The sequence below is a fragment of the Eschscholzia californica genome, unplaced genomic scaffold (assembly GCF_041429995.1).
Source record: "Eschscholzia californica isolate CP2 unplaced genomic scaffold, dmEscCali1.0.p SCAF_1, whole genome shotgun sequence".
NCBI classification, from domain to species: Eukaryota; Viridiplantae; Streptophyta; class Magnoliopsida; order Ranunculales; family Papaveraceae; genus Eschscholzia; species Eschscholzia californica.
Window position 1 is genome coordinate 36,876,201 of NW_028238198.1, and position 72,089 is coordinate 36,948,289.

At 37.9% G+C, this 72,089-nt stretch overlaps 1 protein-coding gene across 2 annotated transcripts; it reads right to left on the bottom strand.

Moving 5' to 3' along the window:
* Nucleotides 1-6,227: 6,227 nt before the first annotated feature.
* Nucleotides 6,228-36,195, bottom strand: LOC147566506 (putative cyclic nucleotide-gated ion channel 20, chloroplastic). Of its 2 annotated transcripts, XM_086653003.1 has the most exons (14): nt 35,838-36,195; nt 35,321-35,408; nt 34,712-35,230; nt 34,352-34,531; nt 33,997-34,095; nt 33,541-33,678; nt 33,041-33,289; nt 20,153-20,416; nt 18,391-18,536; nt 17,354-17,431; nt 11,803-11,932; nt 10,533-10,779; nt 8,839-9,001; nt 6,228-6,571 (listed from the first exon to the last, which is right to left on the bottom strand). In XM_086653003.1, exons 3-14 carry the CDS (start codon nt 35,219-35,221, stop codon nt 6,463-6,465), a joined length of 2,313 nt encoding a protein of 770 aa, XP_086509129.1. In that variant the 5' UTR covers nt 35,222-35,230; nt 35,321-35,408; nt 35,838-36,195; the 3' UTR covers nt 6,228-6,462. The 2 variants fall into 2 exon arrangements, with proteins under 2 accessions (XP_086509129.1, XP_086509130.1); XM_086653004.1 differs by lacking the exon at nt 35,838-36,195 and having other exon boundaries at nt 35,397-35,498.
* Between the last annotated feature and the right edge of the window lie 35,894 nt (nt 36,196-72,089).

The window sequence follows — 72,089 nt, forward strand, 5'->3', positions numbered from 1 at the left end:
GTGGTCATTTGCAAAGTCGATACGGACGACAATGTTGCCGATCCGTTAACTAAACCACTGCCTCAGTCCAAGTATGAGAGTCATAGAAAGGGCATAGGTATAAAGCGCATCGATGAATGGCTTTAAGTTGTAATTGGATTAATGAAAGGAGTTTCATGTAATCAATTAGCTACATTCAATAAAAGAAATAAATAAGTTATTTCTGTCGTTAAATCATGGTTTAGTATTTAATTGACAATCCAAAAATAATGAGAAATTCCAGGTAGGTTTATCAGATACGTGATCTGGTAAATGGAACCCTACTAAGTGAACATGGAATAGATTCATTATTGAGTCCCTAGTCTAGGTCATTGCATGGACAACAATGACTCAAGAAGACTAGCATGGGAATTGACTGATAGCGCAGTTCCATGGGCTATAGGAATATGGTATTTAAGTCAATTACATGGGTGTATGATTGGGAATCTACACTGGATAACCCAAAGATGAGAGTTTTTCAAGGAGTTGAAAAACGTCACGAACTCTCATAGGCAAGATTGGAGAGATTCTTTAAACATGAGTACTCCACTCATCTTATGTAAGGAATGTCGAACTTTGGTACCGTAAAACGCCGCGCCGTAAAAGGAGGTTATAAAGGCGGGATACTGGGGAGACAGGATAGACATGAAGTTAAGTGGGAGTACAAGACTGGAAAATGTGTGGCCACACTCAAATGGATTAAGGGTTAATCATTTGAATTGACAGTTGTTCTCCAGATCAAGAAAGTGTCAACGGTGTGACGTATCAGATAAGATACTAAGAGACATGGGAATCGAGCATTGCACTTGTTCTAATTACAAGTGGGAGACTGAAGGATTTATCCGTTCGGTCTGAAGGAGATGTCCTTCCGAAGGAGTGTCCTTCGACCAAGGTGGCAATGCGATCAATTTGTCAGTTAGGATAACGATGACCACACGTGAAGATCATCCAGTCCGGTCCAATTAGGGGTCGTAATGCTTTGCTAGAAGCCAACTACGATCGTCGGATCAAAGAGTTGATTCGCGGCTAACATAGACCGGATCCTACAACGGGTTACACATAAGAGTGGTAGCTTGATCGGAGAGACTTGACTAGACGGGAACATGCTAAAGTTGGATGGGATCCAACTGGAAAGGCCGAAAGGGTCCGAATGGAGATTCGGAACAAGATAGAAAGGAAGACTCATTGGGCCGGTCATGTGATGGCCGACCAGAGTAAGTGGGCCGGCCATATAAAGCCCATTGTGGGCTGCCCTGGCCGGCCACACTTAAGGGATTGTCAAAATACCCCAAAAGGGTATTTTGGTAATTATCTTTTCTGTGACCCAAAAATAGAAAACCTAATCTGAATGGGATTCTAATTAGGGTTTGTCTATATATTGGGTCAGTTGAGAACAGAGAAGGTGTGGATTTTTCTCTAGAAGAAAAATATACAGCTCTCTCTCTCTCTCTCTCTCAATATACAGCTAGTGGAGAGAGAGGAATATAGAGAAAAAGTTCTTGTTCTATCAATCTAGTCAAGAAGAAGAGTTCTTCTCAACCTTCTTGTAAGTCCTAGAAGTCTGAAAGGAAGGGAGATCAAGTCTATTCACTCGGTGTTTCAAGTAGAGGAGCTACAATTGGAGTTCTCGATCTTTACATGCGATTGGAATGGTTCGAGGGAAAAACGCGTTAAGGTATTTATCCCTCTTCTAGTTCATTGATTAGTTTATGCATATGATCCTGGGAAATCTAGTGTTAACATATGATGTTTGAGATTCCGCTTAGAACACTAGATAGTGTATAGGATACACAAAACCCTACAAAAACCAGAGTTGACCGGTTTGAATCCTTTGATTGTAGCATATAGTATCATTGGTGACGTTTCAGTTCTCTTAGAACCGACATTGTAATTTAACACTGGTTTAAAACATTAGATGTTTCTAGAAGAACATAATAATACTTATTAAGTTCTAAGCTGGATCAGTGTCTAAAAAAATACTTTAATCCACTTCAGCATCCTTAGCAATCACTTATTAAGTTCTAAGCTGGATCAGTGTCTAAAAGAAGACTTTGATCCAATTCAGCATCCTTAGTAATCACTTGCTTCTGCCCCCTCTTGGACCGTTTATCCTTTTAGTCAAGTATGTAATTCCCTTGAGCTCCTACTGAGCTGCACATCTGGTTTTAAACACCTGACGAAGGGAGTCTACTATACTTGCCAAACTAACTTTGTTTACAAAGATACAAGAACCATAATTCTCAATTCCGTATCTTTGTCTTCCAGGTACCTAGTTTCTTGTAATGGCCTAGCCATTGCTATTAAAAGTCTAACCCTTATGCCTTATGAATCATAAGAACTCTTCTCACATTTCTTTGGTTGCTGAATCTTAAGAACTTGTTTCTTAGATTCAAACGTTCCTCAATATTCTTTTTCAGTTGTCTTCACAAACTGATGTAACAGCGAACATTAGGAAATGGGATATTCTCGGACGTTTTCTTTGTTTCGAATTCGAGAGCGTTTCTCGGATTCTAATCCAATCAAGGAAATAATTTTCGTTTCATTCCTCAAGAAAAAGCAAAATCGTAAAACTTATTATCATAGCAAAACACAATTTTGCCACATTATTCAATAAAAAAACCGTTTCCAGATGAATAATGCGATTCCAAGACTCCATTTCTTTGAGGTTAAGCATACTAAGGCACCATCGTCAAGAATAACCAGTTAGACATGTAGACCTCTTCATAGATCTACCCGTACTGTCCCGAGGTAAAAGATGGCATCCTGCGGAGGCAGACCCACCATCGATGAACAAGGGCTCAGCAGGTCTCTTAATCTGGGTAGGCTTTACTCAAAATTCTTTTTGGGGATTTTTACGTAATTTATCAAGTATGTGTTACTGTGAACTCTATCGTAACCATTCGCGACATATTATGTAAAGTTTATTTGAGTTTGCGAAAGGAATTAATTAGTTCCTAGTATAGCCCCTAAAAGATCTAATCTTTTATGTTACCTCTTGTTCGCCTATGGTTCGTTTGGATTTATGTCCTTGAACCTCCATTGATTACTCGCACTTGAACCATGATCTCATCGTTTGGTTCATCAATGGATACTATGACCCTATACTTTAAGTATTATTCGGGCACATACTCACTTGTGCTTAGAAACAAGAGTCGATTACTTATCTAAAGGCAATACTATCCTAAGCATTCACATATACATACATACAAAATATGACATTCATAAAATAATGTATGTATCCTAGATTCATTTCTAGGTTCGCTATTTGTGTTAAATTGTGACATCTCTATGTCTAACGGGCTTTTAGGTTCATTTTCGTTAAATATGAACTAATGGCACGTTATGATTCTTCCTTAATGATTTCTAAAATAGATTAAAAAAAAACTCCGTTTGGGCATTCGAATGGCCCGGTTCGATTTTGGAAAAATTTGTTGAAATCGAAAGAAGAAAAGTCAAGACATGCCACTCGGATTAAGGCCCGATTCATACTCGAAAGACCCAAGTCAAACTTGGCCAACAGACCCTTTAACTGGCCCGGGTTGCCGCATGACAAGTCTAGGACCAAGGCCTAGCACTTACCGGACCGGAACGGCACGTTCCAAATGTGTCGGGTCCATAGGCGTGGACGCGTCCTGGCCCTAGGTCAGACGCGTCCCTCCGCCTTAGACGCGTCCAAGACGAGTCTTAGTGCTTCAGACGCGTCCAAGACGAGTCTTAGTGCGTCTAGACCGAGAAGTTAGGACGCTCCAGACGCGTCCTAGACCGAGACTTTCGCATCCTAGATCATCTCGGACTTCAAGTCCGAGATGACGTAGGTTTGTCCAGACGCGTCTTGGACGCGTCTGGTAGGGCATAGTCGGCCGCGTCTTAGACGCGACCAGTTATGCTCGGACGTGGATCCCTCGGGATGCGTCTCGAGCTGGCCGCGGCTGGTCAGACTCGTCTAAGGACGCGTCTTGAGCTGGCCGCGGCTGGTCAGACACGTCTTCGGACGCGTCTTGAGCAGTCCGACCCAATAGAAACTTCTATTTTGCCCTTTCTTCTACTTCCAAACTCCATTGTTGTTGTTTTCATCCACAAAAGTGTTGTTTTCACCCAGAAAACAGTTGTTTACAACCAGAAAACTGTTGTTTCATTGATTTTCATCACCAAAACTTGTGATTTTGAAACTTGTTTTTCAAAATCTTTAATCCATTAGATACGTTTTCGAAAACCCTTTTCAAAAAACACAAAATTTAATGATTCTACGCATTGAAACTCTTTCAAATACGTGTCTTGATTACGAATAAATCTAATTTAAACTAACCAAAACGTGTCCGAATCTCTATTCAAACTAATCTATCTAATAAATCAAGTATAAATCTAATTCGTTCTAGTCAAAACTAGTTACATGCAAACGGCTCGTGATTCCACTGTTGGGTTCTGTATGTATCTAATAATACACATAATCATTTAATTATGTTGTAAGCGGAATCTCAATCATCATATGATTACCACTAGTTATCCAGGATCATATACATGAACTAATAATGAACTAGAAACTGAAAGTAGAATACCTGGATTCACTTTCCCACGAACTAAATCCCGAGATTCGGAAGATATAGAGCTTCAAGTGTAGCTCCTCTACTTGAGACACCGAATGTATAACTTGAACTCCCTCCTTTAAGTCAGCTAGGACCTTCTTGAAGGTTGAGATAAAGAACTCCTTCTAGACTTGATAGATAGATTGATAACTTTTTCTCTAAAATCTTCTCTCTCCAATAGTTGTGTGAAGAGAGGGATTTCCTTCTGAGAAATTTCCACACCCTTTCTGAACTCATAACTGGTCCTTATATAGGCAATAGCTTAGTAGAGTTTCACTCAAATAAAGATTCCTAAAAGTCCCTTAAAAGTCTCATAAAAGATAAACATAAGTTAGAGCTTAATCTAACTGAAACTCCTAATTAGGGATAAAACCCTAATTAGGGTTTCCTTATGCTATGGCCTGCCAGACTAGCCTTTAATGGGCTATGTCTATCCGGCCCAATCCCCTTAAGTGGCCGGCCAGGGATCTCCCTCAAAGGGAATCCCTTGTTTGCCCTTAAAAGTGCGTTTTGCTCTTTTCCGGACTTTCTTTTCGAGCCAGATTCTTTTCTATGTTTTAAGCATTATCAGATTGGATCATATCCATTTATATGTTAGTTCCCATCAGTCTATTCTCACTATTCAATTTACCATTCTTATGTGTAACCCGCTGTAGGATCCGGTCTATGTTAGCCGCGGATTACCGAAGTAACCCGACGATCGTAAGCGGTTTCTAGCTAAGCATTACGACCCCTAATTGGACCAGACTAGATGATCTTCCGGATAAAAGTCATTGTTATCGTAACTTACAAATTGTACGCATTGCCATCTTGGTCAAAGGACACTCCTTCGAAAGGACATCTCCTTCAGGCCGAAGGACTATATCCTTCAGTATGTCTAAAGTATGTCTGAATTTTCTTATTCTCTATCATTTTTCAATGATAAAAGGAAAAGAAATCCTTCAACTTACCTTCATTTACAACAATAAACACCACCAAATCTAATCAAAGTTCTTTCTTTCTCATTCTAGAAGGAACTAAAGAATAAACAACTCTCTTTCTCTCTCTAGAGAGTAGAGACAGAGACTCTTTCTCTCTTTTAACGTCTTCTTTCCGTTTCACTAATTCTTCTTTTATTAGTTCTTTTTTCTTATTACTATTATCATCATCATCATCAAAGGACAAGTGATAGACATTTATTATTTCAATATTATATTTATCGTCTAATGTCTGAGTTTGAATGCCAGAAACTTTTATAGACTTCCAAATGTCTATGAAAGTCCCTATCCACTACCGTCCCTAATATTACTATTTTCTAAAAAAAAATTAGCAACTTATTATTATAATAATTAAGATGATAACTAAATATAATATATTTTCAATTATTATAATTTATGAATTAATACATTTATTTATATATAAATCTTCTGATTTTCGATTCACAGATACATTACGATTTAGTAAATTGAAAAACGATTTACGATACGATTTGACAACATTAATCCCGAACATACTCTCATTTTCCTTTAACTATGCCTAGGATTTTTGTATCACTAATCTATGATTGCTTCATTGTTGGGTTTCTAATGGATTGGATTAACCCTGCTCCCCTTATTAAAGCTGATACAAGTATTACATATGCCTCCATCTCATAAAAAGAATTCGATTACTATGGAACGTTTTGAAATTACAAGAGTGTATGTTTGCTGCCACCATCTCAAAACATTTACACCAAGAAACACGTAGTAACCTAACTTCTTACATGAAGATGACTTTCTTTTATGGCGTATAGATATTCAGATAATCACCCTTTTAGTCCAAACTACATTCTCATTTATATGCACTCCAGGAGAACAATAGCTACATTAATTCCAAGTGATTCTTACCCTCTGAATGAGTTACTATTTGTTCGGTTTAAACGCTTCTTTCTGTACCTCCACGCTACTTGGATGATTGAAGCTGCACGTCCTCTCCAGTACGGCGATTCATACCTGTCAACAAGTTAAAACATAACACCATTACACTGCTGAAACTACAATTTTGGCTAAAATCAGTCAATTACTACACCCCTTTTTTCAAATTAATAAAGGATTTTTGAGTTTAAGGTCCAAAAATAGGGAGGTAATTAGTCATATATCCACTCCTAAATCAATAAATAAAATAAAACCAAAATAAACTGAAAATGTAAAATAATTCCAAAAATTCACAATTTGGTGGGGCCCATGCATCAATCCTTTAATTTTCTCTCAATTTTACCCTTTAATAAATATTTTTTAACCATTGGTAAATCAAAGGTTTATAATGGTTGAGTTAATACAATTATTCTTTCCATAAATTTTATGAAAGAATATTTATGGTGGATATTTAATGTTAATCTTTATTTCCAAAACTTATATTTTTCTAAAGTAACATATCAAATCAATGGATATTTACCTAAAACTATTTCTAGTCTCTCAAACACGAGTTTCTCTTTCTGTAACTATATGTTCTTTGAATTCAAAAAAATATATTATTTCCAAAACTGATATTTGTCTAAATTAACCTACCAATTCAATGAATATTTACCTAAAACGAGATGCTCTCTCCCAAAAACGATTTTCTCTCTCTGTAACTCTATGTTCTTTGAACTTCAAGAAAGTATGAATTTGTGATTTGCTTTTTATCTCTACCTCGATCCAATTAAACATCTACAAATTCTTTTGTGAGGTTAAAAAGCAAACTATTTTGCTAGCATCTTACTGATTCTACTAGCATATTTTACATTCTACTAGCATCCGATGAATGAATTTGATAAAGTAGTTTAAAAAGCAAATACTATTTACCTAGCATCTTATTGATTCTAATAGCAATTTTTACATTCTATTAGCATCGGTTGAATAAATTTGAATACAGTAGTTTAAAAAGCAAGAATATTTTGCTAGCATCTTATGAATTTGTTACAATAGGTTAACAAATACTTTTTAGTAATTAAAATATATTATGTGAATTGTTTTTGTTACATTTTCAGTATTTTACTAGTGTTTTCTTGATTCTATTACCATCTGATATGAATTTGTTACAATAGGTTGATTCTAATAAAATTCTATGCTGGTAGAATCTTATCGAGTCTAACTTTGTAACATTTTATTTTAACGTTTGTTTTTTCTTACTCTTCACTACTGTAGATGATGAATGAAACCATCAATAGATTCTCTCTCTCTCCCACTCGATGCTTTCACCTTTTTCACTCGGTTTAATTTGGGCGTCGATGATGAATGAAATCAAAACCTAGTTCATATATTAGGAAGTGACGCTGTTCTCTCTCTTTCTCTCTTCGGTTTGCTTTTGCTCAATTCTAATAGAAACATAATAGAAAGTATTCTGCTAAACGGTAAAGGCAACTATTTTTCCGGAAGGAAAGTTTGTTTTTGAAAAAATCATTTAATGAATCTTTAAATATTATGGTATATTTTATTTTAGGTTATTTTTTTTAACTTAGGATAGGTCAGGTAGTAAAAGAGAATGAGAGAATAAACATGTAATTTACTTTGAGTGGATTTATTTTCTATCTCAGATTATCTTTGGTCTCTAGACTCATTGATCATGCGATTTTGGACTTAAAACACATCCCCCGATTAATAAACTTATGAATGAAGTTATATCATATATGGATACACCGTTTCATATATCTTGCGGTGTCGATAGGAATACCAGGTGGTGTTTCTTCTTATTTCTTAGGCGGTGTTTCTTTTTAGTTCAAATTTGACTCGTCCAAATGATCTGAACGGCCTACTTGTTATAACATTAGAATGTCTGTTTTTTGTCTGAATAAGCTGATACATACTAATTTTGGTTCCATGCGAGTCAGACAAAATAAGCATCTGAATTACGGGTCCACAAAATAACTTTAACGGAGTATTGTACTCAAGTAAGTCACACTCTGATGAGTCAGATTCAAACAATAGAAGGAAAACACCACCTTAGTAACTTCAGTGACTATAATGTGAGATTTGTATAGACATCTAGGTTGCAGTTGCACATAATAGCGTTGAGGCCACAAAATACCTTTTTCTAGGTTAAAAATGTAATTTGTTTGTGGACTTATCCCCATGTAGAATTATTGTTACGGATATAGATCCAGCCGACCCTTTGGGTTGGTTGATTCTCAATCAAGACAGAAGATAGAAATATGAGCCGATAACATAGAAGTTGGTTAATTTGGTGTCTAAATATCTTTGATATTCACCTTACGTAAATCTAAAGGATTTGACAGAATTACCTTATAGCTGCTTGAACAAGTGGCTTCCGCAAAAATCCTTCATAGTAGGAGGTGACTTCCTCAATATCAGCACCTTTGAGCGAAAATGCTTCAACATTAGTTAAGCAGGTTACTGTCCTGTTAGAAAGTAATCTGTATCCCGGGTACCTGCCTCTTGTTCCATCTGCAAAATAAAATATTATAATACTATAACTTTAACCCAAACCCTATATCACATTATGCACAGGAACTTTATGGTGTGTTTGGTTGCAGGATTCTTAAGTAGGATTCCTACTAAAAGTGGAATTTGGTAAGAATCATGAATCCTTGGTCTATTTGGCTACTAAGAATCCTAGGACTCTTGAATCCTAAGGATTATTAATTCCAAAATTTGTATTGGACCAAAATCCCACCCTACCCCCTAGGATTTGCTAGGATTTTGGATTAATAAACCTAAATTTCAAACTTAACATCAACAAAAAAATATTTCCTTCTACAAAATCATTATTTTTTTACAAAATCATTATTTTTTTCAAAATTCATATTTTTTCTAAAGACGTTTAAAAATACTCAAATAATAATGAACCATAGGATTCTTAGTTGCCAAACAAGCCAAAAAGTATTACTATAATTCATGAATCCGTGGATTCATGAATCCCACGGACTCATGAATCCGCGGATTCATGATTCCGTCATCCAAACACACCATAAGTTAACCTTGTAAGAGGTAGGGTAATAAGTTTGGTATATGTCAATATTCGATTTTTTTCTTGAAACTTTGAATTAATATTAATAGAACTGGAAAAGAATATGCAAGATAAGCTTATGACGCAGAAGCAATGAGGTTAAGGTTGACATTCTATGTAGCAGCAAAGAATTAAATTTGAAATATTTCCGTTGTAATGACCGAAATATCTCAATTTCCATGAGTACAAAAATTTCCACCGAAACGGATTGTTTTTTTTTTTTTAATAATGCCAGGAATTGTATTTCGAATTCGGCCGAAATGACCGAAATTTTTCTATTTCCATGCCTCTCAAAATTTCATTCCCTTGTGTAGTAGAGCCTTAGACACAAAATCCTGAAAAGTTTTGTACTTCGCCCAAGAGTGTATTTTACTAAATCTACTCAAATGAAATAAGGACTTTTAACAGCTAAAATAGTATCTCGACCGTTTCTTCTTTCTCTTTAAGAGTTCAGCTGTCCGCTCCTGCAAATATGCCACATGATGTCCATCGGAATAATAACCCAGGTTGCTTTCCTGCCTTCGGAAAATTTAACCCTCTCCATGTTTTATACAGTTGAGTACTTTCCGAGGCTGGCACCACTTTAATACCGATATCATATGCACCGACTGATCAACCTCTGTTCCACACCTTTTATTTACCGAAGGCAGGTCAGTTAATATAGTGCCACTATGTCATTCACTTCCATATCATTACAGTTCCACCTCTGTTCCAAGTCTGTCTGGTGGGCACTTTATACACACTTGCTACAGATGCTGTATTGATTTCTTATAATTTATTTCCTTTTGATTTTGTAGCCCCTGAAGTTCCTCCAAAGGGGGACCTCAGTGGACAACCCTAACTCTCTCATACCACATGATTCGGTTTGATAATTTATATAAGGCAAATCTGTAAGACTTTTGTAGACAATTTATATAAGACTTTTGGTGGCTTTCTCTTACCATCAATCTTAAAAAATGAGATGAATACCTCTGTAAGTTGACAAATTATCAAGGCAGAACGCGAGAAACTCCTCGCCGCAGACGTTCCTATCTGACAATTCGGCTCTGTTTCCGTCCGCATCAACACTCTCCATTCTCCCCCGCACAATAAAAACCATTTTGTCAACTGGAGCCCCATAGTACAGTATCTTACTTCCCTGTGTGTATATTTTATGTCTTAATCTTTCACAAATGGCATCAAAGACTGGGTCATCCATTAAAGCAAAGATTCGGACCTGAAACAACAACATCATTCAAGAAAGAAGCTACTAAAATACTGACATCCTTAAGATTAAGCTTCTACATAAAAATAAATAAAAATGGTTTCGTGTCTATTCTGTTACACACCTCATTCTATAGAAATTAGTAGCTGATACATACACATAAACCCAAAACCCTTACACACCCTGCCTGGAGACATTGGAATAATAGGTGTCGTGGATACAACCTCAATGGTTGAATTATATCGTTCATAGGCACGAAGATGTCGTATATATGTATATATCTATTTAATAAGGGAGGAGGGTCTCTTTTTCCGGATATACCTTCCACTTCAACGGCTAAAGATTACACCTCCCAAGCTTATCCCCAAAGGTTGAGATTACATCACCAAACTTATCTCTAAGGATTGGGATTATACCTTCCAATTTATCTTCAATGGCTAAGATTACACCTCACAAGCTTATCTTCAAGAGTTGGGATCACAGAACTGGCCGTGCCCGCCGAGCACGGGTTATACCCTCGTATATATACAAGTATTATATCATTTTTGCAACCAGGACTCTAGGCCATTTTAATAACCTGATTACCTGAGTGCTGAATTTGGACAGTTCCAAAAATAAAAAGCCACAAGATGTTAAAAAGCAAATTAGCCACTCAAATGAGACATTTTCCCGTCTTATATCATTGAAACTCTACTCAACCATACTAACTGACCATAGGTCATACAAACAACTAATGTTTCCTTTCTAAAACAAGGGTAAGAAAATTGGAAGGAAGAAAGAGTGTTAAATAGTCGTCATCTATGTTGTTACATTGTCAGAGGTGTTATTTTCTGTTCTTCATAACCCTAGCTTTAGCGAAATCACAGGTGTGCAGATAAGAGAATGAACCCCCTGAAATTTCTTTCATCACTTATGTAACTACAATATTTTCAGAGCAAAAATTTTTTTCTCAACAACATAAAAAGTATAATGCATTATATAAGACCAGAGAGGTACAAAACGACGTAGTATATAAATTTAAGTATCCAAACTTACTTTCTTGATAAATTTGAAAAGATGACGACGTATGTCTATCTGAAGGTCCTCCGACAAATCTCCTAATAGAGCTCCTTCATTTACACCTTGTGTTGCAGCCCAAGTAAACCGCTCTGATCTTCTGACTCGACTGCATTATTTGATGATAAGGTTGTTGAGGTTATGCTTAACTTGAACATGTTTGGCTGGTAAAACGTCCTACGCAAGCTTTTGTGTAACATTATATACTTGAAAATTTTGATAACATTTTTAACCATTCTAGAAGTTGTGTAGTACCATTATAAGAACATTAACATTATAAAGATATAGTACTACTAAAAACTCTTTATTATTAAGAACGATAAAATGATTATGAATAAGGCTTGTACAATCTTTTTGGTTCATCGGCTTCTTTATTATTATTAGAATTTCTAAGTTCCAATGTAAAGTCTATCTCTATTAACTTCTATGTAGCAGAGAGCTACACCCGCACCAATCACCATTCAATAAGAAAAGAAAAACAAGAGAGAAGTAACACTTATATTGTTTATGAACCGAAAAGTTTTACTAGTATTTCACTATGTGACTATAATTTTCATGTTCAACACATTTTGGAGATTTATAGATCTTTTCACTCGAACACTACATCGTGAGACAGGTCAGGCTATCTTTTGGACAACATTAAGGGACCATAACAACAACTTCTACAATTGATGGAGACCATCAAGATGGGCCTCACGGCCGAACTAGTTAAAGGGCCTCATGGCCGAGTCCATTAGGGTTAGAGTTTAGGAGTTTCCATGTTTTAGTATTTCCTACTAAGTCTAGGTTTAGAAGTTTCTATATTTGAGTATCTTTGATATTTAGGAATCCTAATTTGAGTCTATCTAGAAGTTTCCAAGTTCCTATAAAAGGAAGTCAGGTATGTCCTTGTTATTCAGATCAGAGAATATTATGAATCAAGTTTATTGTTAATCAAGTTTATCGTTTTGTTCTTTAGTTTATCAGTTTATTTACGTATTTTATCAGTTTATTTACGTATTTTATCATTGTTATAATGGTGGATTCCGTTACTTTTACGCTTCCGCAACAATCTACATCAGCTGGTATTCAGAGCTTTAAAAATCTGGGAACAAAAGATGAAATTTTTTTCATGGATACATCTCTCCTTGACTGTTGGAAAATTTTTCCATGTTTAGATTGGGATCCCTTTCGAGATTCTAAACAATTCTACGTTGCTCGAAAAGATCAAGAAAAAATTAATAACGTTTCCAAAATTCCTCTCTTCGACGGTCAATACCATATAGATTTTTGGATTCAACAGATAGAGGATTGGTTCATAAATCAAGATATACATGTCGAAGATAAGGTTTTTGTCGTGGAACAACATATGTCCGAAAGAATCTATGAACAATTCAATGCAATGCAATGGAGACTCATTGACGAAGGGAAAAAAATCATAGACGATTGGACGACATTGAAAAGTATCTTCAGGTATGTTTTTCTACCCTTGGATGAATATTTCTCATATGCTGAAACAATGATTGAATCACGTAGACAGTTCTCCAACGTTACTTTGGTCACCGGGATCGATGATATTGAAGAAGTTCTTGAAAAACGGAACAAAATTCTATCAATGACCGAGGAAGAAGACGAAAGTGATTTTCCTTCACGAGACATTAATACCAAGAAGTTCATGCTCCCTCTTGTAGGAGTCTCTTTTCTCAAAGAAACAATGAACATAGGTGTAGAAGTTGATGTCCATCACCTGTTCGATATTAGGTTTCTTAGAGTTTATAAACTTCACGAAGATGAACGAGGGAAGATAATTCAAGTTATTATTGAGAAGGACGAAACAGAGAAAGTGATGAAGTGGATGATGAAATTCATAGTTAATTTTTCCATAGTGAATTATGTGGTGTTCTTGGTCTTCTTCATCAAACTAAAAGACGACGGGAGATGTCGCAATTTGTTAGAAGTTTCTATCCTACATTTGTTTTTGCGAGATTCTTTGAAATATGAGATTTATGTCAGTGATTTGGTCCATCATTGTCTTCTTCAGATTTTCGCCAACTTTCGTGCAAAGTGGGAATTAAGGATCGCATTGTTAAGTCTCACTTGAGGGCAAGTTCGTTCTCGGACGGGGAGTATGATGGAGGCCATCTCCTTAATGGGCCCTTCGGCCAAGAGATTAGTGGGCCTAACGGCCAGGTTGCTACATTAACGTAGTTTCCAGATTTTAGTTATTAGGGTTTCCATGTTTAGAGTCCAAGCAATCTAGGAAAGTTTCCTTAGTAGTTATCTTCTTTCTTTATTCGAGTCTATCTAGGAAAATACAATTTCTATATAAGAGAAGTCCAGTCTGTCTTTGTTAATCAGATCAGATAATATTATTAACCAAGTTTATTATTAATCAAGTTTATTGTTTATCGTTATTTTATCAGTTTTATTTCGTTAGTTTAGTTTATTAACAATGGTGGATTCCATTACTTTTACGCTTCCGCAACAATCTACATCAGCTATGATGGAGGCCATCTCCTTAATAGGCCCTTCGGCCAAGAAATTAGTGGGCCTAACGGTCAGGTTGCTACATTAACGTAGTTTCCAGATTTTAGTATTTAGGGTTTCCATGTTTAGAGTCCAAGCAATCAAGGAAAGTTTCCTTAGTAGTTATCTTCTTTCTTTATTCGAGTCTATCTAAGAAATTACAATCTCTATATAAGAGAAGTCCAGTCTGTCTTTGTTAATCAGATCAGATAATATTATCAACCAAGTTTATTATTAATCAAGTTTATTGTTTATCGTTATTTTATCAGTTTTATTTCGTTAGTTTAGTTTATTAACAATGGTGGATTCCATTACTTTTACGCTTCCGCAACAATCTACATCAGCTGGTATCAGAGCTTTAAGAATCTGGGAACAGATAAATTTTTTTTAAATACTTCTCATCTTGAATGTTGGAATGTTTAGGTTGGGATCCTTTAAGAGATGCACAACAACTCTATGTTGATCGAAAAGATCAAAACAAAATTAATGTCGATTCCAAAATTCCTATATTTGATTATCAATATCATATAGATTTTTGGATTCAATAGATGGAAGATTGGTTTGCAAACCAAGAAGTCCATGACGAAGATAAGGTTTTTGTCATCGAACAACACTTGTCTAAAAGAGTCTATGAAAAATTCAACGAGATGCAATGGAGACTCATTGATCAAGGAAAAAAAATCGTCGACGATTGGACTACATTGAAAAGCATCTTTAGGTATGTTTTTCTTCCTTTAGATGAATATTTTTCATATGTGGAGACAAAGATTGAATCCAGTAGACAGTTCTCAAATGTTACTTTGGTCACCGTGTTCGATGGTATTGAAGAAGTTCTTGACAAAAAAAAATAAAATTTTCTCAATGACAGAGGAACAAGAAGAACAAAGTGAATTATCCTTTTTTAGCTTGAAAAGGTCATTTCATTCTAGTTTAGATTTGATTAAGCCATATTCGAGTTTGGTTTATAAGCAACACGAAGATGAACGTGGGAAGATCGTTCAAGTGAAGAAATTCAAGGTTGATTTTTCCATAAAATATTATGTGGTGTTTGTGGTCTTCTTCATCAAATTAAAAGATGATGGGAGATGTTGCAATTTGTTGGAAGTTTCTTTCCTAAATTTATTTTTGCAAGATTCTTTGCACTATGAGATTGAAGCTAGTGATTTCGTCCAAGTGGGTGTCCTTCGACCCCAATGCACCGTTCGCTCGAAGTGGGAATTAAGGATTGCATTGTTGAGTCTCACTTGAGGGCAAGTTCGTTCTCGGTCGGGGAGTATGATGGAGACCATAAAGATGGGCCTCACGGCCGAACTAGTTAAAGGGCCTCATGGCCGAGTCCATTAGGGTTAGAGTTTAGGAGTTTCCATGTTTTAGTATTTCCTACTAAGTCTAGGTTTAGAAGTTTCTATATTTGAGTATCTTTGATATTTAGGAATCCTAATTTGAGTCTATCTAGAAGTTTCTAAGTTCCTATAAAAGGAAGTCAGGTTTGTCCTTGTTATTCAGATCAGAGAATATTATGAATCAAGTTTATTGTTAATCAAGTTTATCGTTTTGTTCTTTAGTTTATCAGTTTATTTACGTATTTTATCAGTTTATTTACGTATTTTATCAGTTTATTTACGTATTTTATCATTGTTATAATGGTGGATTCCGTTACTTTTACGCTTCCGCAACAATCTACATCAACAATTGAAAACACAGGTCAATAGGCATGGCCATGGCTGAAAACAAAACAGATTACACCCAAACGGCGAGGTTTGAAATATTATTTCTTTATGGCCCTAGATGTGACCCTGGAGGATGAGCCGTGGCAGGTCCGCATAAGGGCTCTCTCGTCCGACCTAAGTCGTCGGTTGGGGATGCCAGCTCATGAACTCTTTCCAATTAATTTGGTCGTGGTGGGGTGGTACGACATGTTTATAAACGTGTGGTGTACAGTGAGGCTACAAAATGGTCTGTTTCTAGGTGACACTAGTCAGAAGCTGTACCATCTCACTTGGCTGATAATTACTTAAGTCAGGTAGGCTTCATACGAATGGAGCTTCCTTAACCACTTTCACGGTGCCAAGATATTTTCGTAGGCTCCAAATGCTGCACTTTTTGCCTCACTTGGGGCTCTTAAAATAAAGTTTCCCTTCTCAATAACCAATTCCATATACTTCTAGCATACAACATTATTCAAGTAATTTTGCCTTTACTAAACAACAAAGAACACATAAATTTAGGCATATTTGTATTACTCGGTAGTGACGTAGCCGAGAGTTCTAGAGGTTGGGCACACGCAGAAATATGGAATGACCGGTTAATACTAGTGAAAAGCAACCAAAATATATTAGCAGTTTTATTTTATTAAAAGTATTAGTTTGTTAAAAGATATTTAGTTTCCTAAGTTTAAGAGTTAAGAACAAATTAGGAAAGTAAAGTTTTAAGCAACATAGGAGTGGCTAAATGAATAAGCTTCTTGGTTGTACACATCTTCTTCTCATTTATTATTTTACTTGATTTTCAGAAAAATGTTTACTTCCACAACAACAGTCTTCTTCTTCTTCTTCTTCTTCTTTGACAAAGAAGATTTACTTCAATAGGATCAAAACGATCAAGATTACAAGATATATCTGGGGATATGGTTCGAGTCCTGAATTCCAGAACGAACTGAGCAACATTCACAAAGGGGTTGATAGCAAGATGATTGTCCAGATGTTCTCTTCATGGCTGTTATGCTAGCAGTTTAATCTCCATTCTTATTCATTACTTTGGGCCTTTTCATACAATTTTGCCGTCTGTTATTAAATGCATTTTATATCTTAACCATTTATTTCTGCAAGACTTTTAATTATCTATGCACTACACGCATGTAGTAGTGAAAATTTTTTGAAATTATTAAAATGGTAGTAGCATTTTAATAATTTTTTTGAAATTACGAAAATTTAGTTAGACAACTATGCAAATCATAAGAAAATGAAACGAGGCCACGTAAAAAAGAACACTGACGAAATAAGATGAGCAAAGAGTACTGTTACACCTTTTCACCAATTCTGGCAAGCGACGGTGACTCATCCATTGTTCAACATCACGACGTCGCAGTTGCATCTCCAGTTTCCTTTAAAACAAATGAAAGCCAATAATAGTATAACAAATGTGTGAAAACGTAATATAGTAAGTTTTCTATACAGGAATTATTATCATGCACAAGCAATGACATATTTAAACAATAAAGCTTTCTTTCTTCTTTTCCTGTTTTCTATATTTTGACTCTAAATTACACAGACAAGCGACAAAACTTTGTTTTGCTAAATGAGTACATGAACATCCAGTTATTAAATGGATTACCAAAAGTTGTTTATGTGGGTGGCACACATGAATAATGTTATGTTCCTCAATTCTCATCCACGGACCATTATTTGTTTGAGATATTGTGTTAAAGACCAACCCGTTTTAAACTATTGTATTCTAAATACCCAAAAAGGTTTAAGTGACCCGGAAGTTGAGGCTGCATCCAAATTTGCCACAACCAAAAGAAGTTCACAGCAAATAAATAAAATTTGCAAATTCGAAACAAATTATTCTAAATGTTAACATGCTTCCACTAAAAGAACAAGACATTTCTGTTTCAAACTAAACCTACAGTAACATTTACTACAGTTTCTTCTTTGTATATATTCATGAAAAATCGTAATAAGAAACATTCCCTTTGGTCAAATCCTACATATTTGATTGAAGTACTCTCAGAGGTAGTACATTTTTTCCCAAAACGTTTCACTTGAAGAATTGTTTTTTTTCTTTCGTCTAGGAAGTAGTACATTTTCACATATTAATATGAATGACTTTTTCTCTTGTTAATTTCAGAGGTTACTTCAGTATTCACCTGAAATGAGATAATTTCCATCATCTAAATAGTATTATTTCCACAGTTTTTATAATTTGTTATTCTTTTCATACTAAACATAATATTTGTCTTTCTACGCGGATAGAAATTTATACAGAAATGGGAAGTTAATACCTTGCTCCAAAGACATTAAAATAATTTGTATTTAGAAGATGTCATCAAGGACTTCATACCTCTTGCCAAGTGCTTGAAGAAAATTTTGCATATTTCCGATGAGTAGTGCAAAAAGAAATAAGCCAAGGCCAATGATGCCCATAGTGAAAAGTACTTCCCATACAAAATAGCTAGGAACTTGATTTCCTGCCAGAGTACTGATTTGCTACACAAGCCAAAACACAATAATTTAGTTCTTCTGCATATTCTCAAGCCCTAACATAGGCAAGCGAATAACATTCCAGTCAAGAGTATCAAACTATGTAATCAGAAGTAATTTAATAGAGGTGCAACATAAAGAGCAAATGGGGAGACTTAACAACAAAAAATAACAATATAGCAACAAAAAGAAGGCCTTAGAGAAATTAAGACAAGATTAAACCGAAGAATCATATATACAATCAAATGATAGTGCATAAGGTAAATTACAAGTCCAAGTTGTTGTGTCCACTCTTGGTAACTTTTGCATGTACAGTGCATTTTGGATTCCTCAACTACAGATGCATAGGTCGTGTGAGTTATGAAATTATGAATAAGAAGAATATAAGGTGCTCCTCCAGCCTTTCCAATGAATAGAGTCACTTAAAATTGATTTTGATCCCCTATGTGATATTTCTATGACCCCGAGAAGAAGTTGTACTGGCTGAGCCTGACTAAAAAGAATTACTACAATCTTTATGCTCTGAATACTTATGTTAACGATCTGGAAGCTCATTAAAGTAATGAAAGCAATAACAAACAATGTAAAGGAAATAATCGAGAAGAATAAAAAAAGAGCTTAAGGAGATAAGGGCAGTTTGGACCAAGCAAATCCCTTCTTCAACTTATGGGCAGTAGTGCTAAACAGGCTAGCAGCGGCCAAATGCTCAGCAGAAGAGGCATAATTGGGCCTCACTGGGGCCAGAGATGGAAGATTAGAAGAAGGATATGAAAGTAACAGACACCTGCAATTGCACTGCTCAACAGCTCCAGCCATATGGGATCTCTTCTCAAACTTGATGGCCACAACTTGGGTAATGGTAGCTTGGTAGGTGCCATTGATCTCTAGGAACCATGCAATGGGAGGGTCTCAGACTTCCCAAAAGGGGAAAGAACTTGGGAAAATCATCTAGCTTGCCATTCTATGGGGGATTAATTAAGAAAGACAGGAAATGCATACACATGTGACTATTTTATTAATCCAGACCAGACCACCTAAGGGTGTGTCCTTGTGGGCACTCTCTCTGTAGCCATCAGCTGCATAACTTTGTTTAGAACTTTGATTGACCCCAATCTCAACCTACTTGTGTCAGCTGAAGAATGTTATTTATGAGCAACATAAAGGCACAACATTTATCTTTTTTTACAATGTTTAGGTAAACTACATATTAAGGTATGAAAAGTCTAAAAGAAAATCTCACATTGGTCTTTCATTAACCCATTTGTTCATTATGTATGTATTCTCAAAAGCTGGTGAATTAATTGAATATATCATTTACTACTTGTGCAAAAGGGATGTAGGTGAGGATAACATTCCAATAATGGAGATTAAAAGTAACGATTATGTTTTTATTATTGTTAATGCATCAAGGCCCATTTCTGCACCTTTAGGTACAGAGAGTCATTACCACAAACACCAAGAAAAAATCTCACCAGGACTTTAATATGAAAACCATGAAAAAAGGAAACCAAGCTTACTAAAAATATAGTGGATTTTGTACACTGACTTCACTCAGATTAGAACGATGTAGTAAATATGTACAAAAGTAAGAGTTAAATATGATAAATATATGTCATAAGTACCTGGAAACCCCAGAACAAGGAATAGATGTATCTATCAATGTTACTACGAGTAGTCGTAATTCCAACAGCTTCTTGGTAGATCCCATAATTAAAATCACCATCTTTCTCGAAGCAGTCGATGGCATCTAAATTACTTGTCCACCTTGACCAATACTTGTTACTCTTATACTTGCCAATATTTTCTCCATTGATTCCACAATAAAAAAATCCCTCACAATATGTTTGAGAATGCACACAAGCATTTCTAAGGCATTGGGTAACCCTCTGCCAAAAAGTTCATAAAGGTTCAATGAGAATGTGAAAATCTGTGCACAAATGTAGTATAAGAGGATATTGAGATGAATGATCAATACGCTATATATCATGAATATTACCAAAAATATAAATCTAGGGTTAGGGCAAACCCCATTATATACACTAGATGGTAAATACAAAGATCAAGAAAGTATCTAGACTAAGTCAACCGGTTCTGGGTCACTCGAGTAGAACCGGGTCAAGGAGGATCCATGGATCCTAATACTCCCCCTCAAGTTGGAGCGAGAATAGATATGACGCCTAAGTTTCCCACAATCTTCTGAAACAAATCTGATCTAAATGGTTTCATAAAAATGTCAACAAGTTAATCCGTTGTAAGTGTAAACTTTGTTTCAATGACGTTCCCTTTGAGTTTTTCACGAACGAAGTGACAGTCGATCTCGATATGCTTAGTTCTTTCATGAACTTATCAACAATGTGAAGCGCCGCTCGATTGTCGTAATGGATAGTCATGGTAGAAAAGTGGTCAAAACCCAAATCTTTGAAAAGATATTTGAGCCACTGAAGCTCATAAGTCACAGTGGCGAGAACATGATACTCGGCTTCGACCGAGGATTTGGCAACCATGGGTTTCTTTTTTGATTTCCAAGATAAAAGACTGGAACCAATCATCGTGAAATATCCTGTGTGGGATCTCCTAGAAGTAGGACAACCGGCCCAGTTAGAATCACAAAAACCGAAGATATGAATAGGACTAAAAGCAGATAAAAAAAGACCCTTCTCAAGAGAGCCTGTGAGATAGCGAAGGACGCGATGAGCAGCATCTAGATGAGCTTGACTCGGAGATTGCATAATTGACTGAGATTGTTAACCGAGTAAGTGATGTCTCGAAGTGTAACTGTGAGATATAGTAAACGGCCTATGAGGCGACGATAAATAGTAGGATCAGGTAATTGATCACCATTAGAGGGACTTAGATGCAATTTTTTGTTCCATCGGAAAGGAAGATGGTTTAGATGCGGTTAAACCATAATCCTTGATGATATCTAGAGCGTATTTTCGTTGACATAAAATTATGCCCTTAGATGAATCCGAAACCTCAATACCGAGAAAGTATTAAATGCGAAACCTCAATCCTTGATGAAGACGGGAAGCCTGTCTCACTAAAGTGATTTTTTTAAACAGAAAAACATGACTCTCTCTTAGTAGAAAATCCAGGTAGAAGTTTCAGGAAAGCTTCCTCGTGGAGACTGCCTTGTAAAAAAGCGTTATTGACATCAAGTTGGTGTATAGCCTTTGGCGACGAGTCTAGCTTTGTAATGTTCGATAGACCCGTCAAACTTAAATTTGACTTTGTAGACCCATTTACATCCAATGGGATATTGGCCATTAGGGAGAGGAACAACAGACCAGGTATTGTTAGATTCTAAGGCATTGATTTCTTTTGCCATAGCCTCGCGCCAGTGAGGAGACTTCATGGCTTGAGGAAAAGAGGTTGGCTTGGAGGTGGAAAAAAGGAGGACAAAGAAACTTGATAAGGAACAGAAAATGTATTAATGGAAGAATAATTTTCAAGAGGATATGGTACCGTTGACTGAGTTGTACATATATAATCCTTGAGATGTGGAGGGGGGTCGCCGAGATCGTTGTGACCGAGACAACGATCTGTCAAGTGATGTCGGGGTGTCAGGAGAAGAATGACCAATGTCATCTTGTAGAAGTTCCCGTCCAATCGAGACAGAGTCAGAAAGGATTGGTGAGGAATCTACAAGCACTAGAGAGATGCTATGAGTTCGACAGTAGGGCCTTAGACGTCTGGCTCGTGGTTTATCAGACCGGGAGGTGCCATTAGGGTTCCCGACATCAAGGTCGGCGACCTTAACACCGACAGCAAGAAATAAAACTATGTGTTGTTGAACTTACTCTTGTGTTTACGAGGGAATGGAAACGAAAAATTGATGGAAATGGGTCCAGTAATAGGATCTGACTCCGTATCGCTTTGAGAACCTATCATGGAGTCCTTGGAGAAACTCTATGGCCTGTTCTTGGTTGGACTTATCCATGATAGACTTACCGTGGCCATAAAAACACGGTTCAATAGCCAAAAGAGAATGAAGTTCATAGTGACTTGAGATGTATAAAACAGGAAGACACATCTGAACCATCTTGTTTGAGAGATGATACTGCTCTCTTTAGTTAATAAATCTTAGGAGCATATTTCTAGTAGAGACGATCATGATGGTTCTGCCAAATATCAGCAGCACTTTCGTCATAGAGAAAGCAGAACGAATATCCGTAGTAACGATGTTCATATTCCAGCTAGCAACGAGGTCATTGCATCGCTCCCAATGAATATCAACATGAGAAGTAGGTTTCGGAATAGAATCGTCTACGAAACCCAACTTGCCTTTAGCTCGAAGCACCATTTTCATGGCACGAGCCCATGATGAATAATTATCAGCTGAGAGAGATGGAGTGATAAGTATAGTCATAGGTGTCTGAATGGTGCACATCAAAACCCATAGTGGTTTGAGCAGACACTAGAGGATTAGTTTCGGAGGAAATATCACCAGGAGTAGTCATATTGATTAAAAGAAAAATTCAAACTTGCTCTAATACCATGTGAAGATGGGAATCCCTCTTTAGTTATCAAATGAAAACCGAGTAGGAAAGAGATAGAGAGAGATTTGGAGATTAGTTTAATTCACTTGATTAATTATAAAATGATGGTTACAAGTATATATAGAAGATATAAAAGGAATAACTCCATACTAATCTGGTTTACAATATCTTAACTAAATCCTGACTATGATTTTTATCCTAGACTAAGTCAATGTTGGAATCGACTTTCCAGCAGGAGCGTTTTTTGCCCTTTTCACAAGGTTCCCTTTGTCGAAATAACTCAAATAATGTACCGTTGCGTTCGTCTCGTTGAGGGCTTGAATTTCAAGCTTTGGTTTGCTCAAAACCGATTCCGTATGAATAAGATATTAATTTTCGAAGTTTGGGTTTAAATATGGAAATATGTGAAATATTTAAGGAAAGTCCCATATCGGGTAAGTTAAAGGAATATGTAGGGTTTATAATAAGATGCTCTCCCATACTATAGTATGAATGAAATAAAGGTCCAACGCTTTGCGTGGTTTGCACCACGCAAACCACCCACGCGCATGCGCGTGGGCGAATGGGCGCATTGGGCGCTTTAGAGGCGCTCGCACGCACTTTGCACTTCGCTAGGAGCATAGAAGCCTTTGTTTTATTTTAAATACCAAAGGCAATCCGACGGACAAGGTTAAATCTACATCCGACGGACCAGATTAAACCCGTGGATCAGTACCTCCTTTCTTCAAGAGGGTTGTGACTTTTCCCCCCAAAAGTGAGGGTTGTGACTTTTCCCTCCAAAAGTGACTGTTAACAAACAGTCACCTCTCACCTTTAAATAAGCTATGAAACCAGACTTCAAAATTCACTTCGAATTAAGAGAGTTTAAGACATTCAAGAGTTTTCAATACTTACTGACGTTCGAAAGAGTTTTCAGATCTAAGTACCTCCGATCCGAAAAGGTAATCCGTTGTATCCTGGGAGACAAATCGCCTATACTGTTGGTACAATAAACAAGGCGAATTATTGTCTTAGGGAAAGAGATCACTCGCCTCGGTTCTAACTAATATAATTTCTGTTCTTTATCCCCTTTCTTATTTTATTAGTTAAAGATACAATTTGTATCTGAAATTTTAAAACAGAGTACTAACCTTCTGTTTTTCATTTAAGCAATTTTAGTTAACTGACTGTTTATCTCTGAAAAATTTCAGAAGTATATTATCATTGTTTAAAAGAAACAAGACGATAATATAGTATACAGATTAAACAACAATCTTAAGACAATAAATTTATTTTGATTTGTATACTGAAAGGTGTATTCTGTTTTTCAGAAAAAATGGCAAGCAATGTTGAGTCAGGAATGAAATCAGTTGGTCCAACCACTCATGCTGAAAAACCCTAGAAGTTCTGCGGGATTGATTTCAAACGCTGGCAACAGAAAATGTTGTTTTATCTGACTACCCTTGGGTTTGTCAAATATTTAACAGAAAGCAAGCCTGTGTTGAACGAACATGGTGATGTTCAACACGTATCAGCAATCGAAGCATGGAAACATTCTGATTTTCTATGCAAAAATTATATCCTTAATTCCTTAGATAATGGGTTGTATAATATTTATTATGTTATGGATACTGCAAAGGAATTATGGGAAACTCTAGCAAATAAATATAAAACTGAGACTGCTGGAGTGAAAAAATTCATAGTAGGGAGATTTCTTGAATTTAAGATGACTGACATAAAGTCAGTAATGTTACAAGTTCAGGAATTCCAACTCATACTACAAGAATTAAAATCAGAACATATGGTTACAAATGAAGCTTTCCAGGTCAGGGCTATGATAGAAAAATTACCTCCTGGATGGAAAGATTTCAAAAATTATTTACGTCACAAAAATAAAGACATGTCCCTTGAGGAGTTAATTCTAAAACTCCGAGTGGAAGAGGACAGTAGAGTTGCAGAAAAGAAAAATGAAAAGTCTTCATCTGATTCCAAGTTTAATATGATTGAGGGTGGTTCCACACCCAACCAAAAGCGTCAACGTCCTCCTAGTTAAGAAGCAGCCACAGGTAAGTCAAATAAACGAAAGTTTGAAGGTGACTGCTACACTTGTGGCAAGAGAGGACATCTTGCAAAAGATTGTCGTTCGAAAAACGACAAAGTCAAGAAATATAAGAAGTCAAAAGGAAAAATCAAGGCAAAGAATCAAGCTTCTGTAGTAGAAGATAATGAGCCCGAAAATTTATGTGCTATGGTGACGGGAGTAGAAGACATTTCTGAAAAATTTCAGAAACTTAATTTGTGTTCTATGATTTCTGAAGTAAATCTCGTCGCAAATTCTATGGAATGGTGGGTTGATACGGGAGCAACAAGGCACATCTGTGCCGACAAAAATCTTTTCTCAAACTATACCGAAATAAATGGAGGAGAAACTTTATTCATGGGAAATGACGCCACCTCCAAGGCCGTGGGAAAAGGAAAGGTTATTCTGAAATTTACTTCTGGAAAAGAAGTAACTTTGAACAATGTACTGCATGCCCCCGATGTTCGAAAGAATCTTGTCTCTGGGTCTCTACTTAGCAAGAACGGTTTTAAACTTGTTTTTGTTTCTGATAAGTTTGTACTTTCTAAGAATGAAATGTATGTAGGGAAGGGATATTGTACTGGGGGGTTATTTAAGTTAAACGTTATGACTGTAACTCCTAAGAATATTAATAATGATATTAGTTCTGCTTACATTGTGGACTCTTGTGAAATTTGGCATGAAAGGTTAGGTCATGTTCACCATAACTCTCTGAAGAAGTTAATGCACATGAACCTAATCCCGAAATTTAATACAGACTCTAAAACAAAATGTCATGTATGCATAGAATCCAAATTATCTAAGAAACCGTTCCATTCAATTGAAAGAATAACAGAACCATTAGACTTAGTACATAGTGATCTATGTGACTTAAAAATGGTCCAGACAAGAGGAGGAAAAAAGTACTTTATAACCTTCATCGATGACTGTACAAGGTATTGTCATGTTTACTTATTGAGAAGTAAAGATGAGGCGATTGAGAAATTTGAACTTTATAAGAATGAAGTTGAAAATCAAATAAACAAAAAGATCAAAGCTTTAAGAAGTGACAGAGGTGGTGAATATGAGTCACCATTTGCTGAAATTTGTGCCAAAAGTGGCATTATTCATGAAACTACTGCCCCTTACTCACCCCAACAAAATGGTATAGCTGAACGTAAGAATCGAACTTTAAAAGAAATGATGAATGCTATGCTAATAAGTTCTGGACTACCCCAAAACTTGTGGGGGGAAGCTATTCTTTCAGCAAATTACATATTAAATAAATTGCCTCATAAGACAACAGGTAAAATACCATATGAGATGTGGAAAGGAAGACCACCGTCGTTTAAATACATCAAAGTGTGGGGGGTGCTTTGCTAAGGTGATGGTCCCTCCTCCTAAAAGAGTCAAAATAGGACCAAAAACAGTAGATTGTATCTTTATAGGACGTGCCATAAATAGCAGTGCCTATAGATTCTTGGTACACAAATCTGCGATTCCGGATATACAGATAAACACTATATTGGAATCCAGAGATGCTGAATTCTTTGAAAATACGTTTCCATACAAAACGAATTCAGATAGCTCCTCATTAAAAAGAAAACGTGATGAGACTGAAGTGGTAGAAGCATCTAACAAAGATGAATCTGAGTTAGAAAAAGAAACACTTCAAGAGATTGAACCCGAGTTAGAAACTGAAGAACCTCGAAAAAGTAAACGGACAAAGGTGGCAAAAACCTTTGGTCCCGATTTTCTAACATATCTATTGGAAAATGATCCACAGTCATTTGTAGAAGCTATGAGAAGCCCAGAAGCTTCCTTCTGGAAGGAAGCTGTAAACGATGAGATTACGTCCATCATGAATAATCACACTTGGGAACTAGTAGAATTGCCTCCAGGTTGCAAGCCTTTAGGTTGCAAATGGATCTTTAAGAAGAAAATGAAAACAGATGGATCAGTCGACAAGTATAAGGCAAGACTTGTAGCAAAAGGGTTCAGACAACGAGAAGGTCTTGATTACTTTGACACTTATTCTCCTGTAACTCGAATCACCTCTATTCGGTTGCTACTGGCAATAGCATCCATACATAATTTAGAAATACACCAAATAGATGTAAAAACTGCTTTCTTGAATGGGAAACTAGAAGAAGAAATATACATGAGTCAACCAGAAGGGTTTGTCATTCCCGGCCAAGAAAGAAAAGTACGCAAGCTAGTAAAATCACTTTATGGGCTAAAACAGGCTCCGAAGCAGTGGCATTTGAAATTTGATAATATATTGATATCAAATGGTTTCAAAATTAATGAATGCGATAAATGTGTCTATACTAAGACCACCGCAAATGGATGCATTATCCTATGTCTATATGTAGATGATATGTTAATTATGGGAAATAATTTAGATATCATAAATAAAACTAAGAAGATGTTGTCTAAAAATTATGAAAGATTTAGGCAAAGCAGAAGTCATCCTTGGCATGAAAATTTCTAAAACTGATAACGGAATAAGTTTATCACAGTCTCATTATGTTGAGAAGATTTTAGAAAAATTCTGCAAGACTGACCAAAAAGTTGCAAGTACACCAATAGACCCAAGCATTCACTTAATGAAAAATACGGGTCAAGGAGTCAGGCAATTAGAGTATTCTAGAATTATCGGCAGTTTAATGTATCTAATGAACTGCACTTGACCAGACATAGCTTACTCAGTTAGCAAACTGAGTAGATATACAAGCAATCCCAGTAACCTACATTGGAATGCTATCATTAGGGTTCTAAGATATCTGAGAAAAACTAAGGAATATGGGTTGAATTACACCAAATATCCTGAAGTACTAGAAGGGTACTCCGATGCAAATTGGATCTCAGATACAGATGATAGTAAGTCAACTAGTGGATATGTGTTTACACTAAGTGGGGCTGCCATTTCATGGAAATCTTCAAAGCAGACGTGCATAGCTCGATCCACAATGGAATCTGAATTCATTGCTCTGGATAAAGCAGGGGAAGAGGCAGAGTGGCTACGAAACTTCCTGGAAGACATTCCAATTTGGTCCAAGCCTGTGCCAGCAATTAATATACACTGCGATAATCAAGCAGCGATTGCAAAGGCACATAGCAAAATGTATAATGGTAAGTCTCGTCATATTAGACGTCGACATAATACCGTAAAGCAATTGCTCTCAGAAGGAGTCATAACTGTAGATTATGTCAAGTCCAAAGATAACATTGCGGATCCATTTACAAAAGGGTTATCTAGAGAGCTGGTAATTGCATCATCGAGGGGAATGGGGCTACTGCCTAATGAAAATGAGTAAAGTCATAACGGAAACCCAACCAAGCTGACTGGAGATCCCAAGATCTTGGTTCAATGGGAAACTGAAGTTATATACTGACTCAATAGTAACACTGAAAGAGAAATATCTCTTACCCATTCCTATGATGAATCAGTGTTGCCTGCAAATAGAAAGGATAAGCATTTGGCTTTCAGTAATTACTAATTTTTAGAATTTCTTCTGAAATATGGTATTGCAGGATACCATTAAAAGAATTACCTATATGTGTGTGAACTGAGGCCGGTTCTATGAGAAGGTCGTAAAGGCAGACTTCTTTAACACACACACGAAAACCTGGGAATGTTCACGGCTGAAATGAACACAACCGAGAACTACAGAAAGTAAGGAACTAGCTGTGTGATAGTTATTGCATTGGTATGCAGTTCATAAGACTAAGTTCAAGACATATGTTCACTAAAGTCTTTGCAAACCCGATAACTATTCGCTACGGAAGATTCAAAGCCAAAAGCTATCTTTCCCGATGCAGCAAACTTCCGTTTGAAAACTATAGCAATGCTAACAGCATATTCGAAAGATCAATATTTATTCATGTGGGGGATTGTTGGAATCGACTTTCCAGCAGGAGCGTTTTTTGCCCTTTTGACAAGGTTCCCTTTGTCGAAATAACTCAAATAATGTACCGTTGCGTTCGTCTCGTTGAGGGCTTGAATTTCAAGCTTTGGTTTGCTCAAAACCGATTCCGTATGAATAAGATATTAATTTTCGAAGTTTGGGTTTAAATATGGAAATATGTGAAATATTTAAGGAAAGTCCCATATCGGGTAAGTTAAAGGAATATGTAGGGTTTATAATAAGCTGCTCTCCCATACTATAGTATGAATGAAATAAAGGTCCAACGCTGGTGCAAACCACGCACGCGCACGCGCGTGGGCGAATGAGCGCATTGGGCGCTTTAGAGGCGCACTTTGCACTTTGCACTTTGCACTTTGCACTTTGCACTTTGCACTTTGCACTTTGCACTTTGCACTTTGCACTTCGCACTTCGCACGTGCGCATCGTCGCTAGGAGCATAGAAGCCTTTGTTTTATTTTAAATACCAAAGGCAATCAGACGGACAAGATTAAATCTACATCCGACGGACCAGATTAAACCCGTGGATCAGTACCTCCTTTCTTCAAGAGGGTTGTGACTTTTCCCCCCAAAAGTGAGGGTTGTGACTTTTCCCTCCAAAAGTGACTGTTAACAAACAGTCACCTCTCACCTTTAAATAAGCCATGAAACCAGACTTCAAAATTCACTTCGAATTAAGAGAGTTTAAGGCATTCAAGAGTTTTCAATACTTACTGACGTTCGAAAGAGTTTTCAGATCTAAGTACCTCCGATCCGAAAAGGTAACCCGTTGTATCCTGGGAGACAAATCGCCTATACTATTGGTACAATAAACAGGGCGAATTATTGTCTTAAGGAAAGAGATCACTCGCCTCAGTTCTAACTAATATAATTTCTGTTCTTTATCCCCTTTCTTATTTTATTAGTTAAAGATACAATTTGTATCTGAAATTTAAAAACAGAGTACTAACCTTCTGTTTTTCATTTCAGGAATTTTAGTTAACTGACTGTTTATCTCTGAAAAAATTTCAGAAGGATATAATCATTGTTTAAAAGAAACAAGACGATAATATAGTATACAGATTAAACAACAGTCAACCGGGTCACGGTCACCCGAGTAGAACCGGGTCATGAAGGATCCATAGATACTAATACACTTCATTCTATCAGTCTAAGCCAACATAATAACTGTAATGCTGTCAGACAACCCATGCACTCTTGTTGTACTAGAACTAGTCTGTGGTTAACTATAATACTAACCTGTTCTGATGAGCAGAAGAACCACATTAAGGTTGATCGACACTTATTCATTAAAATATTTTATGATGGGAAACTGTGAGAATTATCGTTCAGATAATTCGAGTATTAGTCGAATGATAGAAATATATTTCACAATAGTAAAGAAGAGAGAGAGGTAGAGATTAATATTTCTCTTGTGTATTAACAACAATGAGGGTTACAGGTATTTATAGACTAATAAAATACAATTAGGGTAAATCTAGGATAAAGATTACAAGTATATGATGTTTATCTAAATATAATACGGAGTCTTCTGGAATATAGAGACCGGTGGGACCGTTCTCTCTCTTGGCCGCCGGGTTGGTCGACCGGGTTATATGGATAGGGTGGCCGATCCATATACATAACCCTAATAGAAACATTTAAACGTTATTATAGTTTCAGCCTCTTACCCAGCTTTAACCTAATTATAGTAATTGAGAACTGAGAAAAGTGACATTCACTACAACCAGTCGGTTACCAGGTACATTTTAAACTTTAAAGCATCTCAAAACATTCCCACTAGGAGTGACATAGGAAAAACTCTAAGAGCAAGTCCAGCCCCAGCCCGGCTGAGGCCATAATTTTGAAATTATGGCCTCAGCCACCCGCTCCAAGCCCAGCCGCTTGGAGCGGAGGTTGGGGCTCCTCCTTCAGTCACCCCTAACATTAAGGGCGACTGAAGACTCCCCAACATGACCGTTGGGGAGTCCCAACGGTCATGTTGGGGTGATCCTAGCCGTTGGATTTTATCCAACGGCTAGGATCTTCTCCCATTTATTTTATTTTATTTTTTTTAATGTAAATAATAAATTTGTAATTTTAATTAGTTTTAATTCTTTTGAAAATTCTAGAAACACTTAAATATTAATAATTAAAATACATCCCACCAAATGTCGGTCCCCGAATAATTTTTCAACCTTGGAAAAAAAATATTATTTCGAAAATAGTTCAAACACGTGTTTTATATATACATAAAATCACACACGTTTTTCGCACACCGACTAAAAGTCCACACACGCGTTTCCCACACGAACAAATTTACGGCCTCAAGAGAGGCTGGGACTGGAGCTGAATTTTAGAGGCTGAACTGAAGCCAAAAATTTTGGGTGAAAAAGTGGTTTTTTCGGCCTAAGACAGGCTGGGATTAGACTTGCTCTAATATTCTATTCTATTAGAGTAGGTGCACTTAAGTGATAGGCCAAATGACCTCACATTAGCTGGGCATCTACAGAAGGGTTTTGGTATAGGAAGAGCACTTTTTGGCAAAGGCAGTGCATTAGATAGGGAGAGCACTCTTTTTAGAATAGGGAGGGCTAAACATTTTTTTTAAATATCTCAAATTTATACTTTGGTCCCTCCCATCAAACTATTTTGGACCAAAAGAGAGAGAAGAAAGTATCCTCCTGTTCTACTAAAAACCTTCGAGAGAGAAGAGAGAATCTTGTTCGACCTAAAACCTTCGATCAAATCGAAGAGAGAGAAGACAGATAAACACCTGAAAAGGGGAAAAACCCTAAATCTGTTTGATTCTATCAAAAAGAGAGATATAGAGACAGAAACCTAAACCCTAGATGACTAACACAATACTCATCTCTATAGAGAGTTTGTAATTCTTGTTATTGCTTGATTTCTCCATAGATTTTTAGAGTTTTACACTAACTAAAGTAACTTTTGAAGATTTCAAGTATCAATATTGCAATGAAGAATATAAACAAGGATGTAACTCGAAAAATATATAAGTGACATTTACATAAAAGAAATTTCGCTTAGCCTAAATAAAATTCATGAATAACAACTGAAAATTTTAAAAAAAATTCGGCCAGAGCGGTTGCAAAAACAGACTAATTTCAGCCATCTCAACCGAAATTTATTACTATTTTCAGCGGGACCGATCGAAATTTGTTATCTTTTTCAATCGACTCAACCGAAATTTGTCGTCTTTTTCAGCCATTATGACCGAAATTTGTTGTCCTTTTCAGCCGACCCTACCGAAATTTGTTGTCTTTTTCAGTCGATCCAACCGAAAATTCTTTACGAAAAAAAACGACCTAAAACCCTAAAACGTTTGTTTAACCATAGAGGAAGACCAGAAATGATATTTCTTTACCTGAGACATATTATCTTAATTATAAATGTCTTTGTTTAAGTCGATAACTTCGTTTAAGTCGATGTCCTTGTTTAAGTCGATGGTTTCGTTTAAGTCGATGTCTACGTTTAAGTCAAAGGAATCTTCTTTCTTGATGTAGGTTGTCTCCTTCATTAACGGTGATTCCTCATTCATGAGATCTTGAGGCATCATTAAAAGCTCGAAACTAAGACTATAGTGATGGTAAATTTTGCAAGTTTTTTAATAGCAATGGTGATGTTGATAGTAGTGACGATATTAGGGTTTTGGTTGTTTACGTGAGAGAAACTACAAGTGAATAAAATATTAGATTTATTATTAATTTTTATCTAAGTCCTTCTATTTTGGCACTATTTATTAAATGATCCTTATAACGCCCTCCTTAAACTAATTTGGTAAAGGAAGAGCAAATACATAAATTTACATTTCTAATGCACTGTCTTTACTAAATAGTGCTCTTCCTATACCAAAAACCCTACAGAATTACCCATATGAACTAAGATCAACCTTGCACCATGTAATGAAGGCCTACGACATAACCTCTTGCTGCCAATTCTGAGTTGGACGCCAAGAAACTAAAAAATAACATGCAAAACACCGGACAGAGAACGAAACAAAATGCTACAGGCAACTTCAGATGATAAAAGAGCTTTACTGACCTGCAAACCAAAAAGGTACCAGCACGACCCGACAACATGCCCAGCCAGTACAAACATGAGAAGGTTGATCATAAAGTTTGACCATGCTGTCTCAAATATGAATCCACTTGGAGAATTACCAGCGAGCAACGGGAAACACCGGAAGATCCTTAATGCATATTGAAGAAGAATTGTGACCCATACGAGATCTTCCTTATAATTTGCATCATATATTCCAATATACTCAGGTAAAACAAAGACAATCATAATCTGCAGAAGAAATAAATATGAAAATGATAAGAGATGACAAGTGGAAAGTTCAACACCAATTGAGGATATACTTCATTTTTATTTTGACGAACATTATCATAAAGTGTACTGATGAAGAACAACATAATAATGGATTTCTTATTACGCATATATGGAAAAGTTGAAACCTTAACCACCAACAAAAAATAGAACGACATATAGAAAATTTAAGATTAAAAAAATCAAATTATTACAGATAAAGAAAAAATTACCTGAGGAAGCGGCAGTACAACAAATAAATCGAGTAAAAAGTATCCTCTAAGGTAATTCAAAGCAATTTTCTTTGGGTGATCAACCAAATCTCCAGCACCGACAACTGTAGACTCAGGAGCAACATAGGCCAGCCTAAACTGCAACATCCAAATTGTTACTTGTTAGTATAGTTAATGTCTACGAGCCCGAGAATCCAGTTCAACTAACATTAAAAAAATAATGAAATGAATTTTGTTATGCAATTGTAGCAGAGAATATTAAAATATATAAAATAGAATCCACAATCCCTCTAATAAAATTAGTGTTAACGAAGTGAGATCCTTCTTCTGGAACTTTCCCCAACATGTGAAATGAGTCAGGAATCAAGTGAAGGAATATGTGGTTAGTTCAACGAAGTAAGATATGATACTCCAATGAAAATCACAAAAAACATAACGGAATATATAGTAGCTTACCTGAATAATCATGTGCACAAGGTATATAAAGTCAGTGAAGCTTCTTACAGCTACAATTGTTACTGCCATGCGCCGATCAATTATTATACATTTATGTTCCTGTTTTGATAAAAATATGAAATTATACTTTTATATAGAGAAAATAATGCACAGAAACAAGAATAGTATGCAGTTAGCATATAACAACTACATAATGAAGGTAAAAGGAATGTCTAATAATATTGAAGGTTTAAAACATAGAGAGTACTAATACGGTTATACACCCACATAAGTAACTAGCTAATATAAAGGTTCCTCTCTGACAAATCCGACAACCAAGCAAAAGTAGTTGTAAAAAAAGGCTAGCAAATTGTACCTCATCTATGGACGACAACAAGAAAAACAGAGGGTCTACAAAGATAGCTGCTAAACAAGCTAAGACAAAAAACTTGTTCCACCATTGAATAGCTCTATTATGGGGGTTCATGACACCATGAATACATGAATACAGGAAAGATTTCGTTCCCCAGCCTTTGTGATCTGGAACAGTCTGCAACTGCAAGTGAAAATGCTTAGGAAGAAAATCGCAATGTTATCCAACAAGTAGACAAAGACTAAACTAATAGTGCTTTAGTCAGTATGATTTTTGTTGTCATAATATCATATAACACAAAGGAATGAATCAAGAACATTAAATAAGTACAAGAAATAACGTCCGTGATGGGAAGAGAGTTACCCTTTTTTCAGATTCATATTTTGAAGTTTTTTGTTGTATGACTTTGTGAGTATTATATGTTGGGCATACTGTAAAGTAAGGATCATTGCATATTTCCAATTGCCCAGACCGCCATAAATGCTCGTTTACACCAGAACCATCGTTAGTCGAGAACTCCCTTTTATCTAGACTATCACCTGGCAAATATTCTAATGCCAAGATGGAAGAGGAAGTCGGGATCGTCAAGTTTTTCATGTTTAAGAAAATGTTATCAGGCTTCCGCGTAGAGTTTAAAGGGTCACTAGCATGTATTGGTGGTGTTTGTTTTTCATTTGTCAATGGACTAGTATAAGATAAAAGGTCACTTTCTCTTCTCAAAGACATTGAGTAAGGTGACATAGCTAGCGATGCACTTCGAGTCCGAGCCGTGAACTGTGGTGGTTCAATCTTCCTACGTCTGTCATGTTGGGTAAACTGACCATCCAACAACATGGGTGTGTCATCGTTCTCCGAACTATTCATTTTGTGCATACCAAAATTCTGCAAGTAAAGAAAAAAATATAATCCAGACCTAAGATGTTTATAAGAAATGGAGATTGTTATAATGAAGGATTGTAATCTAAAACTTACCAGTCAAACTATAAGCATCAAAGGTAAAATAAAATAGAAAGAAGTTCTAAAAAATATATCCAAAGCAACAATCCACCTTGCAAGGGGTCTTTTGTCCATTCCGGTTTGAAGATGAAAAAAAAAGCAATTGTTCATTAGTCAAAACTAAATTTATTAAAAAAATGAAACAGACCCACCAAAAGTGATACACATTTATGAGAAATTTTATTTAGTTCTAGGGCAGCTGAGAAGTATGAGGTAGGAATGGTCTTAGTAAAAGAAGTAGCACCATTAATTAGGTCAAATACAACACTTCATGAATCATGGCCGTGTGTATATAATATATATATATATATATATATATATATATATATATATATATATATATATATATACTTAAACTGCTATAAGAATTCAGGACTATCGAACAAATATGGAATTTCAAAAACACTAAAAATCAAATTACGATGAAAACAAGAACAAATCAAAGTTCGATAAAATTCTAGTAGCTGTGATTGTCAATTTCAAAACTCAGTACGTTTATTCAGCAGAGGTTTTTCAAAGCGGAATCCACCCAAAGAAAATCAAGGTTTCAGTCTGAAGTAGAGAGAGAGAGAGAGAGAGAGAGAGATTTGAAGGTGGTGAAGAGGGAGAAAATGAAGAATATTAAGGGTATGAAGAAGGAGAGAGAGAGAGAGAGAGAGAGAGAGAGAGAGAATGGTCTCTTTGTGTGAAGGAAGGAAGTAGAAAATAATATCAACCAAGTCTACGCACAGTCGTCTTGGGTGGTTTGTTATACTACTATGAAGTCGGACAAGATATGTGACGATTTCGTACTGGTTTAAATCGTTTAGTAGTTTAAAATAACTCGTGGCTTCTAAAAGATGAAGGTTGTCGTATTACTTGTTTTGTTTCTGTGGTGTGTATAACCATTAGGATCAGAAATTTGAGGGCCGCCTTAGTCTTGACTCTTGAGTCTTCACTCTTGAGTCTTCACTCTTGTCTCATGTTCATTTCCTCTCAAATTTCTCATTGGTGATGTGAAAGAAATTTTTGGCCTCTCGTACAAAAAGGGACCCTCAGTTAGGGGTGGGAATCGGGCGGGTATGGGCGCCCACGGATAAAAACACTTCGAGCTCGGACGGATCTGGTAGATCTTTTCTTTGGCTATTAGGGTAGTCGGGTAGATCGGGCGGGTAATTTTTAATTTTCCTCTCCCCAAAGCCCGCCCACACCCACTAAAGGAGGCGGGTTGTCGGGCGACGGGCGGCTCGAGTATCGAGCATAGTTCTTCATCCAAGTCTAAATCATTTTTTTTATTTGTTTGTTTAGGGAATTACTTCATTTATTCTTTCATTTTTCAGTAGATTGTTAATGTTATATACTCCTATTTATATATATCCTTGTATTTGGTCTTAGTAATAGATCTTGTTTACAGATTTGTATTGGTCTCAGTTATAGATCTTGTATAGATAATCAGAAACTCATATAGGAATGAGATAAAGAAAGAAATATTAACTAGAGAGAAAGAAATGGAAGAAAGAGAAACGCTAGCAGATTACTAGAACGACAGAAAGAAAAGTGGAAAAGGTAGAAGTTTAGGGGGAACGTGGTGGGGTATATATAATAGGGTAGTGGTGGAGTTATTAACCCTAGATTTAACGGGTGAGCGATATCTTAGAGATCCCTCATCTAACGGCATACGTTCTCTCCGCCTTATTGAAGATTTGAAGTGAATTTTTTCTTTTAAGCATCCAAATGGACCACAAATGGGCGGGTATATACAAGCACCAATCGGGCTTGTCCTATCGAACTCGGGTGTGGGCGGGAGGTCGGGCAAGGGGTTTTACCCGCGCCCGCCCACCAAATTTTCGGGCCGGGCGAGATCTACCCGCAATGGGTAGCGAGTGCCCGTGGTCAGTCATGGGCTCGGGTACCCATGGGCGGCTTCAGGCTCGCGAGCTACATTCCCACCCCTACCCTCAGTAGCTCCACAAGTTGAATAGTATCCACACGTTTGAATATTAACACATAATCCACATAAAAGTCAATATAAAAAATTTAGAGTTATTTTTTAAATGATTCCTTAATATATGATCACCTTCCCGTCTAGTCCTCTAGTTTATGGAAAACATATAGATGCCCCTCTTTTCTACTTTTTGTGACTGTTAATTTTTTTTTGACTTTCATGAAATACCATATTTATAATTCTTTCACATCAACTCTATTTCTTTCTCTCTTAAAAACTCCTTCTCTCCTCCTCTCTTTCTCTCTCTAAAAATTCTAACTCAATACTTTTGAGAAGCCCATCTTCAAATGACTATTTCTATTTCTTATTTATCTTAATTTCACCAATCAACATTTCGTTCACCAAACCCAGGATGAATCTTTGGTTATGATGACCAAGAACACTAACTAAATATCGACATTCCTCAACATCGATATTTATACCTTCTAAAGTTCAATGGATCGAAAATACATTCTAGAAATGAATATACAAACAAGCTGAAGTTTAGGTCAAATTAAAGGGGATAGAATTACCGTTGTTGTTACCTACCACAATGAAAACATTTTAGAGGAAAGTATTAGTTTTTTAAATATGGCAGCTAAAAACTTAAATGCTACCATGAAAACCTAGTTTTGTAAAAGTCATTTTTCTGACATTTTTTTATCAGGACCGACCCTGAGATTTCGGAAGCCCGGAGTGAATTTTCAGGATGTGGCCTATCATGCGTTCACGAGAAAAATTTCTTATATCGATATACTCTACGTTTTTTTTCCACCTAATGTGGGGTACATGAAACTTAGGTTCGTAACTATGCATTTATTTAGACTCAGACACTTTAATTGAGTGACTCAAGAATTCGCTCGGATTCTGAAAAATCGTTTTTCAGTCGTTAGTTAGAGTCCCATTTCAGTGTTTCAACGAGCAACTTGATGACCTTGGCAAAGTTGATAGCTTTTGGGTGGTTTCCTTTTACTTTTAAACAAAAAAAACTTAGAGATTGGATTTACAAGAATTTACCATTTATGATTCTTGGAAAAATGAATTAACAGAGTACGAATTTTCATTCTTTCTTCTTTATCTTTTTTGTGGTGTGGTGTTGTGAAGGGGATAGTGTCAATTGTGGTACGACGATGGTGGTGTTAATGGTTACGGTAGTGTTGCTAATGGTTACGGTAGTGCAGGTATAGTAGGTAGTGGTGGTGAATGTTCAGTAATCGTGGGGGCAGGGGTAGTGGTGGTTGTTTAGTCAGTGAGGCTAGTGGTGGTGGTAATGGAGAGTTTGATGGTGGTATGAAAAACAATAGACAGTGAGAAAAGAAGTTTAGGTTGTGAAAAATCATTACTTCAAAAAATGCTTATTTTGTTGTTGCCAAACTACACCTAAGTAGTGCCAACTGGCAACTTAAGAGATCGTTTGGCAACAAAAAGTAAAAGTACTTTAATTTGTAGTCGAAGTTATTTTACTTTAAAAAAGTCAAAAGTTAGTTTGGTAAAACACTTATAAGTCAAAAAGTCAGTTTGGCAACAACTTTTATATTTTTGGCGTAATTTTTTCACAATTTACTTTATTCTTCTTATCATTGTTTATTTTACGTAAAATAAATCCAAATTATAATGAGACATAATTCTCACTCCTAATATATATAAAAGTCAATTTTCTATAAACAATGAAAACGAAACATAATTGTAAATAATAAAGTAGTGACACATATTTTTTCTATAAAAAAAAGAAATATTTAATAAATAAATAAATGCAGAACAAACAACTTTTTTTGCAGAGAACAATATGAAATTTAGTTACTCAATATATAATTCACTTTCAAATTATAAATATTTAAAACCATGTAAATATAGTTCTATCTATAAAGGTAATCGATAATGTGCAGCCATATTGTGACGTATCATATCTCTAGTAACACACATTTCTCTCCGCACATGTTTTCTAATAAAATTATGTAGTGCACACGCTGCTATTACAATGTTCCTATGTTTTCCTCTCTACTGCTACTGCTACTGCTACTGGTACTGGTACTGGTACTGCTACTGGTACTGCTACTGCTCCTGCTACTGCTCCTGCTACTGCTACTGCTACATAAGTAGCAACTATAGATTCAATAACAAGATCAAAAATAGGGGAAAAGATTTCAGATTCAATATTTCTAACAAATAAATAGAATATCTTTCACAACTTCATATAGAGAGGGAAAATAAGAGATATATCTAACCAATGAAAACAATATAAGTTTCAGAACTTGATTTAGAGAGAGAAAATGAGAAATGGAGAGAGACTTACCTGCAATAACTTGCAATGTTTTGAAGATTTGGTGATGATTGAAGTAATGAAGAAGAAGAGGAGAGGAAATCTGCTGAAAACTAACCTAGGGTTTCAACAAAATAAATTGGGGTGATTTTTTTGTTTCCTCCAAAAACACAACTTTCCCTCTCCCGTGCGCGCGCGAAATTTCGGTCGTTCCGTCTCCAGAAAATGACTTCAACTTGAAGTCAGAAGTTAAAAAATTAACTTCAGAAAAAAACTACTTTTTGACTTACAAAAAGTCGATATTATTTCACTACTAAATTAACTTTTCTACTTAAATAAATCAAAAAATAACTTATTTTAGTGTTGTCAAATGACACCTAAGTGAGAATATAATCTAAGAAAATGCTTCTAAATAGAGTCTAATTTATACCAATCAAGTTACGATAGAGTCATAGACTAATAGTCATTTTCTCCGATTTGTTATTCAGGAATAAACCCAGTCAGAGGCAGGGGCGGACCCACGTGGGGCTTTGTGGGAGCACGTGAAGAGTAACTGCCCTTACTATCATAGAATAGCTATTGGCGAGTTGGTGCTTGAAGGGGTTGAACATGATAGTGGGCAGGAGTTCGAATCCCCCAGATTACTTCTTCAAAGAACGGAAAGACATTATTTTTGGCGGCGGCTTCGGGGAATAAATTCTCGAGGGAATCCAGATTTTTTTGAAAATTCTCTAAATTTTTATAGGGAATATAGAATACATTTTCTTGAAAGTTCTCCTCCATCTCATTTGTTCTCTCTGTCACTTCATCTTCTCGACACCTCATCATCTTCTCCGGCGAAAGTCGCCGGCCGGCCAATTTTCCGGCCGACCACCTTCAAACATTGAAAAAAAAAAACTTTTTAAATTTTTTTTCTCTCTCCTCTCTCTCTCTCTCTCTAAATTTTCAGTAGTCGATTTGAAGAAATAGAAAAAGGGTGAAGTTTGATCATTCGTCTTTGAATCAGGTACAGATAAAATTGTTCTTATCTCGTAGTAATCTGTCTTCTAGGGTTTATCTTCAATCTTTAATATCACATTCTAGATCTAGGGTTTTCTTTTCAGATGTCTGTTAAGGTTTATTTTGATGATTCAAATCGTTTATAGGTTGATCCGTCTATACACCGTCGATTTAATTATTGAACTTGCAGGAACTCCAAAACCCCAAATTCTAAAATGCCTAGCATAATTGGAAATGGTTCGTCTGAATTATTAGGGTTTGATAAGGAGAAGACTCCCATTAAGAAATCTAAAGAGACTATTACGCCCAAGAAAAGGCAATTGAGATCCACAGCAATGCAAAAAGATCCAATCTCTAATCAGATGAAGGAAATTTCTCCAACTAGTGATAGTCCCAACAGTATGGCGAATGTAAGTTTTGACCTAGGCTCAATTAGTTTTTAATAGTTTATTCATCAATTATTTATTTGCAAAGTACTAAAGTTTGATTAATTATGCAGGAGATTTGCAAGACTTTTGAATCTAACACAGCGGTTTCACCGAAGAAAAACCTCTCCGCTAGATTGTTTGACCTAGGCTCAATTAGTTTTTTTTTTTTTATGTTTGAAGGTTTCCGGCCGGAAAATTGGCCGGCCAGCGAATTTCGCCGGAGAAGACGATGAGGTGTCGAGAAGATGAAGTGGTATATAAAGGTGATGAGATGGAGGAGCCTTTTTTATAGCATCTTCTAAAATTAGAAGCCCCTTAGCAATAAAAAGAAACATAAAAAGTCAATCTTATTTGACTAGTTTTAAGAAAAGTCTTTATTCCCCGGAGAATTTTCTTTATTCCCCAAAGCCGCGGCCTTATTTTTTAGCCAGCACTTTGGGGAAAGCTAAATAGTTTCCGGGGTGTGAAATTTTAAAGGGAATATGCAAAATTTTGAAATTTTTCCGGGGAAACATATTTTATGGGGAATATTTTCTAACTTCTACACCTCATGTATTCACCACCTCATCGTCTTCACCGGTGAAGGTCGACGGCCGGCCAATTTCCGGCCGGCGACCTTCAACCTTAAAAAAAAAAAAAAATTATTTTTTTTCCTTCTCCTCTCTCTCTAGATCTGATCTAGAGGGAGGGTGGAGACCCCATTAAAGGTCCGAACAGACCTTCAAAGGGTCTGTTCCAGACCTCCATTGGAGGTCCGAACAGACCTATTGAAGGTTTGCTCGGACCTCTAATGGAGGTCTGCGAACAGACCTTCGAAGGGTCTGTTCGCAAACCTCCATTGGAGGTCCGAACAGACCTTCAATGGGTTTGTTCCAGACCTCCATTAGAGGTCCGAACAGACCCATTGAAGGTCTGCTCGGACCTCTAATGGAGGTCTCCACTCTCTCTCTAGATCAGATCTAGAGAGAGAGGAGAAGGAAAAAAAAAGTGTTTAAGGTTGAATGTCCCCGGCCGGAAATTGGCCGGGCGGCGACCTTCACTGGTGAAGACGATGAGGTGGCGAATACATGAGGTGGCAGAGAGAGAAGTGAGGTGGAGAGAGAGAGAGAGAGCTGAGGTGGAGAAGCTATTTTGCTTTCTCCCTAAATAAAATTGTCCAACAAAATTGACCAATTTTTGACCAAATCTTCATACCCCGGAAACTATTTTGCTTTCCCCAAAGCGCTGGCCTATTTTTTACATAATTCGAATACATATAAGACTAGTCACTGCATCTCACAAGTTAACAATAGTCGATTTAATTGAAAATGTAGGTATAAGATACAAAAATCAATCGCTTGAACATCATATCGGGATTTTTGGACAATTATAGTTCCTTTTATAAATAAAATTGCCTCCACAAAAGAAAATTTTTGGGTCCGTCACTGGTCGGAGGCCCCTCATTTTTTCTTTTGTCGTCCTCTCAAGAGGCCCTCAACCCTGGGATTCGAAGCGAGGCTTTGCTCGCTTTGGCCCAGGACCGGCCCTGTGTTTTTATAAAATTCAATGGACGGAAAAGTAGAAAATGGAGTCATCGATAAATTAGGGGGCTAGGCGGGAAGTTGTTCATAAATGAGTGAGACATTTGTGAAATAACCCTGTTTTATTCACTACAGAAATCATTTTTCTATGACACCGTAATTTTACTGCACTAAGTAATGTAAATAACCTACGTCTTTTACTGTTTATTTTCATACACTTTAATTTGTTAAAAATAAATTTGTTGTTACGTATATATACACCTTCAGTAAACAATTAACACATAGTGATATATTTATGTTGCCTATGAAAAAAATTATGATTCAAAAAAATGATTGCATTACTAACTTTTTATTAAGTTTAAACATTAACCCATTATATTTTTTATTTTAGGCTATCACCTATCGACCTTAAGGTGAATGTCGTACAGGAAGGGGGTTGATAAAAAAAGTGAGAAACATATGATGTTGGTAAGCCACACCATATTTTTGCTAAATCAGGCTATCAAAAAACATAACTAACTGAAAAAAGAATTACAAAATAACACATTTAAAAACTCTAAACCAACGATATCACATTTGCGTCCTCTTTTCTCCTTTTGCCTCTGCGGCGGAGCGATTCTCTAGTGGTGGCGGCGCCGCCTCAACTTGTGAGTTTATCTCTCTCTAACTGTCCTCCTCCTTTTGCCTCTGTCCAATAAAACCCTCGCCAGATCCGGCGAGGGTTTTATCCCTCTCTCCCTCTCTCTCTCTCTTTTACTCTTAATCTTTCTGGTGGTGAGTTGTTCTTGCTATAATCTGGTTGTTTTGTTTCGGTTTATGGTGGCGTCGATTTCGGATCTGTTGGTGGAGCGATTGGTTTAGTGGTGGTGTGGTGGTGGTGTTTTACTGCTGGTAGTGGGTGGTGGTGTGAGAATAGAGTTGTGGGTTATTTCTGTGGTGGTGTTTTAAAGATGGTGGTGGGTGGTGGTGGAAAAGAGGGTGGTGGGTAAGTTCTAAGGTGGTGTTTTAATGATGGTGGCGGGTGGTGGTGGTGAAGCGACTGGTTTGTACGGCAAGATTTGGTGGTGTTTCGTGATGGTGGTGTGGTGGTGACGTGATTTCTGTGGTGGTGTGATGGTGGAGGTTTTCTAATGACAGATTTTCAACGACGGTTTTTTGGCGACGGGGGTGGATTTCCGGCGACATTGACAGTTTTCTGACAATAACAACAGTGGCTCTTTATGTTTTTCTTTTTTTGTCAGATCTTTAGGATCTTTTCTTTCTCTTCATGAGGCACTTTGCATTTAAAGATATGTAATTCTCATGAAGTTTTCGGAGGAAAGAAATAAAAATTCATCCATGTAACATTGTGATTTGATTACTTATTAATGGAAATTGTTCCCTTGGTTTCAAAAAAAAAAATGAAAAAAACTCTAAACCATAAATAAACCGTTGCCGAGAGAGAAATACAATCTTTCACCTAAATAAAATATAAATAAAATTTATCTCTCATTTGTGGACAGAAGAGAACTTTTAGTTATCTTGAAAAGAATTTTGTGGTACAAATATATTTCGTTTTAAAAAAAACCTCACAACTTTATTATAGAAAATATATTTTTTCCACTGTCAAGTGAATAATCAGAAACTTCGAAATTCATCGTTATCTTTTCAGAATTTGTGAGAACTTTGAAATTCAACGTTATTGGTTTAATTTTTTTTTGAGCTTTGAAATCCATTATTATTGGCTTAAATTCTTTTTAGAACTTTTAAGTAACGTGCTTTTCGTTTTTTTGTTTAGAACTTTGAATCCAGAATTCCACCTAAGAACTTTTGATGACCATTTTACTCATAAAATTCAAATATTCACCTATTTACCAGGAGTGCGCATAAAAGTTTTATCTGGGTTTGAAACAACCAAAAACCATTTTTATACATGAAAAAACAGTAAATTTTGTCTCGCTCCCTCCAAACTGTCAAACACAGGTTCTTCCTTTCTTTCAATCCGTGTTTCCTCTTCTCTACTCTCGTTGCGCCGTTATCATCCTCTCTCCAAACACCAGCTTTTTACGAATTCTTTTCTCTGCTCCTTTTTCATGACATCTCATGTTTACTTAAGAATAAGGAGAGAGAATGAGTGGAAAATGATACTAACAGCAGTAGATGGTGGTGGTCAGAGGTGGTGGTTGTTGGTGGTGAAGATGAAGAAGGCAAACAAGAAACATTACTTATTTTGTGTTCGAAACAAATATAGCGGTGTTTTAATCTGATTTGAGTGGTCTAGATTTAAAATAGTTCCTTTAAAGCTCTAATAAAATTTTCTCAATTTCAATTTTTTTATTAAAAAGATCCAAAATTCTAGAATCTAGATCTTCTTTTTTTTTTTAGAAATCGACTACGATACACGTTAGTCATTACAAGGCCTCGCCACATGATCAAGATGTGATAAACACGATAACTGCCTAAGTTAATCCAATAATTAAAGAGGCCTAAAGTCCAATAACATAGAGCCTAAAGCCTAACACCCGACAAACTTATTATTTATACTTTTAATAACTCAAATTCAATAACTATAGATTCCACCTCCTCTGAGAATCGAACCTCAGACCTCCAGATTTTTGAGTTTACATCAACAGTATCAACCACCACCTCTAAATCTTTAAAATTCTAAAACTTTAATATATTAAGTCGTGGAACTTTGAAGTTCTACATCTTAGAAGATCTCTTTACAGTTTTGAGAACTTTGAAGTTATAATTAAAAATTCGTGACTAGTAACCTGCCCTACGTGTACTTTTGTCTTTCTTCGATCTATGTTTTGAAGAAAGAGCTTGTCCTCCAGATGCCTTCTTGCTATAGAGGTGACTTTAGCAATAATAGTGCGCCTTAAATTTTTTTTTCTTTTTTGGAAGCAAATAACTTCATTGGAATCCAAAGGCTAATAACGTACAAATCGAAGTTATAAGAGGACTAACGAAGCAAAAAAACTGAAAACAAGGGCTTAAATGCGATACTGCGGATTAAGTAAAACTGAATGGGCTAAAAAGTGGGCCTCTATATTGGCCTCTCTATAACAGAAACTAAGGGCCCATAAAGGAGGAAGGAGGTGCCCTTCGACCAGAGATGCAATGCGAACGATTTATCGGATAGGACAATTGATGACAAGATCATCAAGTCCGAATCATTTAGGGATCGTAGTGTTTAGCTAGAAACCAACTACGATCGTCAAATCACGAAGCGATTCGCGGCTAACTTCGTCCGGATCCTACATTGGGTTACACCAAAGAGTGTCGACTTGATCGGAAGATATGACTACAGGGATGAGACATATGACCATGGGTTAGACCCATAAATATGTCCAAAAGGCCTAAAGGAAGTTTGGACAAAGGTAGTACAAAAGACCCGAATAAAGGGAATTAAGGTCGGGCACCTAAAGGGGCTTTTGGGCCCATAATAGGGGTCGACCATGCTTGGCCGACCAGCCTAAGTGGACCGGCAATATTTGCCTTTTTAGGGCATATCTTGGCCGTCCACAACTAGGGAAACTAAAAAATAGAAACTAGTTTCTATTTTCGTTTATTTCCTAAATCTTATTCAAAGGGGGCTTTTACGAAACCTAATTAGAGTTGGACTCTAACTCTGGATCCTATATAATGTCTCTTAGACTTGAATAAGGTGTGAAAAATTCTCAAGGAGCTTTCTAGCTCTACAACATCAAGTAGAGAAAGAAAGAGAGATAATTCCCAACTATCTATCTAGTCAAAGAAGAAGTATTCTTCAATCTAACCAATATTGGAGTTCTAGTTAACAATAAGGTGGGAGATCAAGTTGATTGCTCGGTGTCTCAAGTAGAGGAGATACAATTGGAGCTCTTGGTCTTCTAAAGCGATTGGAAATGTTCGAGAGAAAACTAGCAATTTAGGTAATCTCTAACTTCTTAGTTCATTATTAGTTTATGCATGAGAACCTGGGGATACTAATGTTAGACATTAGATGTCTGAGATTCCGTAACAACACTAGGAGACATCATAATCCAACATTGGCGTCAAAGCCTCTTGCACGTAGCTAATTTTGGCTAAGTTTCAGACCAATCTATGCTTATTTAGATAGATAGATAAGTATAAAAGTGTTTTAGACATCAATTTGTTTAGATTTTAATGTGATTTAAAGTTATACAAGTTGATTTCAAAGTTGATAATTGAAAAGAGTTTTAAAAGATTCAATTGTGATTGATTTCGGTTTTGAAAAGTTTTTCAAAAGAGTCGATTTTCATTGATTTTTGAAGTTGTTTGAAAATCAAATTTGGAATTTAGAAGTATTCTAAAAGTTTGGAACAATAGCTTTGGAAGCAAAAAAAAAAAAAAACTTGGAAGTTTCCAAAAATCTTGTCAGGACGCGTCCCGGCTAGACGCAAACGCGTCTCGAATTTAAGGGCGTGTCCTAGACGCCCCAGTGAAACCCGAGTGCATCTCCGACTCGGTCCAAGACACATGGGGACTTCACCAGACGCGTCCTAGACGTGTCTGGATGGTCTAGGACGTCTCAGTTTTGGTCGGAGACATCTTAATAGGCTCGGCCCTTGGCCAGACGCGTCCTAGCCCAAAACCGAGACCAAGATGCGTCTGGCATATGCCTGGACGCATCTGGTCTCGGCCAAACCGTGCTTAGGCTCGGCCCAAGCTATTGGCGTAGGGCCGAACCATGCTTGGGCCGAACCAAGGCACAACCTAAGCTTTTAGCTTGGACAAACCTATTGGGCCTTGACCTTAGGGTCTTGAGCCTTGACCAACGTTTGTCCCGAGTCAATCCTAATTCGGCCTAGGACCACGGACTGAGATTTTCTGGGTCTTGACCCAAGTGGGAGTTTTTCGACGAAAGTACAATTTTTCTCCCGGTTCCACCCAAATTTTACCGAAATTTTTCCGGCCCACCCGAAGGGCCCAAAAAGGATTTTTTCTTAAAATTAATTTTTGGAAATCATTAAAAGTCAAACCAATTTTTTCGAAATCGACCCCGGCCCTCCGAAGGCCCAAACAAAGTTTTTCTTAAAACTGATTTTGGAAATTATTAAAGATAAAACCGAAACGTACCGTTAGTCGAATTCTTCGAATATAGACTTATGGTCCGTAGGTGACATAGAGATGTCGAAGAAGGACTATCCCAAATAATCATGAATATATAATTGTTAGTCTTGAATATTATATGAATGCATGTGATGTGAATGCGGAAACTAGTATGGCCATAGAAAGTTGTTTTCTTTCATTCTTGTTTTAAGCACAAGTGAGTGCAAGCTATAATAATTTTAGTTTCAAGTTTTATACGATCTGCAAATCGTGAGAGTCTTGTAATTAGAGTTCAGGGTTTATGGTTCCATTGAAGAAGCTCAAGGATAGGATCCTAATTCGACTGGGAGAAATCAATAGAGGTTCAAGGATGGCGATCCAAGCGAACAAAGGCGAAAACAAGAAGAATCTTATTAAGAATAAGTCTTTTAGGACTATGGGCCATACTAGGATCATATGTGCTTGATTTATTTTCCCGCGAGAATTTACTAATGTATTTACATTTTATGTCATAAATGGTTAATTAGGCTAAATAGTTCACTAGAACACATACTAGACAAAAAACGTAAAAGTCCCTAAAAGTGATTTTGAGTAAAATGCCTACCTAGATTAAGACACTCGTTGATCCCTTAATTTTTAATAGTGGGTCTGCCTCCGTAGAGTGCCATCTATAAGATGGGACAATGCGGGTAGACCTATGGCAGAGGTTTACACGTCTAAATGGTTTTACTTAACGAGATCAACAAAAGAGTTTTGGATACTCGAGGAAAAAGGATGGATTAAGCATTCACTAATTCAATCTATCAACCAAGAGTCATAAGAGTATGATCAGTGAAGTAGTTTACTCACCCTGGACAACGGGGTTAAGGGTAGTGCCCTAGTCCGCTTAACTCTGAAGAAATGGGATATTAGAATCGTGTTATTCAATTAGGGGCAATTTTACATTGAATAATGTGGGAAAACTGAATATTTCCAAAACGATAACGAGTTTAAAGCTTTGCAATATTTCATGTAGTTTGAAGATGATAAAAGAAAGCGGGTTCAATTTTCACTCACTCCTCGACAAAGAGAAGTTGAATGAGCACAACTTCCTCGAAAGGGAGAGGAATCTGGGAATAGTTCTCAAAATAGAAAACAAGTTGAATGTTCTAGACACTCCAATTGCGATATTGGTTGCTAATTCGTCTGCTGAAGAAAAAGATCATGAAGAGGATAATCAGAAGAGGGCAGAACTAGTAACGTCCCTGATGTGCGCCCATAGAACCTGCTCTGCAGGAATAGTTCAACAACATGGATGCCCGAACCATGAATCAGGAACTCGAGGAACTGTTCCAAAAGAAGCCGAGATTGGGGAGGTTTCTGACCACCAGGACACTGTGATGGGTCATGAAAATGTCCCATCTAAGTCGTTTAATTTAGTCGAGTTAGTTCGTTTCGGGTCTTTATTATAATAAAATGGTTGATTTTCTTGATTAGGTGTGTTTTGTGGAGTTAGGTGTAAAAAACGGTTAAAAACGAGGAAAAGATGCATAAAGGGTATTTTGGTCATTTGGAGTCAAGGATATTCTGGAAATTTGGTCAAGATCAGTGCATGGTTGAAAAGTAGAGGTCGAGACGAGTCCGTAGGAGAAAACGGAAGTCAAATCGGAGTTCGGATGAGTGAAATATGCAAAGTCAAAGTCAGTCAACATTTGGTGCACATTTGGTCAACATTCGGGACACCTCCGGGCATAGTTCTGGCGCGCGGTATAGAAGAAGACACGTGGCGGGCTTTGGAGGCCGGTATACGCGGTTCCCGTGTTAGCGCTAAACAGCGAAGTGGAGCCATCTAGCATGATCTGGTGTAGTGCGTTGCAAGTTAACTCTGTGCACCCGCTCCCACGTTATAATCTTGGCCGCAACCTCCCGCGTCATCAAGATCTGACGGTTCTGGTGCATCAGTCACTTTATCATTTATTCCGTGCACCCGGAGCAGCTTAAATTCCATGCTCCGGGACACGTGGCCTTGTATCGTCACTCCAGATCCGTGCGCGTGAGATCCGACGGCTGATGCTTCGATTCACTCTATTATCTTACATCCGGCCACACCAAATCACCCGAATTCTCACTTTAAAGCCCTAGCCACCTGGTTTTGTCCTTTTAACCCCTAAAATTCCAAAACTAACCCCCATTCTCCCACTTTTTACCATTTAACCCAACCAAAACCAAAACCCACCTATAAATAAATCCCTTTCTCCTCCATTAAACCCTCAACAACCCTCTCAAATGGCTTCCTTACCTAATTTCTAAGCCACTTCTCTTTCTATCTTCTAACCCTAATCCCCCATTCTTTTCTTCTACTTTCTCTACCACCTTCATCTATTCTCTACATTTTCTTTCTACTTCTAACCTTCTAATTTCTCCATACTCCTTCTTCTCTAATACCTATTCTTACCATATCCTTCTTCTCTATTCCCTTACCTTCTCCCTCTCCTCTTTCAACCTCTTCTTACCTATTTCTTTCTTCAACCTAATCCATTTTTCCCATTCTTTTTCTATCTTCTCTACTAATACTACTACTTCTTCTCTACCACTATTCTTTTTACCATTAATAGTCATCTCCTTCTTTCTTCCATATTCTTCCATCATCTTTATCCCCTTTCATCTCTTCTTTCCAACTTCTTTCTAGATCTAATTTCTTCTTTTTCTTTCTTTTTCTTATTTGGGTTGCAATAAAATAGCTATTACTTGGATTTCTTGGAGTACAATTCTTGAACACAAATGGAGCAAATCTTGGATAAAATGGAGATACATGGGAATATGGATTTTGAACATTCTTGGTGATTTCTTTCCATTAATCTTTTGTAATTCCATTTATTTTATGAATTCAATGAATATTATTTTGGATTCTATGAGTAGCTAAATTTTGTATCTAGGGTGTAGAGGAAACTCATATTTGGGCTTATTTTGAGATATGTTATAAATCAATGAATCCTTATTTTGAGCTTCAATGCCTATTGATTGTCATTTCATGTTGATTCTATAACCTTGTTATCATTCATGTATTATAATTAGATATTTCATGCTTTTATTGATTTATTAGATGAGATATGCCTTTTAGATCTTGAATGATAGTGTAGGAAATTAGTTTTATATGGTAGTCAACCATACATTCTTGATTTTGAATTGTGTTATTAAAGAATATTATCCGAAACCTAATTAGTTCATTAAGCTAGGTTTTGAGTTATAAACAAATAGTGATTTGTTGATTGAATGCTTGTCTTAAGTAGTCCATTTATGTGGTGAAATCGAAATCCCTAGATTCTTCTTCTCATCTTGATTTAATTCTTATTAGTCTATTAGTATTGCTTTCTTTTTGTCATAGTAGTTTCCAAATCAAATCAAAAGTTTGAAAGGGGGGTTTAATTCGAGATTAGATAAAATAGCTTGTCTCTTGGGACGATACTCGACTTATTAGAAATACTATAACTTGACCCCGTATACTTGCGGGAATAGACCTAATTTTGGGTCCATCAAGTTTTTGGCGCCGCTGCCGGGGATAGGTTTAGTAGTTAGGATATTGTTTGCTTGTTTTGTTCATTAGTTTAGTGTTATTTGTTAACTTAGATGTTTTTCTTTCTTTATTTTTCGTAGTTTCTTATCTTTTTTTTTTTTTTTTCAGGTACCACTTTAAGAGAAAAGCCAAAGAACAGGAACATAGGAGCGAAGGGGAACAAAAGAATCAGAAAGGAATCGGAAGGAAGAACGAAACGAGAGGAGCATCCGCTAGTATCGTATTCTATCTCTTTCTTTCGTACTTGTGTGTGATTGGTTGGATGAGTTTTGATTTGCATTGATAGCTTGTTTGTTAGTTCCTTGAGCATTGTGAGATCATGGCCCGTTCTTATAACGGTTGGCCATTTGATGATGATGATGAGCTTATTTCGAGGATTCCCCGCACTAACCGACCTGATATGACCTTAGGTGAATACCAAAGGATGTGTAGGGATGTTTCGATTAATGAGGGGAATAGACCATTTGAGTCTAACAGATCTCGTATGACCCTAGGAGAATACCGACGGATATGTAGAGATGGTCAATTTAGTGATGGATATGGTCCGACAGTAAATATGAGAGACCTTATACTCCACACTATTCTGAGACCAATGATTTTAGAGGCAGGTACAATCCTAGTATGTACGGTGGGAGTTATTATCAAGAGTCTTCATCTCGTTACACTTGTGAGCCTTATCATGAAGAGACTCTTGAAGATAAATCTCAATTAGAGTCTGTTAGTCGTCTGACTGAAATGATGTTACAACTTGAAGAGACACAAGATCGATTTCAACAGACGCAGACTCAAATGCAGGAAGAGTTACAACAGACTCAGATTCGATTACAACAAGAGTTACATCAGAGGTTTGAGTCTCTAAATCATCAATTAGAGTCTCTAAATCATCCATTAGAGATGATGTTGTCACAATTATTAGCCGACGAGGAAGGGGTTTTACCACCCCAAACTCAAGAGGGTACTAGGTCCGATGGCGAGGGTAATACGTCATACCCTAGTACTAAGTTAAATGTCGACGAATCAACTGAGAGGACCCAAGAGCTTGAACAAACTGATAACCTTGTTGTCTCGTTTCCTCAACATGTGTCATCTCATCATGATAGGACTACATTAGACGTTGATGTTCATGGTTGCTCTACGAACAATTTTGAGGATGACACGATTCCGAACTATCCAATTTTTGACACTTGTAAGGAGTCAGTCTTAGATGCAATGCTAGGAAGGCCTGATATTATAACTGACTGCGAGGCCCCATATGCCTTTGAGGATACTGATGACGTAGTAGTTAGAGACATGTTGGATAGTTTGTCAGACTATTTACCTAAGGAAACCATGGACCTTGACTTGGTCCCCGAGCATACTGCCTTACCCTTAGAGTCTAGTTCGACTTTCCACATGATCTCAAACTCGGTTGTTGATCCCTTTTGGGACATTTCAGACGTCTTTCCAAAAACGTCTATGGACATAGTGGATATTCTGTCCACTAAGCTTCCAGATGATTTTTTGCCTTCGACTGATATTTTGACTCTTCACATGTATGTCGATCCTTTTGATGATTTCTTTGTTGTCGTTCCTTCTATTTATACCTACTTAGTGGACTGTGCACCCACTAAGTTTGGGGATGGCTTGTTTTCTTTTATCGTCTCATGTGCACTTCGTATTCTTTATCTTTTTGTGAGACGATTACTATTTGTATATAGCTTTCTTTGGGTTGACCCCCAAATTTTTCGTCTTTTGCTTTATGATCGTTAGACCGATTAATAGGTCTTGATGTTTGTGGGTATCATCTCTGGAAACCCTCCACGAGACATAACTCGTGTTCTTGTGTGAAATCAAGAGAACTAAAGGCTAATTGCATAGCTCAATGCAATCGTGTATACCCGCGTTAGTGGTAGGTTTTGTATGTGGTCATGTCTTTTATGTGATTCATTCTTATGATATTTGTTGATATTTTAGGAGCAATTCTTATATGTTTTACTTCTAAGGCGTGGTTTGTTCCAAGTTTGGGGATGGCGCGAGCTTGGCATCAACTTGGAACCTCTTTATACATGAGCCTTGGTAGTATCATCTTTCATCTCCTTCGGTTATGGTAATATCTCTCCACTCTTCTCTTTAGATTGACGAGCCTCTTTATCTTTTGGTGAGTGTATATATGCTTAGAACATTGAGGACAATGTTAGTTTTAAGTTTGGGGATGCGGGGATTTGACCAAATCCAATGCATGACCATGGGTTCAAAGACAAAAGGGTTCAAATTAGCCAAAATTTGAAAATTTTGAACATTTTGAGTAGATTTGCATGTGATTCTAGTGATAGTTTTAAGAATTTTGATGCATATGTGTCGAGTTGATGAGTTTTGGGATTGCTAATGGCCTTTGCATGAAAGTCGAGTCTTTTAGTGTTTGTGTTGTGCCATGTGAGTTACATCTTAGTGAAGAAGAAACATTTCTAAGAGACCTAAAGTAGTCATTAGTGGAGACTTAACCCATGTGAGAGCTCAAAGCCTAAATTGCCATTCGAGTGTACTCTTCCGCGCTAACTCCGAGTAGAATGAAGAGCTACTCAACCTCGTAACTTATAAAAGAGCTCATTTGATCTCGTGTGCTCAATTTCCTTAGCCACTAGGAGTGACATTAGGATAGCGAATTAACCTTGCCCTTGTAGTCCATGAAACCCAATGAGAATGTCAACTAGAGGAAAGCGGATACTCCATCACCATCCATCATCTTATATCCCGAGAATGAAGACATGAGATAAAAGAATGAAGAATGTCAAAAGCAAGTATGAAATGAAAGTTGATTGCAAGAATAGAGTTGTGTGTGTTGTATTTTGTTTTGGTTGTTTGTATTTGTGTTATGAAAAGAAAAAAAAAAAAAGAGAAAAAAAAAATGAAAAATGAAAAACGAAAAACGAAAAAAAAAAGTGATTTGAAAAAAAAGAAGAAAGAAAAATAGTGAAATAAAGTGATTTTTGTGTATGTTTGAGCATGTGTTAGCTCTTTTGTGTGAGTGATGTGATTGTATATATGTGTTGGTGTTTTTGTTCATGAATAAGTATTCGAGGCAAGAAACAAATGTTGAGATGCTTAAGAGGTTCTACCATTATGAAGAGGTCGAAATTCTCGGGAATCCACCACCATCACATCATCTATTGTATCCGCTGACCTTTAGAAGGCATTTTTAGAGGGTAGAATGGGTGAGAAGGGCGAGTGAGCTTCCCCACTCTATATAGTGGCTAATTCCTTTTCGAAGATCATTCGTTCCAAAATGTTGTCCTCACCCCTTTTTATGAGTTGAGTTCTATTTAAGTGATCACACTCACACATACGAGCGAACCATTCTTGAGTGATTTCATTTTTTGGAGTGTATGTCCGTGAGGCCGAAGTCGAGGCGAAATGTACTAACTTGGGAATCAAAGTTTTGTGACTTCGGAACATAGATGTGCTTATTATGGTATGACACTTGCATTTTAGGGTAAGATCATTAGTGAAGGGGCCTTTAGCTTTTACAAGAGCTTATTTACTTGATTCATTATGTGTTGACATGCTTAAACCCTTTACTATATCAATCATGCTTATCTACGATTTGGATTTTGGACCCTTGTGTATTTGAAACCATGATGTTTGTGGGTGTCATCTATGGAAACCCTCACGAGACCACACTCGTCCACTAGGGCAACCTAGGGGTTTAACGGCTTGTTGCATATGCTAAATGCAACCGGGATTCCTCCGAAAGTGAGTTAGGTTTTTCTTTTGTTTTGTTTTGCTCGAGGACTAGCAAAATTTAAGTTTGGGGATGTTTGATGGGTCATGAAAATGTCCCATCTAAGTCGTTTAATTTAGTCGAGTTAGTTCGTTTCGGGTCTTTATTATAATAAAATGGTTGATTTTCTTGATTAGGTGTGTTTTGTGGAGTTAGGTGTAAAAAACGGTTAAAAACGAGGAAAAGATGCATAAAGGGTATTTTGGTCATTTGGAGTCAAGGATATTCGGGAAATTTGGTCAAGATCAGTGCATGGTTGAAAAGTAGAGGTCGAGACGAGTCCGTAGGAGAAAACGGAAGTCAAATCGGAGTTCGGATGAGTGAAATATGCAAAGTCAAAGTCAGTCAACATTTGGTGCACATTTGGTCAACATTCGGGACACCTCCGGGCATAGTTCTGGCGCGCGGTATAGAAGAAGACACGTGGCGGGCTTTGGAGGCCGGTATACGCGGTTCCCGTGTTACCGCTAAACAGCGAAGTGGAGCCATCTAGCATGATCTGGTGTAGTGCGCTGCAAGTTAGTACGGTAGTCCCACTTCAACGTTTTAATCTTGACCGTCCTTCTCCGCGTGTCCCAGATCGACGGTTGCTGAGCGTCCTTCCAATCTAATGATTCTGTGTGGCCCGTTGCAACTTAACTCTATGCACCCGCTCCCACTTTATAATATTGGCCGCAACCTCCCGCGTCATCAAGATCTGACGGTTCTGGTGCATCAGTCACTTTATCATTTATTCCGTACACCCGGAGCAGCTTAAATTCCGTGATCCGGGACACGTGGCCTTGTATCGTCACTCCAGATCCGTGCGCGTGAGATCCGACGGCTGCTGCTTCGATTCACTCTATTATCTTACATCCGGCCACACCAAATCACCCGAATTCTCACTTTAAAGCCCTAGCCACCTGGTTTTGTCCTTTTAACCCCTAAAATTCCAAAACTAACCCCCATTCTCCCACTTTTTACCATTTAACCCAACCAAAACCAAAACCCACCTATAAATAAATCCCTTTCTCCTCCATTAAACCCTAGACTTCAACAACCCTCTCAAATGGCTTCCTTACCTAATTTCTAAGCCACTTCTCTTTCTATCTTCTAACCCTAATCCCCCATTCTTTTCTTCTACTTTCTCTACCACCTTCATCTATTCTCTACATTTTCTTTCTACTTCTAACCTTCTAATTTCTCCATACTCCTTCTTCTCTAATACCTATTCTTACCATATCCTTCTTCTCTATTCCCTTACCTTCTCCCTCTCCTCTTTCAACCTCTTCTTACCTATTTCTTTCTTCAACCTAATCCATTTTTCCCATTCTTTTTCTATCTTCTCTACTAATACTACTACTTCTTCTCTACCACTATTCTTTTTACCATTAATAGTCATCTCCTTCTTTCTTCCATATTCTTCCATCATCTTTATCCCCTTTCATCTCTTCTTTCCAACTTCTTTCTAGATCTAATTTCTTCTTTTTCTTTCTTTTTCTTATTTGGGTTGCAATAAAATAGCTATTACTTTGGATTTCTTGGAGTACAATTCTTGAACACAAATGGAGCAAATCTTGGACAAATTGGAGATACATGGGGATATGGAATTTGAACATTCTTGGTGATTTCTTTCCATTAATTTCTTAGTATTTTCATTTATTTTACAATGTCAATGAATGTTATTCTAGATTCCATGTATAGTTAATTTAGCAATCTAAGGTTGTGAATGAAACCCATTTTGGATCTTTATAATACTTGTTCTTGATTAATTAAATCTTTTGATGTGCTTCAATGCCTATTGATTGTCATTTCATGTTGATTCTATAACCTTATTATCATTCATGTATTATAATTAGATATTTCATGCTTTTATTGATTTATTAGATGAGATATGCCTTTTAGATCTTGAATGATAGTGTAGGAAATTAGTTTTATATGGTAGTCAATCATACATTCTTAATTATAAAATTGTTTTATCTAGAATATCATCCGGAATCCAAATAGTTCATTATATTGGATCCCGAGTAAATACAAAAGAGATTTAAGTAATTAAGTGCTTGTTTTATAAAGTGAAATTGTGCGGTGGATTTTATAACCTTAGATATCCTCTCTCACCTCTCACTTAGATAGTTTAGTTAGTTCTTTTTGTTTTCTTATCTCTTACAAATCAATCATCAAACTTATAAAGTGGGGTGTATGTGTTAGTCTAAGTTAGCTGTTGACATTTTGATTATTGGGCTAAACTCGCCGTTAATATCTGAAGTTACCTACCTATCCCTTGGGACGATACTCGATCTTATTTTCAATACTATAACTTGACCCCGTATACTTGCGGGAATAGACCTATTTTTAGGCCCATCACACTGCTAAACATGCGCATCGAGAAAGGAAAACTAGTAGGGTCTCATGTTCAGCAAATGATTAAACTCTTTGCAAAACTAGAAGAGCTAGGTTTTTCAATTTGCCAAAAGATGGTTTCCGATATGATCCTTTATTCCCTTCATAGTGGTTTCGATCTGTTCAGGACGAACTACAACATGAATGGATCGAATAAAACTTTGGAGGAACTTCACATGATGCTTCTAATAGTCGAGCACAGTATAGCAATAGTAGAACCAACGAACAAGGCTCTCATGGTTCATAAGAACAAAGGGTTAAAACGGAAGAAGAAAATAATGTCCAAAGGAAAAGAAAAACAAGTTGTTGAAGCCAAGGACAAGGTTATTCTTTCTGAGTCCAGGTGTTTCTACTGCGATGGCGAAAGCCACTGGAAGAGAGACTGCCCTAAGTTCGTGGAGGACAAGATGAACGGAATAATGGTTTCCGGTTCACGTATAAACAATGACTTTTAATTTAACAAATACTGAAATATCCCATTTCGGTATTGGACCCCTATGAATGAACATGAGCGGTTGGGAACTGAGTATTTGACTAAAGGAGAACAGATCCAAGAGGGAGTAGAAGTCAAGCTTGCTAAGGATGCTGAAAGGGATCGAAGTCTTCTTTAGGCACTAATCTAAATTAATATTATTTCTAGTTGAACATCATCTCTGTATTAAGTATTATGGAGAATTAATAAAGAAGTTTATTTCTATATTGGGATGTTATAAAAGTTCTAAATTAACAATTTATATCGACAGATTCTAAACTTGGTTGTAATTGTAAAAGAGACACATCAACGAATCGAATGATCTAGAATCATAAGATACATGTGACTCATAAAACAGAAACACCCTCAAATAAAGGGATGAGAACAAAGTGTCCAAAATAATCAAGAACGCTTCACGATAAAAAAAAAAGCTTTCTTTCAAACGAAGCAATGAATTGATTAACAAATAAGACAATTACAATTTCATGACTTAAAAACCGATTTTATCGAAAACATCTTCCGGAATTAGGATAGTTTATTATCTGAAATTCTGAGTTATAAAACGAGAGAGTTAGTCAGTTGATTTCGTGTGTTTAAAAGTGAGTTATTCGGTGGATTCCAAAAACCCTAGGACTTCTCCCCCATTTGAGTTCATTTTTATTATTTATTTCAATATTTTATTCATTCTATATTTTATCACCAAATCCACAAAACCAATTTCAGAAATCAAAACTGTACTAGTTCTATGTTTTAGAATAGGTTTGACTAGTCTCTGCGGATCGACCCGATCTTACCGGAATTATCACTTGACGCCCATATACTTGCGGGTGGTGACCTTTTTAGGAAACTTTCTAGGCCCATCAGTTGTCATGCATCAACTCCCTTTTCCATGTTGATTTAACCGGGAGCCAATTTTCGACATCAGCATTTGGCGCTACAAGGAGGGGATCTCTCCAGCAAATCATCAGATTCGGTAACCCGAACCTTATTCAAAGTTTTTTCAGAACTAACCATATCATACAGGAAAGCACGATGTCGGAACCTGGAGCGGTCACCGACCCCACACCAGAGAAGCTTCCGCCGGAAAAATAGGCAACCAGAGGCGAAGCAGCGGCGGAAGAACAAATCAAAGGGGAGGAAGAGAGGACAGCAGGCCTGACAATGCCCGTGCAGATCGGGGAGAAGGCCGACGAAGTAACCTACGTCGGAAGTACCATAAACGAAAACGAGAGGGCAGAGCTGACCACCTTCCTGAGGGCACATCGCCACGTTTTTGCCTTCGAAACTGATCAGGTACCCGGGATAGACCCCGGAATCATCACCCACAAACTAAACATCAGAGAAGGAAGCAAGCCAGTAAAACAAAAGAAAAGGAATTTCTTAGCAGACAAGCATGCTGAAATAGCCGAACAAGTCGAAAAACTCCGAGCGTCGGGAATAATAAGGGAAGCTCGATACCCGGAATGGCTGGCTAACGTGGTTCTCGTCAAAAAGAAGAATGGAACGTGGAGAATGTGTATAGACTTCACCGACCTGAACAAGGCTTGCCCAAAGGATAGCTTCCCGCTGTCGTCCCTAGATCAGCTGGTGGACTCCACAGCCGACCATGAACTGCTTAGCTTCATGGATGCCTTTGCAGGGTACCATCAGATCGCCATGTACTGGGCAGACTAGGAGAACACTGCGTTCCTAACAGATCGAGGTTTGTACTGCTATCAGCAAATGCCCTTCGGTCTCAAGAACGCCGGAGCCACGTACCAGCGTTTAGTCAACAGAAATATTTGGGGATCAGCTCGGGAAAACGGTCGAGTGCTATGTAGATGATATGATCGTGAAGAGCAAAATTCGCAGAGACCTGATACCCAATCTCAAGATCGCCTTCGACAAACTCCAAGCTTACAACATGAAACTAAACCCCGAAAAGTGTGCATTCGGGGTAACGACGGGAAAGTTCCTAGGGTTCATGGTGAGCCACACAGGAATAGAAGCCAATCCCGCCAAGTTCACGGCCCTAAAAGATATGCCTAGTCCGCAAACTCGAAAAGACGTTCAAAGACTAACCGGAAGATTGGCGTCACTCTCTAGTTTCTTCAGCAAGATGGGGGACAAGGCTCTCCCTTTCTTTAAAACTCTTCGAAAGATACTCGATTTCGCCTGGACGAACGAAGCAGAGAAGGTGTTTCAGGAACTGAAGGCACATCTTATGAAGTTGCCACTACTGGTCAGCCCAAGCCCGGGAGACGAACTCATCGTTTATCTCGCAACCTCCAGAGAAGCAGTCAGAGCAGTAGTGATCAAAACAATAGAAGGAGTAATGCACCCGGTATACTTCGTGAGCAAAGTGTTGAGCGGGGTAGAACTGAATTACCCGAACATAGAAAAGTTGGCTTACGCACTTGTGTTGGCCGCGAGAAAGCTGCGTCCATACTTCCAGGCTCATACCATGGTTGTCCAGACAGATCAACCACTCAGAAACATATTACAGAAAATGGATCTCTCAGGGCGATTGACGAAGTGGGCAGTAGAACTGAGTGAATATGACATCAGGTAGTAGCCTCGAACCGCGATAAAGGGCCAAGCATTGGCAGATTTTATAACATAATGTTCCAACGCGGCAACCAGTCTTGGGCCAGAGCAGATCTGGACTCTTTTTGTAAACGGAGCTTCAAGCGAAGCCACAAAAGGAGCAGGGGCGGTACTGATAGCCTAGAGAAAGAAAAGACATTCCAGACTACCTCGTTTAAGTTCGCGGTAACAAACAACGAAGCTGAATATGAAGCTCTGCTGGCGGGGCTCAAGCTAGCTCTGAAGGCCAGAGCTGCGGGTGTCAGGGTCTTCAGCGACTCTCAATTGGTGGTCAACCACGTCAACGGCGACTACGAGGCAGAAGGTACGGACATGATTAAATATTTAAAGAAAGTAAAAGAATTAATCGGGCTCTTTGAGAAGTTCACCATCACCCGAATACCCCGGGAGGAAAACACTCTAGCTGACGCGTTGTCAAAGATGATTAACGGTCAAATCACGATCCCCGGAGTAATATTTCACACTCTTAAGAAAAGGTGCATCGACAGAGCACAGGAAATTATGTCAAATACATTAAAACCAAATGCCATGAAAACAAAAACTGGGTAGACGAACCCCCGGACATACTGTGGACATACCGCATCACACCACATAGGGCAACGGGGGAGACGCCTTTCCGAATGGTGTACGACATGGACGCCGTACTACCCGTAGAGATAGGCAATCCAAGTCTAAGGGTAAGACACTTCGATCCCGAAACCAATGAACATCTAGTGTTAGAACATCTAGACTTAGTCGACCAGATCCGAGACCGAGCAGAGCTGCGGAACCTTGCCTTCAAAGACACTATGACCAAACAACACAAGTCCCACACGAGGATAAGAAAGTTCGACGTCGAAGACATGGTATGGAGGAACTCTAAATTCACCCAGAAGCCATCAGCGGCCAAACTCTTTCCCACATGGGAAGGGCCCTATAAAATAGTAGAAGTCGTAAGACCCGGCACTTACAGGTTAGAGAACGCATCGGGGCACATCCTCACTAATACATGGAACGCGGAACACCTCAAATTTGCCTTCTAAAATAGAATTACCGATGTACCATAAACATGGTGGGATGGGCCAGAATTAAGGAGTCGAGACATAGATTTACTTATATAAGACGCTATGCTAAATAAGGAACCCATGAAGAGTCCGACTACATCCTAGCAAACTTAGAAGCTCTTACTAGTAAACCACCTCCAGCCCTGAAACCCAAAGGAGGAGTCCTAGTTAAACTCATCTCGCTCTGAATCGAGCAGGTAGCCTGACAGCGAAAGCCACGACCAGGGGACCTAAAGGTAGCCTTGGTAGCGAGAGCAATGACCAAGGGCCCTAATTTAAAAACAACTCTACTAGCGAAAGCCACGACCAGGGACAGGACATCCTCTGTAGCTACGGCAACGACCGAGGGCCCTAAGGAGCAGTCCTAGTTAAACTGAACTTTGCTCGAGTAAATTTGACCCTTCACCAAGGTCCCAAGGAGAAGTCCTAGTCAAAATAATCGGCTCAAGCCGGCAAAAGAAGTAGCTCTGGTAGCTACGGCTGCGATCCGAAGCCTCGCAAGGAGAAGTCCTAGTTAAACTTAACTCTTTACTCGAGTAAAACGTGGTCCCTGAGGATCCACAAGGAGAAGTCCTAGTTAAAATACAGCCCTGGCTAAGGTGACCGGGGGTATAAGGAGAAGTCCTTGCGAAACTATTCATGCTTAAAATGAGGAAGACAACCCTGGTAGCCAAGGCAACGACCAGGGGCACGGGAAAGTCCCGACGAAAACTAGTCGAGCTCAAGTCGACGAAACCAGCTGTGGTAGCGAAAGCCACGACCAGAGGTCTAAGGAGAAGTCCTAGTGAAACTAGTCGACCTCAAGCCGACGAAACCAGCTCTGGTAGCGAAAGCCACGACCAGAGATTTAAAGAGAAGTCCTAGTGAAACCAGTTGAGCTCAAGCCGACGAAACCAGCTCTGATAGCAAAAGCCACAACCAGAGGTCTAAGGAGAAGTCCTAGTTAAATTAGTTGCGCCTAAGCCAACGAAACCAGCTCTGGTAGCAAGAGCCACAACCAGAGGTCTAAGGAGAAGTCTTAGCAGAGCAAGCCAGCCTTGATAGCGAAAGCAACGGGTCCAAGGAGAAATTCTAGCTAAACGGTTCGAAATCAGATCAAAATAAAAAGACACCCCTGGGAGCAATAGCCATGATCAGGGGCAAAGCTAGGCACAGAAATCGTCATGCCACGCTAATCCGTGTTCTATTTTTGCATAAGAAAATAGTAAGTTTAGGGCATGCTAGACTAGGTCTGAAATTATTTCTCTTGCAGGTGCGATCATTCAGAGCATGCGTAGTAACCCCAGGGATGCATTACTAAGACTAGGTTTTTGCAATTAACTACCCCATGTTTAAGCATGTGCAGATAAAAACAGGATCGGGAAAAAACGTCAAGGTACATCAAGAAGAATACAATCATTCGAGTATATTACAGAAGAAATTGCAACCAAAATACATCAAGAAGAGTACGACCATTCGGATCTATTACAAGAGAAATTGGAAAAAACCACCCCCAACTGTCGAGGGAAAGGAAAACAAACCCAAGAACGCGAACGGCCAGAGGAGCCGTCACGAAATCCAGGAAGGAAAAAAAAAAGCAAAGACCACCAGAAACCACCATTCAGAGATGCAGTCAAGGCAAGAAGACAACCAAGGGAAAAAATAACCAGCTCTCCGTCATCGCCATGTCCTGAACACCTGTGCCGGAGGCAGTACTGGCAATCCTTACCCCCTTTAAGGCTGAAACATGACGGCGCGTGAGATTATCACGGCCATTATGAAAAAACCCATCCTTTATGAAGAAGCATCCCTGAAAGCAGGCACTTGATATTAACTCAAACAGAGGCCTCATCTCGAATCCTTGGAGAAAGCATATGGAAATGGTAGAGCAACGTCAAAAGGGTGATATCTCACAAATCGTCTTTCAAACTTTTGGTGATGAAGAGTCGAAAGGCCAAAGCAAGCTATTTATAGCCAAAGGACCCCTCGGGGAATGAAGAAAGACCATTAAAAGCGAGGACCAAACATACCTCGAAAAACAGTCAGCAGAATATTGACGAAGGAGACGTGAACGTCTCGAGGACAGCGATTACCAATGAAATCTTAGAAGGTTTCGAGGGGACGTGTTTCGTTAGCCAGTCGCGACGCTCCACGCGTCTGCGTATGATGAAATAGGTTACCGTGTGAAGTAACCTAAAAGATCAGCGCCGGCAATACGCGATCAGAGAATCAAGTCAATGACGTCACAAAATCACGCTTGAAAAAGATATTCATTACCTGCGCAGAAGACGAAACGTATCTCGGAAGAGCAAACCACATGTCAAGATGAAACACAGCTGGGATGACTCTGGCCGAAACAACACTTGGTCAGAAAATACCTCCACTTAGTGGATTCCAATCAGCTCTGGAGCATCAGCACAATACTGAGTGTTGGGTTATGGTGGTGTCTACTAATGTCGTATAAGCGGAATCTCAGACATCTAATGTCTTGACATTAGTATTGGTCCCACGATCATCATGCATAAACTAGTAATTAACTAATAGGAGATAGTAGATTACCTTAATCGTGACTTCCCTCGAACTAGTAGAATAAATTAAAGAAGACCAAGAGCTCCAATCGTCGCTCCTCTACTTAGGACACCGAACGATGTATTTAATCTCCCTCCTTGAAATCTTGCTAGCACTCCAATGGTGGTTTGATAATAAGAAGACCTTCTTCTTGTTTGACTAGAAGATAGCTTGGGAATTAGCTCACTTTCTCCTCTCTACTTGATGTGGTAGTGTAAGAAAGTTTAAGGAGAAATTCCACACCTTATTCTCTGCCCTAAGAGTGTTTATATAGAACCCTAATAAGAATCCACCTCCTTTTAGGTTTCCTAAAACACCCTTTAGAATAAGATTTAAGAAAATTGTCGAAAATAGCAACTAGTTGATATTTTCTCAATTCCTTGAGGAGTTGACGTCCAAACCTAGCCAAAATTGGCATATTTAATTTTCATAACATAAGGAAACGTCCCTCTAAAAATCAACCCAATCCGAACCCTAAAAGTGCCCGAATCGGTTTAGGCCCAAAACCCTTATTTCGGGCATTTTTGCTATCTTTTGCCCAAATTCTATTTAGGCATTTGAGATATGTTTATGGGACATTCCCAATGTTATATCACACTCTCACTAGTCATATCATCCGATTAAATACCCATTCTTATGTGTAACCCGATGTAGGATCCGATCGAAGTTAGCCGCGAATTACTTCGTAATTCGACGATCGTAGTTGGTTCCTAGCATAAACTCTACGTCCCCTAAATCAATCGGACTTGATGATCTTCTTCATCAATTGTGCTAGCCGGAGAATTTCTCGCATTGCAATCTTGGTCGAAAGACATCTCCTTCAACTCCTTCAGACTCCCACTTGGACTTAGAACAAGTGCAATGCTCGATTCCCGTGTCAATTTAGTATCCCATGTGATATGTCACGTCATTCAGACTTTCTTGATCTTCGAGTACAACTGTAAAAGGCAAACGATTAATTTCTAATCCGTTTGAGCGCGACCACGCATTTTCAGTTGTCACTCATCAAGTGGCCTTGAGACACTTTTGACCTAATGTGATTAGGATGACACAATCCATTCTTGCGTTCCCACTTAACTTCATGTCTATCCTGTCCTTCTCAGTATCCGTCTTTATAACCTCCTTTTACGGCGCGGCGTTTGACGGAACCAAAGTCGGGCATTCCTTACATAAGATGAGTGGAGCACTCATGTTTTGAGAAATCTCTCCAATCTTGTCTTTTGAGAAATATTTGACGTTCATCAAGAGTGATGTACTTCTCATTAGAGGTTTATCCAGTGTATAAACCTTTTACACACCCACGTAGTCGAATCGAATATACTATTCCTATAGCCCATGAAACTACGCTATCGCATCAACTCCCGTGCTAGTCTTCGTGAGTCATTGTTGTCCATGCAATGACCTACCCCAGGGATTTGATAATAAATATTCCAAGTTCACTTAATAGGGTTTCATTCATCAGAACACGTGTCTGACAAACCTATTCGGAATGTTTCATTATCTATGGGCCGTCGTTTAAATATTAAACCAATTTTAGACGACTGTGAAATAACTTTATTATTTCCGATAACGAGAGTTGTAAATCTGAGCCTTTTCCGTAAAATTCTTTTTACATACTCAGTTTTACTCGTCGAGGTTTATTCCAAATTTACCTCATGCTTTAGACTGTGTATGAGCCTCATATTATGTCTTAGGTGACAGTTTAGTTTGACTACGTATGTAGTCCGTTTTAAACTTTGCTAATTATCAATTAATTCGTAGATTGTTATCTTCGACCTTGATAATTTCTAGTAACTTTTACTAGAGTTAAGGCTTTTTAATTCTTATGTAGAATTCGCAACAGCTCTCGGCTTAAACATTTTAGCCTACTTTCCTTCCATGTCTGCAAGTTTGCTACGATGACTTGTTTAAATACTAAACATAATAGGGTTTCATTCATCAGATCACGTATCTGACAAACCTATTCGGAATGTTTCATTATCTATGGACTGTCGTTTAAATACTAAACCAATTTTAGACGACTGTGAAATAACTCTATTATCTCCGATAACGAGAGTTGTAAATCTGAGCCTCTTCCGTAAACTCTTTTTACACACTCAGTTTTACTCGTCGAGGTTTATTCCAAATTTACCTCATGCTTTAGACTGTGTATGAGTCTCATACTATGTCTTAGGTGACAGTCTAGTTTGACTCCGTATGTAGTCCGTTTTAAACTTTGCTAATTATCAATTAATTTGTAGATTATCTTCGACCTTGATAATTTTTAGTAACTTTTACTAGAGTTAAGGCTTTTTAATTCTTATGTAGAATTCGCAACAGCTCTCGGCTTAAACATTTTAGCCTACTTTCCTTCCATGTCTGGAAGTTTGCTACGATGACTTGTTTCAACCTTTGTACTACTTTATCATTTAGCCTTCTAGGATGTTTAAGTAGCGTTTCGGTTTTCCAATCCGAATTTGGATATCTAAATGCTAATCATGTTCAACATGACTTGACTTTATGTTTTCGAACATAAATGTCTCTCTCATGTGTGCTTACTAATCGGTGTCTTTTAGACTCCGAGTTTTGTAACGCTCTTTGTCATGAGTTTTTGGGTCGAAATTCTTTTAGACTTTTCCGAGTATTAGATTTTCGGGTTCGGATTTCAAGCGTCTCTGCATACTGAGTCTCTCTAATCCTATCATCCTTTTGATCTATGCTTATAGACCTTTACATGCCCAAAATGGCATTTTATCCTTGTGTGTGGTCCTTTTATTGAGTCAGTACGTTACTGTTATACAACATCTTATGTCGTACTCAATCTTTTGTATGTACTCTGCATACGGACCCGGAAGGTTTGTTGCTCCCACTTACCTTCTTGAAATTTCGTGATTCAAGAATTTCTTCATTCTTCAAGAATCAAAATTACTTTGATTACTTTTATGAATCGAAGATTCTAACTCTTGTGTGCTTTAATCCGTCGATGGATTCTTTAAGCATGCTTATGGACATAACTGGATTAGAAGAATCTTATTCTTCTTGTCTAGTTTTGAAAAACATGATTGTTTCCATCCTTCTCAGTTTTCTACTTTGGAAAACTAATCTAGGTCTTCCGTTGACTTAAATTATCAAGCTACATGTCTTGATGAGATATGGATTCCATGCTAATTTTGGCTCCTAGCCAAAATCTAGAGTCAGTTTCCGTCTCTGCGCAGGTCTTTTATCTCTTCAGAAATAACCTTTATTTTCTGAGTCTTTGAGATTACTTTTGACCTTAAGGGCTTTTGAACAACAATTTGAGTACTCTCATTTTTGTTGCTCTTGGTCGAATTTAATCGTCATGTACAAGTTTCATGATTGTTATTCATGACTCTTCATGATTTTTCTCATGATCGAATTAATTTGACTTGTACTTTTCTCCCACTTATTCTTGTAATAATTAGTACTTTTCTCCGAGAAATGCTAATTACTATAAGAATACTATCATGAGCAACAAAAACTTTGTTCTCTTAATTGTATATTGTGGAAGAAGCCCAAATTTCTTCTAAAGAAATTGCGTCAGATATTAACTAAGTTTTGTAACGCTGTTACAAGTTTTAGCATCAGACAGAGTAGGGTAATTGTGAAAACAATCGTGTCTAGAATATATCCCAAGGTATTCAGAAGACTGGCTTAAACCCATCATTGATCGAATCAGGCATAGCAGTGTTTTGATTACTCCCACTGAATCCACCATCTGTCGAATGTGTTCCATGGAGCAGAGCTGGGAAACTATTTCTCAAATCCTTTGATGATTATCAAGAGTTTGACTCAAGTTTTCACTACTCCAATCTAATCGGATGGCTTAAGCTCTCTTGTCAAAGTAATTCTTTACTTTAGTTGATCCTTTGTTTGAACCTTTCAAACATTTTGACTTACACTTTATGATTTGTACGTTTCCATACTTCATGAAGTTGTCAGAGTACGTATTGAAGTTTCTCTCATTAACTTCTGCAAATAAATTATAAGTCTTCATAACACCGTATGAGTCCTAATAGATTACTAGTCTCTATGCCCTTACGAAAAGGGTGACTTTGTCAATTAATCCTTAAGACCCAATTGACAATGCTGAAGTTAATGTGTTTGAATCTTTTGATATCAGCCATTATCAATGTTAACCTTCAGTTAATTTTACCACTGGTTTAAAACATCAGATGTTTCTAGAAGAACAAAATTAAGTCTAAGCTAGATCAGTGTCTAAAAGAAGACTTCGATCCCTTTCAGCATCCCTAGCATTACTGCTTCTGCTCCTTCTTGGATCTTTACTTCTTTTAGTCAAGTATGTGATTCCCTTGAGCTTTACCGAGCCGCACATCCGGTCTTAAAATACCTGATGAAGGAATTTCACGATACTTATTTTTAACTTTGTTAACAAGGATATTGGAATCAGAATTCATAATTCCATTCCTTTTGTCCTCCAGGTGCTAAGGGTAGTTTCCTTTTTAAATGGTCTAACCATTATTTGGAAACATTTACAGTAATGTGGAATACTCTTGATCATGTACTCGACAACTGCTTTTCTTTGATCAAATATTTGTCTCACTTGACTGACGCTTTGCCCTTTTTGAATCTCAAGAGCTCTTTCTTAGATTCTTTGTACCAAATCTCAAGAACCTTTATTAGATTGGATATTTCCATATATTCTGCTCAGTTTGTTCGTAACAACCTGAGTGACATATTTAAGGTCTTATCTATCTTTGTTCAATCGATATTGAAATTAGGTGATAGATGTATTCTGTTGTCTTCCCTTAGGATGACTTTCAGATTGCCTTGGAGGTCTCGTACCTCCCTACTTATGACTTCTGTTGGAATTTCTTCCTCAGTTTGTCTTAATGGTCGTGCCGGCATCCATTGCTCTTTCAAAGAGAATGTTATACGATTGCTTGCAAAAGGCTTTTGACCTTCTCTTGTATGAGTCAACATTGGGATTGGGTATTCTAGTGACCTTCCTTTTGAATCTGAGAACTATTCTCGGATTCATTCTTCCATTCTAGGAAGTGGATCAACACCTCCCTTAGGTGTGGTTTAAAGTTGAAATCGTTTCCTAGTGTCGTCTTTAAAACTACATAAAGAAATGACAAAGTTTTAAAACTCTTTATCGTTTTTGGAAAAACACTAGTTTTCCCACATTATTCAATAAAATCGTCCCCGATTGAGTAAGTGATTCCAAGACCCCAGTTCTTCGGAGTAAAGCGGACAAAGGCCCTACCCTTTGACTCCGTCGTTCCGGGTGAGCGAAATACCTCACTGATCATACTTTATGACTCTTGGTTGATATATTTCATTAATGAATGACTAATCTATCCTTTTGCCTCGAGTATCCAAGACTTTCTTGTTAATCTCGTTGAGTAGAACCATTTGGACATGTAGGCCTCTTCTATAGGCCTACCCGGATTGTCCTAAGGTAGAGGAGGTACTCTGCGAAGGCCGACCCACCTTCCTCGAACAAGGGCGCAAAGGGTGTCTTAATCTGGATAAGCGATTACTCAAGATTATGTTTGGGGACTTTTACGCTAGTCTGGCGTTTGTTATAGTGAACTATTTAGCCTAACTAACATCCACGACATAAAGCGTAAATAAGTAAGTAAATGCGCGAGAAAGTAAATCAAGCAGACATGGATCCTAGTATGGCTCCTAACCTAGAAAATTTAATCTCCTTTGGTTTTCTTCTTGTTTCGCCTTTTGGGTCGTCTTAGATCTCCATCTTTGAACCTCCATTGTTTTCTCCCACTCACATTTGGACTCCTTCCTCGAGCTTCTTCAATGGACTTATTGACCCTAAACTCTAATTACAAGACTCTAACGATTCGCAGATCGTATAAACATGGAATTAAAATTACAAATATGCACCCATCCGTGCTTAAAACAAGAATAAGAAGTAAATCTATGGCCATACTAGTTTCCCGCATTCACATCACATGCATCATATAATATATCAAGGCTAAGGATTATATATGCATGATGATCTTGGGAGATACTTTTGTCGACATCATATGTCACATTACGGACCTTAAGTCTAAATTCAAAGAATTGGACTAATGGTGCGTTCTAGTTTTATCTTTTATGATCGTAGAATCAGTTTTAAGAAAAAACTACGTTTTGGGTTTTGAAAGCCCGGGTCAAGTTCGGAAAAACTTTGGCTTGATTCTTACTGATTTCATAAATCAATTTTAAGAGAAAACCCATTTTGGCCTTTCGGATGGCCCGGGTTTATTTTGGAAATATTTGGTTTGAATCGGAAGAAATTGGATAAAACTCCCACTCGAATGATGGTCCCTTTTGATGGTCCGGAAAGCCTTGAGAAAGCTCGGGACAAGTCCAAGATAAGTCCTGGCCCAAGCCCAAAAAGGGCTCGGACCTAGTCCGAGACACCCAGAACCTCCCAGACGCGTCTGGCCGTGTGCTCTGGACGAATCCTCGACGCGTCCAGGAAGCTACCATCGCAGCTGCTAGTCGCGTCCCAGACACGAGCTGGACGCGTCTTCAGGAGGCGTCCCCAGCAGCTGCTCTAGACGCGTTTCCAAGATGCGTCCAGAAGCTTCTATCGCAACTACTGGTCGCGTCCTAGACGCGACCTGGACGCGTCTCCAAGACTTATCCCAGCAGCTGCTCTGGACGCGTCCAGCAACCAGCACGGGTCAAGGTAGGACCCAAAGAGCTTCTCTATACAGCTCCGGGACAGGTAATACTCTCGACTTCAGGCCTTCAAATAAAGCAAAAACACGCGAGTTACTTTTACTCCTTAGTCTCTTTACATTCAACTAAGGAATGGCATGACTCATGATGATGCATAAAATGTCCGGACGTTGACTAACGTCTAAAAACTCAAGATCAGACCTGAAGTCTCTTAGAACGACTCTGCTTCTTGGCTCTGCTCCGATCCTCTGCTCTGCTCCTTGCTCCAGCTCCTGACTCCTTGCTCGAACTCCTGATTCCTTGCTCCTGTCCGTCTGTTCCGAGGGGGAAAACCTGCAAAGGGTTCGAAAACCGCTCCGACGCTCAAGACAGTTAGGGTGCTCTTTGCAGTAAAAGAATGAATATTGATCGATCCTTTTGGGGGGCGAGTATTGAGAACTCTGAGTATGGGGTGATCTTTTTTGGAGTGAAGAGATCGTGTCCTGTGAAGGACGAAGTGGGGGGCCTTTTATAGGCGAAGTTAGGCCGACTGTGATTAGTGGAAGTGGTGAGGCGGTGGCCGTCAAACCGTGAGGGAAGTTACCTCTTTTGCGTATCTAGGGTTTCTTTTCGAGTTTATCCCGGATCTTTAATAAGTGAAAGTTCCTAAATTCAACGATACTTTGTATATATCTTACCGGAGTTATAGACTTTAAAAGAGAAGTTTCCTCTTCTAGATACGTGGAGTCCAACCGGGTTTAAACACTTCAAGATGTGAGGCCGGCTGAGATCTTTCTAGAAAGTCTAGGATTAAGTCATTAGGTCGCTTAGCGCTGATATCTCCCCAGTTCTGGGCGTAAGATATGGGTCGAACCCGTGGAGACCCCCCTTATTCCTTTTAAGATCCCAGGGCTGATCCATTCATGCCAATGGCGTTTTAGTGCAGAGCTGATTTCCTTCGGCCGACCTCCCAGTTAGGGGAATGTACGGTGGACCATCGGGTGTTTAGCTGTCTTGCTGCTTTAAGCCGAGTCGTTCCAAGAGACTTCAGGTCTAACCTTGACTCTTCAGACGTTAGTCAACGTCTAGACATTTTATGCATCATCAGTATACAGGTTCATTACTGAGGTGTTATTGTTGACAAACACTACTGGATCCTCCAGGCCGTGGTAGTGATCCAATGCTGGACACTTGAAATTCCTCGGCTTCTCAGATTCCAAGATTTCTTGACAGAGGGGAGGTCGATGGATAACTGCTTTCCCTCGCAGCTTTTCTTTCTCCCTTTCTCGAGTTAGCTCTCCTATCTGATGTATGAGTATCTCGCACACAGTTGGGTCGTCTATGCACCCTTCGCCAATTCCCTTCTTTTTAGCGATGTATGGTCAGTTGTGGTCTAGTACTCCATATTCTTACAGGATGCTCTCCAAATGCATTTGGTCTCCAGACTGTAATGTCAGATCTCCGGAAGAGAATGCGTTTCCTGGTGAGAAAAGTCTTCATGCATATTTTATGATTACTTCTTCTCTCTTCTTTGGTGTTGTAGCGTTTCTAGCCGTCTCTGCCTGGCG

Bases quoted from the DNA above. Each gene is read 5' to 3' on its own strand.
- LOC147566506 (XM_086653003.1), bottom strand. From the start codon at position 35,221: ATGCACAAAATGAATAGTTCGGAGAACGATGACACACCCATGTTGTTG. The intron at 33,679-33,996 runs GTAAGCTACTAT...TGGATGTTGCAG, and splicing joins TTGTGCACATGATTATTCAG to TTTAGGCTGGCCTATGTTGC. The intron at 33,290-33,540 runs GTAATTTTTTCT...TTTCTTCTGCAG, and splicing joins TTGTACTGCCGCTTCCTCAG to ATTATGATTGTCTTTGTTTT.